We start from the raw sequence: 72089 nt of genomic DNA, 5'->3' as shown, positions 1-72089 counted from the left end.
AATGCAAGCTTCAGTCCAGCTTGCAAAATAGCGGTCTCAGGGCAGGAAACGATCGCCCACAACCACGCACGAATATTCACCATAAAATTAAAACAATGAGGCACACGTACAGTGAGCTTAACACACGCCGAATAAATAGACTCTACCAGAGCTTCAAATGTGTCATCATTAATAGGCGATGGGTGAACTGTGACTTACAGCGCAGTCCACGAGGGTACGACAGTGTGTTCTGAGACGGTAAATGCAGTTTCCGCATCACACGAACCTTGTAAGAGAATAGGTACAAATGTCTGCTTGAAATAAGCCGCCCCACTTTGACAGCCAGCGGTAGCACCTCACATCTTCAATAAGTCCAAATCTAAAATCACATCATGGGAGGAACGGGCAATAACAATAAATTCCGCTTGAAAAACACTGATCTACCAAGTTCGACCTCTTCACTACACAGTGCCAAAGGCTGCTACGATCCACCGCTTACTCCACAGAATGTTGAAATAGGAAAACAATGAAATATCACTTCGCGCCCTAGCAATTGTCTAAATCCTAAACTCATTGCTGAAACAGCAGTACCAGTATCCCCAGAGGAGATGCACTACATCATCAACAGACCCGTTCATTGTGTTACCGACAGAGGTAAAAGTACAAATACCTTTATTTCAACGTCTGGCACGCTACGGGTGGACCTAAAAGTCCTATGATTGGCTTGAGAGAGGGGTGCATCCCCGCGTACAGAAAAACCGGTACACAACGTTGGTACACAGCTGGCTTGCAGCGACCTCACCTCGATCGCACTGAATGGTTTTCCGGATGAGGGGATGAGCACCGACGTGGCGATGGAGACCGTCATGTGCGGAATGCTGAAGGAAGACTCACGCTGGAAATCTGCTGCAAGAGAAGGGGTTCTCATGCTGGCCTGGGACGTATTCAGTACAACGAATGAGTGGAAAGGCGGAGGGTGGGGAATATATATACTACTGCTGGTAGTCTAGGTCTGCTGTATATGGGGTGGTACCATAGTGAGATGAGCGGTGACGACGTCAAAACCGCGAGATGTGGCTAGGATTATCACATCTGTAGAAAACCAAGGACGGACGTACAGAAGGCATTTTCGAAAATACACCACCGCTGCCAGGACCTATAGGACTGCATTAGATGTCACGTCATCCTCTAAGTTGGCTGCCGACGGCTCAGTAAAGCGCACATGTGCTTCGTCGTGCTATCATGAACTATTGCAAGCTAGGCAGTGTCGGGACTGCTGGCGTACCTGGTGCACATCATAGTCCGCCGCGTTGACAGACAGGGGCTGAAGCTCAGACAACCAATACGTTGATAGCTTTTCAATGGGATGACAGCTTAGATTTTGCCAGCTGGTGATGAGCACGATCTGACAAATAGTAGCGGCAGGTCACTGGTGGATGGGGAGTCAATGGGTGCCACCATAAGGAGAGTAGCCGAGCGACCAAATTTCGGAGTAATTCTCCGAATCTTAGGATTCTGTATGCGGGGATTTTAAGATTTTGCATCATTGTGCATGCGCCCGTTTGTATGTAGTTCGGTTCTGGAAACCATGAACACTGATCGCAATGAACACTGGTGGTCGTTAAAAAAACGTACCGAATATAAATACAAATTTTACTCGCCCGACAGTAACCAGATGTTTTTTAGCATATCATAGAGTCCCTCCACGGAATTTAAAACAATGGGGCGTCATCTAGTGGCAAAAGCTGAAAGCATGCCTCTCACGTTGCGAAAGGAGGGGTGGTTAAAATCGCAGAGGAGATAGCGCAAAATATAATAATATAGGACAAGCACTCGAAGAAGAAAAAAGAACATTGTGCCCTTATGAAAATCAGCCATATTTTGCTCAGAAGTCACGTGGGGTACTACAGTGACAATAATCGTGTTTCTCCGCCAGGTAGCGGTTCAGGTTTTTTATGCGATTTTCAATGGCGAATAAAAATTGCAAACCTTATTTTCTTTTATAATGTAGTGCTCGACCTGCACGATATACGACAAGGTCTTTTTTTCCCTACATAATCTTAGGACTGATTTTAGTCAGTGTTCTGTCCCTTTAAAATGACAGACAGACAGACAGACAGACAGACAGACAGACAGACAGACAGACAGACAGACAGACAGACAGACAGACAGACAGACAGACAGACAGACAGACAGACAGACAGACAGACAGACAGACAGACAGACAGACAGACAGACAGACAGACAGACAGACAGACAGACAGACAGACAGACAGACAGACAGACAGACAGACAGACAGACAGACAGACAGACAGACAGACAGACAGACAGACAGACAGACAGACAGACAGACAGACAGACAGACAGACAGACAGACAGACAGACAGACAGACAGACAGACAGACAGACAGACAGACAGACAGACAGACAGACAGACAGACAGACAGACAGACAGACAGACAGACAGACAGACAGACAGACAGACAGACAGACAGACAGACAGACAGACAGACAGACAGACAGACAGACAGACAGACAGACAGACAGACAGACAGACAGACAGACAGACAGACAGACAGACAGACAGACAGACAGACAGACAGACAGACAGACAGACAGACAGACAGACAGACAGACAGACAGACAGACAGACAGACAGACAGACAGACAGACAGACAGACAGACAGACAGACAGACAGACAGACAGACAGACAGACAGACAGACAGACAGACAGACAGACAGACAGACAGACAGACAGACAGACAGACAGACAGACAGACAGACAGACAGACAGACAGACAGACAGACAGACAGACAGACAGACAGACAGACAGACAGACAGACAGACAGACAGACAGACAGACAGACAGACAGACAGACAGACAGACAGACAGACAGACGGACGGACGGACGGACGGACGGACGGACGGACGGACGGACGGACGGACGGACGGACGGACGGACGGACGGACGGACGGACGGACGGACGGACGGACGGACGGACGGACGGACGGACGGACGGACGGACGGACGGACGGACGGACGGACGGACGAATGGATGGATGGATGGATGGATGGATGGATGGATGGATGGATGGATGGATGGATGGATGGATGGATGGATGGATGGATGGATGGATGGATGGGTGGATGGATGGATGGACAGCCACTTTACAAGAAGCAATCAGGTCCGGTGGCGAACAAAATACGGCAGAGCCCGCACTGCCTGGACACCCTTCCCCTTGTCCTAACAAGCGCCCAGCAGCCGTTCCTCCGACAGAGGCCTCTTGTCCAAACGCTTCAAGGAAACGGCTAGAACATTTCTTTCACGAGCATACACTGGGCACGCCAGTGATATATGGTCCACAGTTGCGGAGATGCCTCAAGGTAAATATTGCGGGAGTACACCTTTCGAATTAAATGGTAGTAGTTGCGCGTAAAAGCCACGTTTATACAAATTTGATGTAACAAGCATACATCATTTCGTGGAATTTCTCGCGGAATAGTGTTTTCACGTGGTTAAACTGAGCAGGGCGGGAGAAAGACTTCACGTAATGATGGATGTTGATGGAGACGATGACGTGCAATACACAGCGCGCGAGTGTGCATGCTCGAAGCATTTCAAGGCTGGGTGGCTTTAAACGAATGAGGGAGGGTGCAAGGATGAAGTAGACCCTCACTAGATAGAAATGCCCTCATATTTTCGAGGCTGTGATGCTTCAAGCGGAAGATATGCAAGAGTCCCTATGTTTGTCAGTTCCAAAACACCACCGGTCAAAAATACCTTCGTGATGTCTCGTGTCTGGAACCCTTGAAATAGTCGCCGCCAGTAGTACCGGAATGTGTCTGCTGATATTGAGATACACCAACGCGCTGGTGCTGAAAGCCGGCCAGAGGCATGCTCCTAATTTTACATCACAGCAAAGCTTCAAAAGTCAATGCCATCGGAGCCAACTCAGCCAGCGAAAATTATTTGCGACAAAACGGTAACAAAGCTCTCCCATTAGGAGGTGAAGATAAGAACTAGAAATACTTTCACATATTCGATACAATAGCAAGCAATGCGTTCACCTGATTGCTAAATTCCTCAGATGCTTGTTCACTAACTGCAGCTGCCAGTAGGCCTAGATAGTTCGAGCGACTTACCTGAATAATTTGCTGCAAATATGAAGAGCCTCTTCGTAATATTTAGCTATTTCGAAGACCAACAGTGCAGTTCTCGCCAACAGAGTTTTCCATTCGTTGTTTACTTATATAGCAGGTATGGAGTCTGTTTATCGATCTCGCAAAGCGAGTGAGTGTGTCGCAGTTTAGCACGGCAGCTAATATGCGGCGATAGATACGAAGGAATATTTTTTAAGATGATGTGCGTTGCACCAGACATTATGTGCTGTACCATCGAGTGCCTCTTAAGCACTAGAAGGATAATAATAGCACGTGATCATTGAATGCAAACGTGCAAGTTTAAACCAAGGATATGTCCTTGATTTGTAAATGTTACCGCGTTGATGCGTATGCAATCATTTTTTTAGTGTGAAAAACTGTAGTATGTAACTGAGTCACAACATTATTGTGTTATGTGAGGCAAGCAGGAAATTGGCGAAATTTGTACGAGGTAAACGCAGAGTGGGCTCAAAACTATACCGCATCTAATTAAGAGTGTCATAAGCAGCCCAAGGCACGCTTCATAGGACTGATAGTTTTATAAAGAACTTGTCATTGCGCTTATGTATAGGGATTCGTTGTATTATATAACAATTTACTACTGGTAAAATAACTTTCTTTATCACAACCTTCTTCACTTTAGGCAACAACTTCTAATGCAGTTAAATCCATTTAGCAGCTCGAAGTTAATAACCCTCACAAGTTGTTTTACTTATAACAAGGTAAAACTTATATCAAGGTAAGACCACGCCATTGAAACAGGATGAGATACAAAATGATGAAAAGCGACAACTTAACCGCAGTTGTTTCCTTTAATATTTAATAAACCAACTAGGCCGCAAAAATGTTCTACTTCAGTAAATGTTCATTAGTTATTCATGTTTAGTCACTGCTGTTGCGGCCAGAGTTTATGTCAGAAGCCCAACTGTTGATATAAGAGAGCAACAGGCTTGTATAAAAAAAATTGAATAGTCTCGAAGACAATGTTTTTGAGGCCCTTCGGTAGCACTGGCTATAATAAAATTCACGGAATATTTGATAGCCCATGATGCTGCGACTCACTGAAAAAGTGCTGACAACATGTTTTTTGATTTTACCTACCCCAGTACGGAAGTCAATGTTTTACCTGCTAGTAAAAATGGTAAAATAGAGGCAGTAATAAACTTAAAGGGGTTTAAAGCCCCCGTTTCTATATATGATGTTCATAAAATTTTATTGTCCTCAGTTTCCGTTCTCCTGAAGACAAAAATAGCCTGAGAGACACATGCGGTTTGTTCGCGGGTGTAAGCATGCGCGAGCTGAACAATCTGCCGTTTTCTGACCTTCCGAGAGTGGTCATAACTTTTAAGGCGGAAACCTTTATTGTTCCATACTGTCCGCATTTGTTCGATGACACTAGAATAGTAAATTGATTGACGTCATGATGACGTCACCAGAAAAATAGAAATCCTCTCTCCACCAAGAATCGAGCCTCCACCCTTTGTATCCATTGCACAGCGCTTTAACCAACTGCGCCACGCCTGGGATCGTTAAATGCATATCAATATTCTCCTTGACGGCCGTGAGGATCAGAGTAGCGATGGCAATGACGCTATATTAATTGATAATGAATGTATGATATCAGCAATGATAATTTGCCGATACAATTAGCTGAGAATGCTAATAAGAGCAACCGTGATGCATCACGCGCAGCAGAAACGCTTAGGCTTTCACATTTCTGCAGTCGGGATCCCACAGTGACCTCGGAATATTTTTTCTACGGACCTTCTTGTCCACTAACTATGCCCTCTCGCATTAGTCAACAGACAAAGAATCCTTAGGATTAAGACATAGAAGACTGTTAAGTTTAAATCTCACGTTTTTGCGAGACATTGATGCAATAAGGTTGTTCTTGCTTTTAAATTTCGCCACATCCAATTCTCGGGTGCATCGATCATGGAACGTTTCACAGTTTGCAAGGCAAGATAAGTCACATGCTTCATTTGACTCCACAAGCATTTTTACAATTTTATTGAATAGGTACTGGATTCACAAAATTTTCGTTGCGATGACATTGAAGCTAGAAGCATTTTTATCTAATTCGCGAAGATTTGCCAAACATTCGCGTCATTAAAATGCATCAAGTAATGCCAGTTTTCTTTACACATTTCAGCTCTAAAGTCTAACACGTTATATACAAGCAGTAAAAATTGTTGCTATACCGTTGAGAGAGCGCAATAGGAGCTCAAAGAATTAAAAAAAAAAAGCAAATGTTGACAGGTGGTAGCTTCTAGTTAAAGAACCCCAGGTGGTCGAAATCTTCGGAGCCCTCCACTACGGCGTCTCTCATAGCCTGAGTCGCTTTGGGACGTCAAACCTCACAACCCAACCCAACTCAGTGTTTGCGTCTTATAATGCACAGTTAGCTGCCATGGAATCAATAAAGCAAGACTGATCAAGTTATGAGAGTGGGAGTATCAGTAAAGTTCTAAAGGCAGTATGCGTTGAAAAGAGAAATATTCTGCACTTGGTATAGACGGGGTCTCCTTTCAGTGATACCGTCACAGGGGAAGATTACACAACAGGTGTACTTATAATGAACGAGAGTTTCATCCATCGAGAAACAGTTTCAGAATGTTCCACATGGATTAGGAAACAAAGTCAATATTTCGCAGTTTATAAACGAATATTTCATAATCGTTAGGTAGCAGATTGTGTTCTTGACCTCTCTAGTGTCTAAACTTCGAATGCATTCCACCGCCTTCCTCAGAACGCATGAAGCATATTAAGCCTGCTTTAACAGTGTCAAAATAAAAAAGCATCCGAACAAAGCCTCCGTCCGTTAGCTGTCGTTTTCACAAGAGAACCTTTAAGGCTGAAACCATCTAAAGCATCTTAATAACGTAACGCGCACTCCGCTGTTGTCAACAGTAGCGGCCCAGGAAAATCACATAGATCAAGCAGTACTCTGCAGGTATTAGTCGTGAGACCACACAGTAGCACTCGTTAGTACTTGCGAGCTTGCTAGTTGGCTAGACGACTCCGTAGACCTCTGGCGTTGCATAGTTATACACAAACACAGCACACACACTAGAGATTAAAGTACGACGTTCATACCGATGATGCGCTCGTTCACCCCACACGTTCAGCGCCATTATATTTGCCTCACTCGCAACGTCAGGTCTTCAGTGGAGACATACTTCGTTAGGGTGCGACATACTGCAGAGGGATGCCACAGTTGGACGGTCTTATCGGTACTAATATACAACTGATTTTTTTTACAATATTTGCAATTGTTAAATATTCGTCTAATACAGTCGCTATTATCTCGAACTATCGTGAAGGGCAAGCCAAAGCTTGCTTGCAACGAAGCCAACTTGTCCTATCTGACAGACTTCATTCGCGCTACTCAAAGAGGTTCCTCGTTCTCCGGAGCGCGGCCAACGAATAGCTTTACCCGGTCCCTCCTCTCTCCTCCAACTGTGCACCAAGAGTAGCTCTCGAAGAGAGCCTTTTGGCACCCAATTTCGATAATTCATGTTGCCCAACATTCTGGAGATTATCTCAGTTACCAATTGAGATTGTGTTTACTGGCGCCAATCGGAGAGTTGTCTTCAAATTTCAAAGGGCCAAAGGCCTATGTTCAATCCTCAGAATAACGTACGTCCCCTTACCTTAATTTCTTTAAGCTTGTCGTCCAGAAGAAATGGCAGTGAGATCAAGTAACAAGTAAAATAACCAATAGATGTTCAAACACCACATACACGAGCCGCTCGCATAGCACACGGCGTCTGAGCTCAGCTAGCCATCGAAGAGGTCTGGAAAAGAACAGCTAAGCGCCATATTTCAGCACGACTCTTCGGACGTGTTCCAAGCAGACGATACGCGCAAACAGCCTTCCATGCGCTACTCTGTTCAACCGCCCAAGTGCAGGCTTCTCCATACAGTGCCATACGCTTCCCATGAACAATCCGCAGAGATCGCGAAACACGAGCTCCGTTAAAGAGCGCGCGTCTCCATCTAGAGTCCTTGAGCAGGCCCTGATTTTACTTTACTGCTCAACGGCCGTATGTGAGCAGCCGACCACTTGCTCAGTTTTATAACTGCTCGACTACCTGAGTGGGGCTACGCGAGGAGCTGTTTACAAAAAAAGGGTCACAGGACAAAGACCGAAACATCCTACGGGAGTGCAGATGTACAGTCTTTGTCAAAAGTATACGGCCCAAGAGGTTCGTTTCTAAGCACAGTAACGGGGCTGCTGGCAGCAATACTGGATTAGGAATGTAGCTAGAGGAGACTGAGGGTGAGATTTGTCATCTATGAGGTTTCGAACGCTAGAGTTGCTTTACGAGCCTCCTGCTCAGAACAAAAATCATTGGGCTGTGCACTTTTGACAAAGACTGTACATCATCGCCTCTATAGCGCCTGCAAACCTCGCTGAAGCCAAACTGAAACGGGCGAAATTCTCAGGAAGCTGTCCCTACCCAAAGGAACTTAGAGAGCTCAAAAAAATATTTGGAAATTTGGATAACTTAGTGTGGAAGTCGAACCTCGGATCATCGGCTTTCAACCCAGGCACGCTACCCACATTCCACGAAGGTAATTTCGTTTTTTTTCAGCCAAAACCTAAGGCATTTCTTTTTCAAAATGGTATATATTACACTGAAATGATAAACTTCCATGTCAATGAAATATGAACACATGATTAGAAAAACAGCATAAATTAACTCGGTGTGCAACTGCACACAAGAATTCAGCAAAATCCCAGACAAGACGTAACTAAGAGTGAATTCCACTTTGGTTTGAATATTTTTCAAAATTGTTCTTTTGTAGAAAAAAAGCACACTAACAATATCGGTCCATCTCGCGCATTTTCCAAATGCTGTGTAATACAGTAATAAAAAACATGTCCAGAGGATTGTCAACCAATGGCAGAGCAGCAAGGTACACAACGGAATGTGGTGTCAAATCAATGCTTTTTAATGTCCACTTCATAACAGCCCAGAACAGTATTGCATCTTTGCTGTCATAGACGCAATTCTCAATTTTTTCTAGAGACACACTAAACCAGCAATTAACCGTAAAGACCAAATGGACTGTTTTTTTCGACCATGACTTGTAGATCAAAGTGTAGATTGTTAAAGAAAGCCGTCGTATATGGTGAGAGTTGCATTTTTTGTACTTGTTCGAGTAAATAATGCCACTGTAAACTAAAATACACAGACGTATGCACTTGGGGAACGAAGAGACAGAAATTCAATCCTTGTACAAACCCTCCCTCGACACTCAAAATAAGAACAAGGAAGTAGGGACAGAGCTGCCAAATACACCTCATGCATCCCACCTTGTAAACATTGACGATTAGAACAGGTAGAACACATATACGATGAGTTTAAACATGAACTAAATTTATTGGCTTAAGTTTGGGTGCAGACGTGCCATGGCCAACATTTTTCCAGGCCACGGAGGTTCTTTGGATTCCTGGTTTGGATTGCGAGTTTAACGTACCTAATCAATGTAGGCTATGAGAGACGCCATAATGGAGGACGCCGGAAATTACGACCTGGGGTTCTCTAACGTGCACTGACATCGTACAGAACACGGGCGCTTTGCTTCTCGTCTCAATAGATAGATAAGACTAAATATAGATAGATAAAGCTGCCACCGCGGCCGGGATACGATACTGCATACAGTAGTCGAGCGCCCTAAACACTGCACCGCGCAGTCAGTATTGTGACTGTATGCGAAAAAAAAAAAACAATGAAAATAAAAATAAAATAAATAAATTAAAATATATAAAACAATAACGAATAAAGAAAGGCGAATATAACTCGAAAAAGGATTTTCTAGCTTCCGCCTTCGCATGAAGTAAACAGTTTAAAATTTCTTCTGTAATTTTATTATTTTTATTTCACTCATCCGTCTTGATGCGTGCGCACGTTCAAGAATCACGCCTTGCCAACTTTTGCTGCTACAGGCCATACTTTTAAAACACGAATGGCAGTGGTGACTGCACGCACAAAATACAACTTCGTTCAAAATCAAGGCAGTAGATATAAATGAGCGCATAAGTACAGATAAGCTAACTTGTTATACTTTCTTTAATCAGCCAGCTAGCACAAACAAAAACTGGGGGGAACATCAGGGCAAACAGCGCACATTCTTGCCAATGTTTGCTGTACTGATTAGTGCGCTTGAAAAATGCCCCTTAAAGAGCATTTTATTATCTCGCTTTCTGAAGAAGACTTTCAGCTGATTTTTAAGAACTCATAAGTGGATTTGATTGTCCTCTCATCTCCCCCCTTTATTTTTGATGGTAAACGATGCTTCATAGTACTGTTCTTAAATCACTGTTTACAAAGTGATGACTTCGTGGCTGAAGTAGAACATGAAGGTACGCTAAAGTAGTACCATGACGCCTGAGTAAATATCAGGCAATATAAAGTCGTAATTATAGCACCCTTTAATAAAACCTCCAGTCCACGTGCTTAGCTTTTAGTGATGTAAAATTACTACATACAGTTTGTTCCTGAAAACCTGAAAAAATAAATATTCCACCATTCTAGATGTCGTCGACAGAACAAAGAACCTTAGATAATGACGTTAAGCGTTTTCGTGTTGCAATGGCATAGTTCTCCCATGAGCACCACGAACAACTTTATAGTTCACGCCCGCTTAGTCTCCATAATGAGCCTTTGAGTCCTGATAACAGTAAAGATGTAGCATGGTGAACATTTAACAAAAATATGTTCTATCCAAAAGGATGTGTACTAAGCATAACGAGACAGTGACCACCAGCAAATGTTTACTTTTTCGCAACAGCAGAGACAGGGCAAAAAGAGTAGCAATTTCTAGCTTTTAAATAATGTTTCCGTGAAAGAACACCAAAATAGTTGCCGCAATACAGAAAAAAATTTTATAAATAAAGAAAAGCAGTTATTAAAAGCAATATGAATAAGGAATAACAATATTTTAAAAATTTATCACAAAGTATCTGTACAGTGCAAACATATTTCCGTGGAAACACACGTAAGATGGGTGAAAAAAACTCTCTCTTCAGTGAAAACCTATGTTTCGGCAAATTACTGAAAGATTGGAAACCGACAAAGGATAATTACAGAAGCTGTCTGCGAAGAAAAAAAAATAATTTGGTTCAATCAGACGGCCGTCTCAGAACGAAAAACAGATAATTGCATATATTTTCTGGCAGAAATGCTACTAGTCATTTTCTGCTGTTCTACACGCAGTTTTTGACAATATTTTCCACAAAGGAAAGAACAAAAAAATTCCAAAACTACACAGCACAAAGAGTATTGGCGCTACAGGTAACAGGCACGTAGGAAAGCAAATAAGTACAAAAGGTCCTCTAACTGTGAGAAAAAGAAGGAACATTTTAGGTCCGAGTCTGAAGTTTATAGCAGCGAGAAAAATACAACACTAATAACCACGAACATGAATTCACCATCAAATCACAGATGCGCAGTGTGCATGACAAACATGGCTCTAATGATCATGCAACATTACTTTACTACAAACACAAGCGCCAAATGGCAATGAAAGACAAAAATTACCTATAGGAACTCGAAAAAAATGCAGATGAAAACTTATAGGTCTCAAGAATTCGTTTTAACGTAAAAGTGATTGAGTAGATGTGTACTTCCAAAAGAGATAATGGCCAAGAAATATTGCGTGAACAAAAAAATATGCGCAACAGAGAGAAAGAGAGAAGAGGGACAGTTTCGTAGTTTAGAACATAAAGGGATGCTTCATGAACGTCCACCTCAGCGTCACATAGAGATACGGACGGCCTGCTGACAAGCATGCTTCCCGCTATTATCAGAAAACAGCCCTAAACTATTTCTTTGTCAGTTTTCTCTTCACCACTCCTAATTAAAATTGGCTTGTATACTACAGGCCGACGCTCCTGGTAGATTTCGCAGTGGTGTGCAAGAAAGCTTCCATGCCTATTGTCCACAATCAGCAATAAGCGAGTGCTCTATGGCCCGCTTATTGAACAAACGACCTCAATGCGCTAACCAAATTAACCTTCAGTTTAAGGCATCTTATAAGCAACTCTGATCTATATTTGGTGGTATTTTGATATTTAACGGTTTACCTGATTTGAATATGTTCCAAATTTTACAGAATTTCATTTGCACAGAAAATGCAGCTTTAACCTGATATTACTTCCAACCTACTTTCTTGATCCCATGGCGCAATTGAAGAATGTACGGAACTGCAAATGCTTTTTGCTCCTTGTTGAATATCTGTTATTATAAAGTTGCTTGAATGGTGACATTTTAAAAACGGCCAACCTCTTTAAGAGCCTTTACTCCGCTTCTTCCAACTTCTGACCTACGGCTCAAAAGCTCGCAGATATCGCATTGTGTGATAGCATCACTTCATGGTAAGCGGCCGCTCAAAAGAGAAGAAAGAGAAGCAGATATGGCGCGAATTCGCCGAGTTTTTAATGTATTCGGAAAAGAAAGCAAACTGTGCTCCGTGCAGCGATGATATATTTAGATTTTTGTTATTTTGAAGAATGTCAAAACGACGGAATGTCAAAACCCACGTGCATTACCCTTTCATTTCATATTAATGTTTGGAACCATTCTTCAAGGATCCTTAACAAGTGCAACATCAAGAGAAAGCGCTACCCTACTAAAACATGAGGTATACATTTATGCACTGTTCAGTATATATCGGAGTATTGGAGAGGATGAACAACCATGATTCCGGAGGGTGTTGTCACACATTATCGCCGTATATTAGCTGTCTGCCTTACTTTACGAAGTAAGCGGACCCGTATTTGAAAAAAGTAGCTCACATCGCTCAAATACCTCGGATACATAAAGCAAAAACAAAATTTTAAAGAAATTATAACTGCTTTTCAGCAAAAAAAAAAAATAGAACCGGGTGTCTTTGCAGATCCTCATCCACCGCTCTTAGGCGGAAGCTTGAAATCGACATCGTACTTTTCCGAGCGTAAATTAATCGCGCAGCTTCGAACTGTGTATATTTTTGTTTCCAAATATTCTTGTCACAGCGGATCAATCTTGGATGGTACTCCTTTAAAGCATGGTATCGTTAATGGCCCCGCTCAAAAGGAAATCTTGCGTTGGCGTGGTGAGTGTTAAGCTGGTTTTTCTTTTCTGCTGTGTATTTTAACAATGCATGTAATCCCACTCCTGCCTAAGGCCTTCTGTGAAGGCTGGAAGTATTTCTGAAATAAATAAAAAAAATCATGACAATGGCGCTTATAGTGTGGTAGCTAGCAGCAGACATAGCCGAGCGCTCACTGGACATAGGATTGCCAGACATTGTTTGGCAGGAAGTTCCAAATCGGGCTTCTTTGTATGTGAAGGCGAACCAGAATCAGCCTCGAAGAATCCTAGCATTCTGAGTCAGAGATAATACCATAACCCACGGAGGAACGTTCATAAGGCTAGTCTCAGCGACGCTTTATAACGGACGACTCTGGGGAACGGTCTGCAAAGGTTTTTCCCGTTATAAGTAATTGATTTTGCTTTATTTGCAATATTGATGGCTGTTCAATAGCAGATCGCTCATTTATCTCCAAAGAATTTGGTTTTTTAAATGGAACAATTTTATTCCGCCAATCCATTTTGGCTAATTACGTCATTGCCAAAATGAACGCTTCGATTACTGTTTATATGTGACTCACGGCGTAGCGTAGACTCCGAGAATATTGTTGCAGTTTCGGTATTAATGGTATTGCAGTTTTATCGAGAGTATTTCGTTCTGTATTGAAGCGCGTTTCTAGTTATAGCAGCACATTATTCATTAGAATTTGGACACTTAGAAATGCATTGTATTAAATAATTCTAACCAGTGAGCCTTGATTGCGTGCGCCGTCGGATTACTAAAGAGGACATCTCCACACAAACCTTCGTCTCAAGCTCAAGGCTAAATTATTTTTACTAATGAGCATGGTCATAGCACTTCATTGTGGAGGGAATGGGGGGGGGGGGGGTCAATACGCAAAATGTACGGTGCGAAGGTGGGAAGTAAAACTGAGTGACTGCCTGATTCAACGCAAGCAGATACCTCTCAAACCCATTGTTTGTGAAACTCTACAGCATATATGTAACCAAATCTTTTTTTTTATTTTTTTTTAAATAAACTACACAGCTCCACTTCAGATTCGTTGAAGTAATCATGAAGAATATGGCCGTAGGTATCGTTCACGCAGCAGTAAAAAACGGCGACGTGTTGTACGGCATCACGCCGTGTAGGTGACGCCCAGCTCAGTCGAAATTTATATATAGCAGAAATGCAGATTTGGAAGGTAAATTGCAGATGCCATATACGGTGGATTGGAGTTAATTCCAACCTGAATTTCTGTATAAGGTTTGTCCAGATGCCTCACCCTTTTGCGCATATCTGGTTATTACATGACGCTTCGCGGGGTGCTCTTCGACGCTGCGCATTTATTGCAGAAATACTTCTTATGCAGCAGGAACGGGCTGGATATAACATGGTGGTTTGGCATCCTAGAATGGAGCCTGGTTTAAAAACAGCAGCCATAGCTGTGGCGCAGTATATCTGTGGATAGGGCGGCCGACGGATGGTTGTAAGGACACTGCTACCGTCCCGGAAGTGGCGACCACGTCTCCAGTGAGGTTAAATAGTTAAGCGTCCGTGAGAGACCACATGTCCAGTGAGAGGTCCAGTGAGGCGCCCGTGGATCATGCGATGTACGAGCATATAAAAAAATGGCAGTTGACCGATATTTTCGAAGTCCAGAGTGCGGCGTCTCCCATAGTCGATTTTGCTTTGGCACGTCAAACTAAAATCAAACGTCGGCAGCGATACTAAAAGCCGTACGTGAGGCGCAAGTGTGTCCACGACCAGGATGTTAGCTTCCTCTAGGGCTACACGTGCGCTCTGTTAATATTCCTGCTATATCAAAATGAGCACATCATCCGGTAGAATCAACAGCAGTAACTGCCAAACTGAGTTGAAAATAAGGATTGTATGAGGACATGCCTCCCATGGAAGGCTTCCTGCCTCTGTGCTCTTTTCTGCGCGTGCACTACCCGACTGCAACGATAAATATAGCTGGTCAAAACTACGGAAGTCTCCCCCATTATTTTTCATGCGCCTTACTGAGAGCTCTAAATGTTTTCATATGAATATTCAAGCAGCTTGTTTTCACGATGACACATTTATCGTATTCGTTAAGGTAAAAAACAAACTACGCACACAGAATTGGTGGCACGCGTTATCACAAAGAAGGCTAGATTAAAAAGTGGATTCGGTTAAAAGATGTTTGGAAAAACTTAGGCACGGTCGCATTTGTCTCAGCTGCTCTGCACCACTTGGCCCCTTCCGGTTAATAATTTTCCAACATCCGGAGCACTATATCATGAGACTATAAATGAGAAATATGAATTACCTGTGGTCATGGGCACATGTTGTTGTATTATGCTGCACTGCACCCTGTACCAATGTATCTTTCCCACTCCCCTCTTTAATGCCTTCGGGCCCTGAGGGTATATGAATAAATAAATAAAAAATAAATAAATAAGTCAGTTTCCTAGCCTCTCGCACCGCTGATTGAATAGTCATACCGGATGCCACGGGCCATTCGAAAACAGTCAGCTTCTCTGGCAGAATGGGTCATCGTACAGCGCCCGGACACAATTATAGAACGCAGAAAGCGGGTAAAGTTCATTCCACTGACGCCGGCCTCATGTCAAGTTTTATCGCCCCAGAAAAATAATACGTCAATGTGTAAACGAATCGAGCCAATTCAGATTGAGCGTATATGTAGTTTTATTTTATCTTTTATACTTTTGATGACACGTGCCAAAGGAAGTCAGAAGGTCCACTTCGAGAGATTCCAATAAATACGCGCTGCTTTCTGCTCAGAAGGCACTACTCTCTTTGAACCGCTGACAGAGATCCTGATCGCAGCACAACATTCTGCCATGGCTCCCGCATTCATCGTCCTGATTCTTCTGATGCCCGCTGCTCTGGCAGAGACCACCACATGTAAGGTGTCTTTGGTGGCTAACGTATACCAACTTCTCTTTCTAGTTTCCGACGACTTACTTCTTTATATGCTTGCGAGTTTTGTACGCGCTTCCTCTCTTGCGGCCATATACAAGCGCACCATGTCTGAAGCTGGAAGCAGTCTTCAAGTGCATACTGCGGATTCATTCTAACCAGTATTGAAAGCAAGTATTGCCACATAGCCACTAGCTTCTAAACGAGCGAGCTTTAAATAACAAAATCACCTTTACGTCCACCTTACTTCCAAGATTTCTTCCTCAATGGCCTTAAGCACTCTAAAGTAGAGCAGATTTTGCAATTATGGGCCGGGCAAGACTTATTTCTGTTTTATGCGTCTATACCTGCAGGCTGAATGTGGTAACCATTACGTTTTCAACAATATACTTGGCTCTGCTATAGTAGTATGATACTGATTGAACTTACAACATAATTGAAAAGTAAAATCAACCAAAATTTGTTTGCCAGAGGCTTTGCTCCGAGTACACGCCGAGTACATGCTGGAGTAAATGTTTACAAAACACTTTTGCAGCTATTTTTCAAATGATTGCCGCCGCTTTGTTGCTCTCTTTCATTATTTATTCTTATCTTTCAAGCATTTACAATATCGCATAATTTTATGTGGCTATACTTTTTATGTTGAAAATAAACAATTCGAATTTAAATATATTTATTTATTATTTATTATTTGAGGATCTAGAATATTCTGTAAGTTTAAAGAAAAGGCGAGTCTTTACCTAGGCTATTCTAGACAAACTGCGTAACACTCTCCGTTTTCTTCTTTTTCTTAGTGTTTAATTATTTTATTCCGGAGTGTTGTGACAAGAGCTGTGCGAACTTCCTTGTAACCATCTCATCAGAAATCGTTCCGCTTTTCAGTGGGCAGGTGAGCTCATAAAGGCCATAAGCATGCACAACTGATTTAAGTTTTTTTGTGGAGCGAGTCGTAAAGAGAGAGACCGAGTCAGCGTAAGAAATTCCACGATTTCCTACGAAACTCCTGCGAAAGGAAGTAGCTTGGCTGCCCTTAAGGTGACGTATAGAAAGAAAACGCTAAAGGAGACTAAAATATTCAGCTTATTCACTTTGTTTGTATTGTGAAAGATGATGAGATCTAGCACAACTTCCACTGCATGCTGGACGCCCACGTGGAAAAATGTTATCCGCTAGATTTTCTTTGCTTGGCAGATTGGCAAACTTCATTTTGTGACGATAGAATATTTCTGCTCGTAAGGAGGCAAAATCTAAGAAAGAGCTCCATTTGAAGCTAAAACACATACGCTTCCTTTATGGACCTTATTCGAAGACCTAGCTTGGCATCCCAGTGCCAAACCAGGCTTATTAGCTTTTTTTCATGAGACAAGGGCGCCATGGCGTGTCACTCAGAATGAAACATTCTTCCCCACAGCATCAGAGAGGCTTAGACGTGAATCTTCCACCATAGTGTGCACTAAAAGGGGCGTCAGCACACCTAAGGGAGTATTTTATTGCATTTGCCACAATCCTTACGTACAGTGAGACCACAGAGAGTGGTGGCAATGCGAGGATACGAGGCAGGCCTCACTTCGAGTAACCAGCTACAGACACCTGTACCGTGTTTCCAATGTATCATTCAAACTCCAAATTGAAATCCAGTACCTAGAAGCACAGCTGGCTTACTCGCTTCATCTGTATGATTTACACTGTTAGTTGCACACATTTTTGCAGCGCTCATCTACCGTCGAGTGGAGGAAGGATGAAACGGTCAATTTTCGCACTGTGAACAAAATACGTGGACTGGCGAACTATTTTTCATGTTCAAATGCTTTAAACTGGCCATAATTTGATATCCGACACTTTTAGTGTAAAAGAGGCATGCAGTGTTTTATTTTCGCGTTCATCGTATCTATTTCCTTGAATTCCGTTACACAACCATTACTAGGGATTTACTATACTTGTAGGAGTTAGCTTGAGGCGTTTAAAAGAAAATGACAATTTTCTGTTTTTCTGCCAGCCACACAATGCATCAATGCAACTCTGCCGGATGTCTTGGACATTGGACAGGTAAATAATATTGCACCAACGTCGTTCATTTCACAACAAAATACAGTTTAGTTGCAAGGCAATACGAATAAAGTGAATTCTTTTAAAAGCGTACAAGGTGGTCCTTTGAAATCAAACAATCCTCTTCGCCTTATTCGTCTACGATGTTAAAGAAATTCGTCTTATCTCACAACAAAATATTCACACAGAAAGTAAAAATTCAACACTCACCACGTAGCCCCTTTCTGTGCTCTTTATTTGCTAGAACAAGTAAATTCGATCAAATCAATTGCTAATAATGATTGAAAACTTTGAATATATTTTAAACAATTTCGAAATTGGAGAGGCACCTTGCAATTTAACATATTTAAAAATTAAAAAACATGAAAGCTTTTGGATACAGCGCACGAAATTTGCAACTCCAATCCAGCTGTTGCCTGTAAGAGCCTTTAGTTCAGTTATTATCCTTACCAGTAAACAGAAAAGAACCTAGCTGTAACGCCTTTGAAAAACTGTTCTGGGGAAATTGCATGTTAATTTCCCAATTTCTTTTTCTTGCAGTGCTGCGGGTTTTCTCTGGATCTTTGCAAAGCAACGTTGGTAAGCCCCTTTCTACGATATATATGGTACTACGATATATATAGTGTTTAGAGACGCAAAATAAAGTCACTGTGAAATGGGAGAGTGTACCCCCACTAAAGAGCGAAAATAGCAATCTGAGAGGAAATATATGACCCTGGAAAAAAATAACACGCGAATTGATTTTAATGGTAGGTTTACTCGCAGAAATATGCTAGAGGCCTTGAAACACCTGAAAAATACTGACCGACCGCGAACACCGAACCTGCCCTGAACAGATTATCTGCTTCAATAGAGTTTTGACTATGTGTGAGCTAACTTTAATCGCCAATGCTTGTCCTTACAAGCTAAATCAAGTGCTGATTAGTATTTACTGAAAGTTCTGGCTTGATGTATTGATCCGTGTGAGCGTTCTAGATACAATTCATCTGTTCGATGGGGTCATTCTGTCATGTGAACAGCGTATTCCTGCGATTTCAATTTTCTTATCGGCTATGCACACCTGTCGTTCAGTATTCGACTTCGTCCTTCATGTGGCTTCATAAATGAAGTAAAAATAAACACTGCTAGTTTATTAATTACATGGAATATATGAAATGCTACTTGTGGCGCGATGAGCATATCAATGTACAAATCCCGAGCTGGAGCTGGGAAAAAAGGACATAATAACAAACCCAATCGATGAAATATACCCGTATTAATTGCGCAGACAGTCTAGAAAAGTAAACGGAAGCGGAAACGAAAAGCCCTAACCTTCCTAAAAGACAGAACTAGATTTCTGCTAAATTCCTGCTGTAAAATATTTTTTGTAAGGATACCAATGTTAGGCTTCAAAACTTCTTCGTCTAAAAACAGGAACTTCCGAACGTGTTCCCCTCTGAACATATATCTCTGAATTTCTCTAAAATTACGCTAAGATTCCATTCCTACGAATCCAAACATACATCTTTCGTTTGTTAATATAGTCTGATTTAGAGTTAGCACCGCTAGCAATGTCGTGTTATTATATAAAGCTATAGTACACATAAATCGCGAGGCGGCTAAATAGAACCACTGTTCCTGAACTTCACTGGGCACAAGAAGTGAAATGAAGAGAGGAAAAAAGGGGGGTGAGCAAATAATAGCTAATAGGAAAACAAGGGGCGAGACAGCCATCGCCTAATGCAAAGACTTGACGGCATCAGGGTAAGTAGCACTAACTGCCACACGGTCAAAACATTAAAAACGTTAGCTTGAATTGAACATTGCAAACCTCTCAAATACAGTGATATTCTCTTTCCTCTCGGTTTGATTGCAGACGGAAATTGTGGCGGCCCTGGTGAAGGTTGTGCAGGTGAGTACTGATCTGCAGTGCATATGGACATTTCGTGAACAGGTTTAGAGTTCTCCAGCTCACGGACTATAGATCCCGAGTAAAACATTATCTGGAAGGACACTGCGGAGAAATCAGCTCTCAATTCAGCCCAAAGTGCGTGAGCAGTTTTTTAAAATGGAGTGATATGCGTCCCAAATAAGAAAAGCCGTGATCTTTTAAGCATCTTGTTCTGCCTCACTGGGGCCCGTGCATGCGGCGGTTAAAAGCACCCAGCATATTTTTGCTTACGTGTTTGAAGGGTGAGTATTCGCACACGAAGCATGCTATAGACTGAAACCACCCAGTTAGGCTTCTTCATCGCCTTAGAAGTTTTAAAGCAGATAACTAGTTTTTGAATAGGTTACATTGCCGACGTGACAGCTAAATCAATTTCTAAGCAATTACAAAACGTTTAAGTATTTCGATAAATATGGAGAGCCGAACAAATCTCTTGGTATGAAAAAGTTACATCAAGTAAACCTCAGTAACAATTTGCGCCGCAAAAGCGTCATGCTCCGGAGAACGTGAAACTGTTTAGAAGTACCAATATAACTGTAGTGAGGGGCAGAAGAATATTGCTGTCAGTAGCGAGTCGTAGTTTCCTGGAGGGTGATGTTTTGCTTTAGTCACCATGTGGACGTTGTTGGTTGTGTACCACTTGACGTTTGATCCGGATGGTATCATCTCTTCAAGCTGCACGCAGACAAAACCGTCCACTGCGCGTGTGCTGCCAAAAAATGCGAATTCCTCTTGTGCTTTTATACTGTGCAAAACGGCTAATTAAGTGATTATGAAAACTTAAATACATTGGTTCTCTGCTGTATGCTTCTCCGCCACTTGTATGTCCTACATTTTCATTTCAAGCGAAAAAATACTAATTATCTGATGGTCAGGAGTGTTGCGATTATGGGTATGCACTTACATCTCAAGCGTCTGTTTGGAAGACTTGCTATAAAATTTGTGTTGTCTCGGCGCGCACATATAGGCCCAGCATGCCTTCAATTTCGAGCTGGAAAAATACTGCCTTAGCACTGAATCTCGAATGCGCCTCATTTCTGTTCCTGCTTCAACTGTGCTCATGCGTAATTCGGAAGTATACAACGGAGCATGAGCTCTTTAATGCGCCAGAAAATTGTGATGCGTGTTTCAGTTACCCTCAATGGATTTTCGACCTAGTATTATATGCTCCTAGGAACTTTCTTTATAATAATTCGCTCCGTGAATTCTAAAATTGCAGCCTTCATTAGTTCATTTGTAATACGCCTTAGAGATGCTTAACAAGTACATAAAAGAGCAGGGATCGACATCAACCATCCGTACGTTTCGTGTGGCTTTTGAGAATCGTGCACAAGAAAAAAATTAAATATATTCTGTGTTTTCCCAGTAGCCTAGAGAGGAGACGCCAACCGTATTTGACGATGTTTCGAAAGGTATATGCTGTTTGGCCAGGTAGAATCCACTGGTTTCTTTGTTTTTTACATGATCTAACATGAGTTTACGCACCATGCTGGAATGCCAAAATCTCCATCATGGCCATTTCTTAATAACGAAATTTCAAGGTAAACGCGAGTTCGTAAATATTAGAGGCAAGTATAGAAGAAGTATAGAAGAAATCACCATTTCCACGTCATGAAATGACCATGCATTCCAGTTGCCTAAGCGAGAGCAAAATGGGTAAAAGAGCTGCGAATTCCACAATTTTGAACAAGCAGACTCGCTGTCTGTGAACATAATGTGCCATGCTCTCAGAAATCCACTTTTTCTACTCCTAGGTTTGAGCGGAAGAGCGCAAATATAGGCAAATAGGCTTTGGGAGGACGCAGTCAGTAGGTATAGAAATGAGCATAAATATGCGGTTTCTTTATTTCCTCCATGTCCGATATTCATGCACACCAAACTAATGCTAAAGAATATGTCGTCTCATATGTGGGGCGTAGATATATGCTGTAGAGAGAAATATCGGCAGAAATATCCGCACGAACTGAAACGGGAATAACAAATTTTAAATAACAGCCAGGAATGAAGCGGTGGTCCCTAGAATGCTCAGCCGTGAGCGCAAGCTCCTACTCTACGGTGGACCAATTTTTTCTAGCGTGAGAAAACCGGAAGGCTCTGTGAGAAAGGGCTACAGATGCAGTAAGTTAGGCAAACAGATTAAAATGAAAAAATTTCAAACGTGTGCTCATTAGGTTTTGCAGATGAATGGATGCGTTTCAATATCTGCGCATGCCAAAATTCAAAAGAAGTCAAAGTCAATTATACTCCCCTTGCACTAGCCTACCCTCCACCAAAAAGGTTATATAGAACTTCTATATAGCCTCCTTGCCTTGCACAGAGGCATGGCGTCACCTAACGTGGTTGAATCGAAGCAGCTCAGTAGTCTCGTGCGGCTCATGCCAGGGAGTAGCACGAGATGCAGACTGCGTTATAAACGGCAGTCATAAAGAAACATATTGCAGCATCGGAATCGGCAGCAGTAAGAAAAATGCTTTCTAATTACCCGACAAATTGCCTAGACATCTTTCATTTATTGACGAAGACAAACCAAAAGCAGTGCTCATTGTTATATTCCTCCCCACATGTTAACGCTCATAGCTCATTCATTTTCATAAAACAGTTGTTTTCAATGAGAAACTCCTGTGGCTTCCCAGTGTCTGATTGACGCCCTACTAAGAATTGATGGCGGGGATGCCCTCTCGGCCTTGCTGGAAATCATCAAGCTTGTCCTCAACCTACTAGGCATCGGTGAGTGCAATAGCGATCGAAAGAAAAGACATTCAATTACTGTTCTGAATGCATTCATATTTAGATCCTTCATGTCAGTACGACCGCGTTCGCGTTGTTCGAAAATGTCTTCATCAGTTTTAACTACTATTTTTAATACTGCGACTTACTGAAAACCTCATTCTTTGCATGCTCAACTCAAACTCAGAGATATTTGTTCTCTTTCCATTTAGAGTCGCGTATAAGATTTGAAACAATCTAAAACCTAAGCGTTTACACGTTTTTTCTTAAGATTTTTTTCATTTCGACCGCTGTGAATCAGGCTTATTTTAAATAAACAGTCGCCTTCTTTTTTTTTTTTTTTCAGGATAGAGACCTGACTAAAATATAAAAATAAATACATAATTATACTCATAAGACATGCAGAGTTCCCGTTTATCTATTTGTTATGAACACACAGCAGCATTAAAATATTCAAGCATCAAGAACTCAATCCCAATCATAGAATGTAGTACCTTAGCTTACAAGACATGAAATAATAGCCGCTGCGTTACCAGCTGAAAAGAATTAACGTGAAGCCTAACATTACTTTGCTATATTTTGTTTTTCCTTAAGTGAGTTAACTTGCGAGGATAATATATAGGAGCGTCTCTTTCAAGATTTTTGAGTAACAAAGCAATATGTTTTATAGTATAACTTGAACCATTAAGCCATGTGCTCTGATGAAAGATTTGGAGCTGTACAGAACTCCGAATACTCTTCTGCACCGTAGCTTGGCTATAGCTGCTATTACTAGGTTCAATGGACAGCATAAGAGTTTATTTTCTGTGGTCACGTTTGGTAGATATATAGTCCTTTTTCGTTTATCATTCTGCAGCAGTCTATGCATGCAGAGGGTATAATGGATAATTATCTGCTAGTGCCACATCATTGCATCGTCTTGCTTCACATGGACGACGTGTCTCTCACAGCTTTAGTCCCTTTGGTACGTTAAACCCCAAAAACCAAACCAAACGAATTGTGAGACCAGGTTCAGGGACAGTGCAGTTCAATCAAATCCGGTGATCTATCACGTGAAAAGCCCAAGAAAGCAGCCGGAAAGCCGCACAAAATTTGTCTCCATTCTCTGCGTCGTGAAGCGGATGAACCATTATGCATATGTGAGCAAACTTTGCATAGGAAGCCCGAAGAAACAAAACATCGGCAGCTCTCTTCAATCTTATCTACTGTTCTTTTCCGAGTTTTCAGCACAGGATAGTATAACTTAGCACGATCGAGATATACCCGATCAAATTCAGCAAATGTTCACATGGCCTGCCAGTTCCATGACTTTGCTGATTCATTTTGAGCTATAAGAGAAGCCACTGCGCTCCCAGGGAACGTAGGTACTTGACGAAAAATAAACACAGTGTTTTTACAATATCTATTTTAACTGTTCGGAATGTGCAACGAACCTGGCAGCGCACCAAAGTAGCAAGTGAATTGTGGCCTTTATTTCTGTGGAAACGTGTGCGTTCATCCACGATGTGCACATTGGAATTCTGAAGGACAGCATTTGACACATCAAAAACTGGCATTCGTGCCACACTTAATTTGTTTTCAGCAACCGCGGCCATCTTATACTGGTACTGAGATTTCATTCTCTTAGTGAAGCAGATTCGTCGTTGCTGCCCGTGATATCTGTCCAGGCCAGCCTTATAGTGGAGTTGCTGTTGAGAACCCATTCAGCGCTGCTTCCTGAATGTGTTTAAAAGTGCTTGCAAGAACGTGTTTTAAATTTAAAGGATGGCATTGTGACGTTAGGCAGCCAAGGGGGGGGGGGGGGGGGGGGTAATATTTCAGAACCATATATGCCTTTTTCTTTCTTTATCGCCACTGGTCTGCCTTGAATAAACGGGGGGGTCTGATTAACACAGCCTCAAAGCCGTTCATTGAAGCAATAAATAAAACATGCAACACACTGGTTGATAGAATGTATTTCAGGTGAGCGGTGCGGTGCGCTTTAGTTCCAAACGACTCTGGTTGAGAGAACACACAGCTCATTGTGTTATGTTGCTTTGGCTGTGCAGATGTGTCCGCACTCTTGGCAGTAGTAAAGCCACTGTGTTGCGTGTCCAACACGTCCGGATGCAAAACGGTGTTCACTGGTACTGAAACCTGCAAGAAACCCATCTTCATTACTCTTCCCGGAAACCTCGATCTGGGAAAGGTAAGCTTGGCTGCTCTCGACAATTCCTATATTCAGTTCCTTCAGGAGATACTCTAAGAGATTTCATATCGTAAAGCTAATCACTTAAACATTCCTCTTTAAAGCCCAATTTTGCATACTCCTGAAATAAGAAAATAATGCAGCCCCAGATCGTTACCCATGCAGCTAAATTATACATTCTGATATGCAGGTTGTACTAAAATGGTCTGAACGTTGCCTAACTACGTAGAAAAATGTTCTTAGTCCTTTCCCTGCACTCAATTGATGTAATTTGGATTCAGCCTCATATGTAGAAGATCGCTGTTTTCGCTGCGTCCAGAGACATTCTTCCCATAAAGCTGGCAATGGAGCTTCTGACAAAGATCTACACCCCGGCACTCTTCTTCTATTGCTGCCTTCACTTTCCTTCGAGTTTAGCATGAAGGTCGAAATGCACTTTCATAACAGTTCGAGGCGGATAAACAGATAACTCTACCAGTGTGACAAAATAAACTTTGTGGTTATAAATAGTAATAATAAGTGATTCACATGAAGCGAATGGCGCATTACCTGTCACAGTTGTTTCTGTGGACACATGAACAGCACCGTAAAGTATGAGAGGAAGTTGGGAGTGGAAGCCGACTACGCAGTTTACAAGAGATTATTAGGTCACAGACAAAATCTGCTCTTTCCGTGAGAAAGGTAGTTGTAAAAGGGCACCAATAAATCCTCGCCACAGCTCATATGTATTCATTTGTTTATTTATTCTTTTATAGTTGCTGAGTTGTGTTTCCTTGTTTGTTACTATGTGCTATTACTACTACGTCTTCTGCGATGTAATTTTCCGCGTTTCTTTGTTGCAATTTCACCCTCCTAATTGACTACCCCTGGGGTCTGCAGTATTATATAGGTAAATAATACTTAAGCATGCTGAAAAATTATAGGGATGTTCAAGCTTCGCCTTAAATATAGACGTGGTAGCGCCTTTAAGGTCCCCTCTTTATCACGCACTCATTTCTTGTTTTTGCTTATGTTGTTCTTGTGGAAAGTAAGGCTCAGTATCTAGCTAACTTCTCGGCGTACACCTATCTTTAAAAATGAAGGAATAGAGTACGATGTACACACGTCAGCGGTAGTGGTGGTAGAACAAATGTATCCATGGCAATTTGCATAAGAGAATTGGGACTCGCCTTATGGGCCAGCCACTTAGAAATTATAGGAGGAGTCCTCAGTCGGGGACCTCTGTGTCTTCCGCGGCAGTTCGAGTCCTAGCCACGACAGCTCTTTGGCTTTCTAAGGTAGAGCGGCCGAACAGGACAGCCTCCAAGGCGTTCCGAGTAGGTGAGGATCACATCGCCTTCCCTAACTAGACTCTAAACAGGACCCGTAGATGTATCTTAAAAAGTAAGGGAAATGGTACGAGATTACAATCAACGCGCGTCACAGTTTTAATGCAAAATCAAGTGCCTGTAATTGAGTTGTTTATCGTTTACGACCACAACTCTGACACGTGCATTTTTGCTCCTGTGATAAAACGATAGAGGGTGATGACTTTAAATGCGATAATTTCGGCTTACGAAGTTCTCCGGTTCTTAAAAATAAAGGAAAGTAACAGTTGTGCACATTAAAGAGAATAAAAGCAGAGAAAAATGCATAAAGCACGTAGCTCGACTTCATGCCTACTCGTCTCACTTCATAGTCATTCTTCAGACAGTGCAACGACACATTATTTTAAGGTTCTTCAACGATTATTACTCGTTGTTGATGGGATGGTAGTCGTCTGAAAACAAATAGGTCTCTTGAGTAAGGTAGTGCTAAAAAGTTGCTTGAAATTTGTCTTACCTCGAGGGGAAGTTATATGAAGAGGCATACACCGTAGAAGCACATTACGTGACACCATACATGTTTACACCCCATGAATACTTGAGCAACGCCAGTTAGGTAGGCATCCTAAAGGCCGCATGATTCAACATGGCATATTTTGCTATTGAATCACTTCCTGAACAACGGGAAATATCTTCATCGGGCTGCAAACCATTTGCGATTTATGGTTCCAACGTTTAATAAGCGCAATCGCCAAAAAATATCTCAAGGGAAGTAGTTATTCTCTGCACAAGTGCTTTTCCTGGCAGGGACACGGAGCTCACATGCATCATGGTTTGATTTTTTCAACCCGTTTCCTTCCAGTGCCTCACCGACCCTCTGCTCCTCTGTAGTGAAGGCGGACCTTGCACGGTAAGATAGCCCTTTCAAGCTCTTCATTCCGTTTGCTCGTCTGGTGGTCACGCAGCTGCTGATTCTTAATACGGAGCCCAATTTTTGTTTTTTGTTTTTTGCACCAAACGATCGAATACTTTGCAATAATAGAGTTTTTAAAGAATGTTTTCGAAGGAAAGCTAGAAAAAAGAATGTGTACAGTGCTCGATTGTTCTTGACATTTGCGTAAGCATGACTTCAATATACTGCAAAGAATACAATATTCTGGCCACAAATGCTTTGCCAGGAGTTCAACAAATCAGGGCATATTAACTGCGTCGAACTGTCAAACATTAAAAGGTAACTTTCGAGAGAATATGCAAATATTAGGATATCTATAATGACCACGGAAAGCAATATAAACAAGATGGATTTGATATAAGCTGAGAAACCATCAATCGTCAACGAACTGACTACACGCAGCTCTGCCGCAGTTCTTTGCTGAATACTTAGTACAAAGCAAGGTCGCGACGGCAGTAGACATTTCTCACTCCGTTAGGGAACTTCAGCTGCATTATGTAGGCGCTATTAGTGGGGCACTCCTAACACAGTGTTTTTGTCGGATAATCTGCTCTGTTTTCTTCTCCCCTGAGGAGGACCCTGTACTCAAGACGCAACTGCTTTTAATCACCGTCAATCTATCTTTACCCAGTATTTCGTTGTGCAGCTGTCGTCTTTAATACGGTTTTTCTATAGCTGTTTCACCATTTATTTCACAGTGTCTATTGGTCCGATCTAAGAGGCAGTTACTGGTAATGAATTAAAAGGACAACCTCCAAAGTTCCTCGGTATTTTTCACTTAGAGGTAGCAGAGCGTATGCTGATTATATTAACGCAGTAAAAAGAAAGCGGCCAGAGTACGCTCTTATAAACATTTTAAGATAAGTGCTTAACATAAAGTATTATAAAGTAACATTTCTGCCCAAGATATGTGTTGCAGATAATAAACGAAAGCTTGAAGGCATCGTCTCTGATCTTATATTAGCCGAAATTCAAGACCGAATGATAAAAAGTCTACGGGGTTTCCAATAGTACAAAAATGAAATTCCCACGATTTATATCAAAAATTGTGTAGCATGAACTCTCTCATAAATGAAAGCTAACTTTCGTCACAATTATTTCGCCGAGCAGCACAATGCTCAGTTGTAACCAGATTACATCAGTTTCTTAAACATGTTCCAAGAACATATTGCCTCTACGAAAAACAAAAGCACTTTTTATTTTAGATGGTCGCTGCTTTCATATTTTTCGTTCCCTTTTATATACATCTCGGAGGTTTTCTTTTTGTAATAGATGTGGAAAATTGATGACAGCAGAGACGTATTGAAGATGTGGGAAAGTCAGGGTGCAAGCATATTGGGAAAAACAAATGTAAAATTAATCTTTCTGCGATGTGGCATTTCTCTATTCTTTCCATTTGCTGATTCACATTTAATTCCGTTTGAACGCCTTACACCTCGTGAACAGTATTTCTTTTTGGATATCGATTCACATATAGTTAATATGTAAGCTGTGTTTCTTACTTTAAATTTTCACAAGAAGTTTGAAATATCTTACGCAACAGATTCGAAGAATACCTGTTTGCTGCTACATTTCTAAAACTGTTATACATGTGGTTGAAAAGTAATGCGCAACAAATATATTTGGATTGTGCGCCATAATTCGCATCCTGTGCTCGCGTCTGCGAGGATCACTAGTCATTCTTTTGTCCTTGAACCCGCAGAATTGTAGCGCCTTCATCGAAAATATTGCGTAATTTAATACTATTAAGTATTTTAAATAGCAGGAAGGAAAGCAACTGTGCTTACATGTGCGCACGAACATCGCGAAAAATCAGCGGCAGACAATTCATTAGTATCCTTCTTCATATACCTGCAATTAAACTATTTTGATGCAGGTATTTTTTTCTCACTATTCCGTGGCCTTTTCTTTTCAGGACAACGTTCTCGTGGCCCTCGTCAACGCATTAGCGGTAAGATTCGTACAGTTCAACAAATTGTTGCAGCATTCTTTTTGTTTGAACATAGACAAAGGGAATCTGAATTACATAGTACTCTTTTCACGTGCTGAATACTTAAATCTCTTTTGAGACGTGGCTTGTACCCTCCTGAAAAAATTGTACGAGGGAATAACCTCACATTTTTTCACACAATCTCACTCAATTCACTAACGAAATCACATACAAGTCGCATACAGTTGCATAAGGTCTCATAGTTTCTTGTACATTATCATAAATTATATACGATATTTTATGATAATGATGTGTACCGTATGAGAGTCTATGCGAATAAATGAGATTTTATGATGTTATTGCCACTCGGATTTTCAGTAGGGTAGTCCCAAGGAATAAACTGAAAAATGTCAGTATTTTGGCTAGAATACATCTGACCCCTCCCCCGTAAAACGTTTCATTGCGCCAACAACGATGTAGTGCGCACGGTGCCCAAACGACAATTGCACTTCATCCTGTAGGAAAATCTCCACTTGTGCCCCTAGATCTCTCAAATTGAAAGTAAGTCGCGGAACAAGATGGTGCTATTGTGAAGTTTTGACTCACACTATTACAGTAGTACCAACACTTCAGCAGTTTGCCGTGCAAAGTAAATGCTTGGGTAAAAAGCGCTTGTTTTGCAGCATGCGACTGTAGTTTTGAGCACAGTGAATTATAAGGCGGCAACATCTCAAAGCCCAGCAAGAGCACTATAGGAAGAAATGTTAATAAAAAATAAAAATAAAATATTAACAAGTTCTGCTGCGGTCAAAAGTAACAAGCCTCTCTCTGCAGTGCCTGCTGAAGACCTGCTTCGGCCCGAATCCCGGCGCCCTCCTGTACGGTCTGGCCTGTGCCGTGGCCGGCTTGCTGGAGAGTGCTGCTGTGACAGCTACGCTTATCGTAAAGGCCGTGTGCCTCGCACTGGCCGCCTCCATCAGACTGACAGTCTCATGTAAGCGGCAGCCTGACCTTTTTAAAAGTATTCGTGTTGCCACCATTAGGTGCTCACGATGTACAACAAAACGACCTATATAATATTCAGGGCTTGACAACGTCATCAAAAACTCTTTGCTTTTCAATCGGAATTAGTTACACTACTTTTCAACTTTAAAGGAAACTCAAAAGAAATCTAAACTGGTCTATACGAACCGTGTTTAATTTGAATTATGGCAGCTAGTTACGAGACGATTCAACAACCAATTTCGCAATATCAGCACAGCCTTGACATACATAAATGCCCAGTTGGCAATGAAAAAGAGGATGAACGGTTTTTATCGAAAGCTTCAATCGTAAAAATGTTTTGTAGCGTCCCTAGGAAATTACTTGGCAAACGTTACTGTCCTACGAGGCGAGCTTGATGTAACGCCTTTATCAAAATATTACAGCCCAGGGGGTCTGCATCTGAACAATACCGTGTGGATTGTAATGCATTCTCTGGTTTCCATACTTGATGAAGGCAAGAAAACTTTTCTTGCTACCCTCTCCAATGGCTAAGACTTCTAGGATTATTACAAAAGTCATATTATACGCCTTAAAAGCAAACCCTCTGGGCTGTAAACGTTTGATAAAGGCTTCCATTTTTTCCCCTTTCCCATTTTCTCTAATTTTGATACATGATTCTAATGTTTAGACGCAAGATCGTTCTCCGTTCCTAACCATGCCACTCTAGTAAGAGAATATACCTCGCGTCTTTTAATTTTTGTATCCGTGTTCCCGTGTTCAAAACATTAGAGCTTTGTGTTGCACGTTTTAGGCATAAAACGGTTTAAGCTGCCCTATCCTAGCGCCTTATCCTAGCACCATACGCCATAGGCGTCATTCTAGGCGAGTTTCGCTTCGGATGTTAGAGACATCATATCAGATTTTTTTACATGTGTGACGCGAGGCCAGGTCACGTCAATGGTCGCGTGGTTTCAACACAATGAGCGGTATATGTACCATCACGCATTCAAATCTATATTAGCTGCATTCTCTTCTGAATCGTCCAACAAAAACAAGCAGTTTGTGCTTGCCTGCCTACCACTCGAGTGGCCGTCTATTATCGAGGATGTCTTATCGCACGTATCTAGAATACGAATGCCATATGCAAATGAAAAATATGTCACATTTTCAGACTTGAGATATTTTCGAGATAACAAATAACGTTGTCTTTTACCATTGCTAACAATTCATCGAAGAAAGAGGTTTATTTATATATGCATTAGTAATTTATGAGCCCTCTCGCAAAAGGGAACAAAGTAATGAGAAAAAAAAGAAACTACTCACAATAATACCTTTTACTGTTTATGTGTTATGTAATAGCACGCTGAACACAGACTGCCATGAGAAATAGGGAAAACTTGCCCTAACAAGCAGCTGATAAATTTGCACAAAGCAATTTACACAAATCATGGGCACCAGCTGTAATGCGCCGTCGAAACAAAAAAACGTTGTCTCTAAAGCATTACACTTGAGCACCTAAGCACCATCGAGAGTTATTGGAAGCTTACAATGTACAGCTAGCGTCGGATATGTAGTTCTTATTTATTTACAAATACTCTATACCGTCCTCCGGCATGCCTGGCTTTGCTTACACGTGAATGTAAACCATTTCTTTATTTCCAGGTGCCTAAGAAAACTGGCCACATAGCCATGACGGCCTCAAGCGAGAAGCTTCTCGTTGTGGTGTGCAACTTCTTATTCTGAACATAAGCTGCATAATAAAAAAAGAAATACATATTTGTGGTATTACTTGAAATCTTTGGAGCTTCCTCAAGTCCTACCATTACTGTCATGAATACAAGTGCCGTGTGCTACCGAAGCATTTCACTGTACATTCATTTTAGTATTCGATTTCCTTTAAACTTTTCACGTGCTGAACAAGTAGCATATAAACAGCAGACGACTGTTGTTTGGAAGAATGATGAATAAATATGCTCAGTGTTTTCAACACATAAAAAGCACGCAACAAAACTTTACTGGCTAAGACCTCCAGCTTGTGATCCTAAGCAAAGAAACCAAAGGCCAGTAATGGAGGCGACATTTTGATGGAGCGTAAATGAAAACACGCCTGTGTAGCGTTTGGTTACTTTGCTTTGTACGTAACTCGAATTGGTTATAATTCGCCGCTGTCACGACATCTGTCATCGCCTGCCTCGAAGTGATACGGTTTAATTCCCTTTAGGGAGGAAAATATATTTTTAAAAAAGTGCACAGTTGATGCTCATAGCGTAGCTACTGATAGCTTAAGCCCTGCGACAATTCACGGATTAAGATTCAGAACCTAGTAAAAGGGGGAAATTGAAGCAAAAGGGTATTGCGAAAATGGAAACTTGCGGCAAAACAATAGAGATCAAGAGAGACAGGGCAAATAGGATAGAAGGCTCATCGCGAGAACATTTGTGGATATTGTTGGGCGAATACAACGATTGTAAAAAGAGAAACTGGGCTTTTTTATGACAAAGGTGCACAACCAGAAAAATTAATTACCAAATGCATGCCAGGATAAAGAATGAGAGATTGGTTGACTAACTGGCGCATATTAAATAGAAGCGAATTGTTGGCGACACATTAATATGCGAAATTTACTGTAGGAAGATACAAACAATAGCAGAATATTAATGTAACATTCAATAGCCTCGCTAGGGGAGAACCATTTAGGGTAGGTACGGAAGGGATCGAAGTGTGAGGCATTATGTCTTAGGTATATATCGAAGCGACTGAAGCATGAGGGAATACTTCTGCTTAAAACAGATTATAGTCACACATCTGTATTACAGAAAGAGAAAAACTAGAAGAATCAGATGGGCTGGAGCGAATTCGGCAAATACTATCACATCACGAATGCCAAATTACCGATATTCCTCAAGAGAAATGTAGAAACTAGGAGGCAGCAATGTGAAAGCTAAATTAAACTCAGGATCGATCAGAGAGATATGTCGAAGGAAAAATGATAGGGTAGATGTAACGTTAGGAGGCATGAATAGTGCCGAATGAGTCAGAAAAAAAGGGCAGTTACGGACATTCTAAAGGAAATCAAGTAGAAGAAATCAGCGCTGACAAGTTACATAATACAAAACAATGTACCCGACAGTTGTTAATGGCGACAGACTAGAATTTATGGGAAGAAACCCATAGCATTGGACGGCAGACAAGTGGGTGGACGGATGAGGTTGTGAAGTTTATACGGTTAAACCTGATGAAGTTCTCGCAGGACGACCTTAATATATGACATACTGGAGAGTGAGTCATTTGCACTGCACAGGGTATAGTAAGGCTGATGATGACGATGGGCATGACAATGCATGTCATATTCCTCAAATAAAAATTTTATTCAGACAAAACGATGGAGGAAGGGTAAAAAGAAGGAGCTTTAAGAAAGGCGCCCCATACCAAATGTCACAGCTAAATATAACCCAATATAACCATGCACAACATGTAGTGAACTAGCCCCAGTAGTATTAAAATTAAGGGTTGCATGTTTGTGACCTAGCCTAGTATTACGTGTGTCTTTTTTTACAAAAGAATTTAAATAGCAAACAAAGTTCGATTATTAGGTTAATGAACAACATGCCAATATATGGCGATTAGATCGTTTTTACGTTTGCTACAAGGCGTGATTCACAATAAGTATTATTTGTTCTCATGAATCCATAACTTGCGCAGAAATATAAACTCCGCTGTTACGCACATGACGCGAAAGAGTTAACGCGTGCCTCGTGCAGCTCATCTCGTGATTTCTGATTAGTGCACATAGATTTTATTATTCTAATAATCACTGACCTTCTGCTAAATCACACATTCATTACCATGCGGTCTTGACTCTTAAACTATGGCGCTATGTGAAGGACCACACTGCTTATACATGACACCTCGATTAGATAGTCATACGAACGAGTCTTTGCGGCCTAATAGCAGCGTGTCTGAACTAAAATTGAAGGTTGCCGGAGGGTTTTCTTCCTACAACTCTCTGCGTATACCTAAGGTAGCAGCTTCTGCCAATTCTGGCACGTCATTTGGCCACGTCTCTTGAGGTTCCACAACCCGCCAATATGTAATTGACAATGTCACCTCCGAAATACCTGCCAGAGGTTTCTCCAAGAGAATATGCAGGGGACGCCAGAGGATGGAGTGATTTATTCGCGCGCCTCATGCTTTTAAACAAGGATCTCATATGTCCTCAATACGTTTTCTGAACCTGCATTGTGTGCAAAAGATGTCTTCTTGCCCACAACTCCAGCTTACTCTCCGGAGCTTTTTTATAATTTTCCCCAAACGTTTGCATATCGTGGAGCACGGAAAGCAATAATACAACTCGCTGCATCCATATCCGCGCGAAAGCGGTTTCAACTGATTGTGGCAAGGATTAGTGAACGAAACAAGAGGTACTGATTTAAAAATGTTAATGGTTAAAACGAACATTATTGTTGAATTAAATGTAATCCGAAATTCATGCGCTCTTTCAACTCGTTCATGAGTGGCCTCGTAAGCAATATTTATAGTGCGAGTTGAGAACCTGCGAACAGGCAGGCTTGCCAATGTTTTTGTTGTTACTGCTGCAACATTGCTTTTTTTTTTTTGTCCCCGGCAGCGTGGCAGATGCACTCCTAATAAAGCTGCCGAAAAGCAGACATTGAGGATGCTCTTATTTGGTAGTGCTAATGCCTAAAAAAATATGAGCTGGAAAAGATAAAAATGTCTTTAATGCCATTTTCCCGACGTTATATTATCCTTAAGAAGGCCGAGACCATTGCAAAACCCCATAGCATCTGCACATCACAGGACAGTGGAAAGGTATTATTTCATATACCATTTATATATGCAGCCAGAGCAAAACGAATTAGCATGGTAATGACAGCTCTAGTCCGAGCTTAATTTGCTGCGTTGTAGCTGCGTTATGTCAAGCCGTCAGTCCTGCTCTTACGCAAGCAGAAAAATTCAAGTGCAAATTACGCTGAGAATCGCAGTTCCAACAACAGCTGTGAGTAGGCCTAGGTTCGGAAAAGCTCTTCCATATCATAACCTTGCACGGGCTGCGGTTTTATGCCAGAACATAGACCACTACATGTAGTCGTCAAGAGTACTCATTATATTTATTTCGCTCTGCAACCAATTTATCGTGTAACAAAAAATGGACCATGTGCGTATCTTGCGCATTACGGGCTCCAATGAAAGAAGAACCAGAAACGAAAACAGCAGAGCGACGACAATGAATTAAAGAGTACGGGGGCGAAAGGGACGAAACATGGGAATGTTTGCACCAGCTGGCTCTGTCATACATGTAGGTAGTAGACGAACACAATTATTTCAGGATTGCTTCCTTCAGGGCACATCTTGATAAGGGGTCTGGCAAGTTTACGACTGAATAGAACCATAGTGTTCTTGGGGTCTCAAGTAGCGTGCACGGCGGCGAAAACTGCAAATGTTGCCAGACATCGCGATACCAGCAGTGCTCCAATATTGACAGCACACCTACCCAAACAAGAATTGGCTCCCAACTAAGCTGTGAATAAAATATAATTTCTTAAATTTTTTTTTCCTGCTTCTACACTAGATCGAGACATTCGAAGGACTTGTTTGTCGCCCATGTTGGCTCAATATGTAGGAAATACGACTGAATCAGAGGCGCCGGTGAAGGTTTGAAATAAAAGGACATTTTTACCTTAGAACCTTTACGTAAAGAGCATAGCTCTCCTTCATAGTGTTATTGCCGCATTGGGATCGTGCTGATTAATATTTGCGCCATCACGATTTTCCGTGAAGAGGAGATAGTGCAGAGGCACTGCTGTCGTCGAGGCTGCTAAACAGATGAGTGGAAACCATCGCAACGTACCTTTGACAGAAATGTCACATTGCAGACATATAAGAGAGGATGTGCAATAGCAATTTATTCACACAAAAATACCTTTCTACTCTGATGAGTTGGATTGGCGTGGTAGGGCTTTTTCACGCTAGCCGAAATGCGTAATATTTCTGAATATAGCAGCACCGTTGAGGTTGAAGCTAAGGAATGCAGGCCCCAATTCGCAACGCCTCCGCCTACGTACAACATACATCATCTAGCCCTCCAGCGAAGATTGAGCACTTTAAAAACTATAGGTAGTGTTAGCTTTTATTGAGAAAGCAATACTACGCCAGGTCTAACCACTCGTCACTGTGTGTCGTATCCGTGTCCTTGGTCTCTCATAAATCTGCCTACCATGACGTTTGAATTCACATTATCCTATGCCAAGGGCAGGAGCTACCAACTCGGGTCGCTCCTTTCATACAGGCGAGTAATCTCAGAATCAGCCTCCATATTCATTCTCGTTACCACTACGGTAAGTAGGCACGCAGGGGAATGATGAAGCAGGCAAAAGAACCTTCCGCCATTGCTTTCGCAATTCAACTATCGCTAACCAGACCTAAACCACAACTACGTTTTCAGAGTTAGCGTGGCATGCGCGGCCATAGCGCTGCCTTTTTCGTGACTTGGGCAGCCACGTTGTCACGGTATCAACGCGCGCCAGATGGATAAAAACAGTACGGTATTATCAAAGTTTTGGCTGTTTCACCATCTGAAACTTAGATGCCGGCAAATGGGACATATTAGGTGAGCACATTTGCTTGAAATGCTACATGTCTCATAACCCCGAAAATCTGTCTCATCTTTGAGCCACCTACGTTACTCAACTGCTGGAACACGTACGTATATTTCAAAATTGTATCCCATCCATATAGCAGCAACAGCGGATATGACGGTGCCTTCAAGGATATACATATTTGGGCATTAAAACGTAAAATTTTTTAACCACCTATGAACCAGGAGCAGTGGCGTGGCGTGATTAATTTATATTCACGTGTGCTATAGACTCCTGGCGCAGACATTTGTTTTTCATTATTTTATTTTGTAAGTGTTGCACATGTCACAGGTGAAGTAGGTCCGAAGAATGGAAGCAAGGGGGCTATATTATTGCGACAGGCAGCATTCAGATACTTTGTAAACAGCGAGCCAACTAGACGCAAAAACAGTAATAATCCAAAGAATCTAAAGCGACCACTGCATGGATATGTAAATTCAACACAAACAGGCTCAAGAAAGCCTGCAAATGGAATAAAGACTCATCATAGGCCCGGGCAGCCTACGTTGCAAAATATTGAAACATGACATCGCCTTTTCTTTTAAGCTTTGCTAAGAGTTCATCTCTACTGAGGCATTGGGTTCCTTATTTTCGCATCGTCCACCCACTAAGTCTGCTTATTTGCACCTTCAGTCTGCTTGACTCAAGTGCTTTATGGACGATGCACCGTTTGCAGTTGAAACGACCTATTTTGGATTCATACCCGAACAACATTCTCCTTATTCTTTTCAAGTTAACATTTTTATTTGGTTACAAAAACCTCTGCAATAAATTCGACTTCTACCAGAATATATTTAAATTTTGTCTAATTAATACAGCCCAGCTTAGGTAACCATTTCTTAGCGATACGGGCAAACGGGCGGAGGAACGTACAGGGACGGTGAAAATAAATCATTTTAATGCCTCCATGCAGTCACATTAGGTAGTGCTTTGCACTTAGGTAAAAAGGCGTCTGATATAATTTAAGCCAATTTCGGTCCTCTTAGAATTTATGTCCTGCAACCAGACCTTATATATAAAGAATAGGCGCCGCTCTCAGCTTTGCTCGCAGCGAGTTCACCATGCAATTTTGTTATCAAATTTGGAATCCTGCGGTGTCATCTTGCTGGGAAAACTCCCAATTCATCGCAGCCATTGTTTATCCTCGTTTTCCAATTAAGTGAGAGGCGGTAAACGGAACTGTTTGAGTCTCGACACGTGACTGACGAATGGCGTAAAAACGTGCACACTTCTCAGCAAAAAGTGACGAAAGGAGTCTCTTAGATGTCTCTTAAGAGGAGAATGGCGAAAGCCTGCCCTTCCTCTCCTATCATTTGCCTCTCATCCTCTTCCTCTTATCGCCGTTGGTTGCAGTGCTGCATATAGCCCCGCCGGGGTGGTGCAGTGGTAAGACGCCCGACTACTGTGCCAGAGTACCCGGGTTCGAACCCGACCTCGGCGGCTGCGTTTCGATGGAGGCGAAAGGAAGAGGCGTCCGTGTGCTGTGCGATGTCAGCGCACGTTAAAGATCCCCAGGTGGTCGACATTACTCCGTAGCCCTCCACTACGGCTCCTCCTTCTCTCTTTCCACTTTCATTCCCACCTTCCTCCCTTCCCTTACGGCGCGGTTGCGGTGTCCACAGAAAACAAGTGAGACAGTTACCCGCCTTTCCCTTCCTATAAATAAATCAGTGCTGCATATACCTAAGTTGGTTTACAGGAAAGGAAAGACGCAGTATCTGTCACACTTACTCTGGCAAGTGTTTCGACGGTACACCATCGCTCTTGTCGCGTGGCGTTCCTTGGCGCGATTTCAAGTAACTCTCGCGTAGACCTCCCGCGCACTGGATTTCGTTCCATGAGCATAGAAAGGCTTTCGCCTTAAAAAACGTGCAGTGACCACTGCGTGTGGGGTGATGTCCGTGCATGCTGAAGCGATATAGGGGATCGAAATACGTTTAGGTCCTTCAGTTCAGCCTCCCTTGCTCTCTTCTTCTTAATAGACTTTTCAGATGGGTAGACATGACGATCACCATGAGTGTGAAAATCAGACTTTTCGTTCTTGCGTAAAAATGTCCACAGCGTGTGAGGTGATGTCCGTGCATGCTGAAGCGATATAGGGGATCGAAATAAGTTTAGGTCCTCCAGTTAAGCCGCCCTTGCCCTCTTCTTCTTAATAGAATTTTCAGATGGGTAGACATGACGATCACCATGAGAGTGAAAAAAAATCAGATTTTCGTTCTTGCGTAAAAATGTCCACAGCGTGTGAGGTGATGTCCGTGCATGCTGAAGCGATATAGGGGATCGAAGTAAGTTTAGGTCCTCCAGTTAAGCCGCCCTTGCTCTATTCTTCTTAATTTACTTTTCCGAGGGATAGACATGATGATCACCATGAGTGCGAAAATCAGACTTTTCGTTCTTGCGTAGCCCCGCCGGGGTGGTGCAGTGGTAAGACGCCCGACTACTGCGCCGGAGTTCCCGGGATCGAATCTCGGCCTCGGCGGCTGCGTTTCGATGGAGGCAAAACGAAGTGGCGTCCGTGTGCTGTGCGATGTCAGCGCACGTTAGAGATCCCCAGGTGGTCGAAATTACTCCGTAGCCCTCCACTACGACCTCCCTTTCTCTCTATCCACTTTCCCTCCCACCTTCATCCCTTCCCTTACGGCGCGGTTCAGGTGTCCACAGAGCAAGTGTGACAGATACTGCGCCTTTCCCTTCCTATGAACCAACCAACCAACCATCGTTCTTGCGTAAAAATGTCCACAGCGTGTGGGGTGATGTCCGTGCATGCTGAAGCGATATAGGGGATCGAAATACGTTTAGGTCCTCCAGTTCAGCCTCCCTTGCTCTCTTCTTCTTAATAGACTTTTCAGATGGGCAGACATGACGATCACCATGAGTGTGAAAATCAGACTTTTCGTTCTTGCGTAAAAATGTCCACAGCGTGTGGGGTAATGTCCTTGCATGCTGAAGCGATATAGGGGATCGGAATACGTTTAGGTCCTCCAGTTCAGCCTCCCTTGCTCTCTTCTTAATAGACTTTTCAGATGGGTAGACATGACAATCACCATGAGTGTGAAAATCAGACTTTTCGTTCTTGCGTAAAAACGTCCACAGCATGTGAAGTGATGTGCGTGCATGCTGAAGCGATATAGGGGATCGAAATACGTTTAGGTCCTCCAGTTCAGCCTCCCTTGCTCTCTTCTTCTTAATAGACTTTTCAGATGGGTAGACATGACGATCACCATGAGTGTGAAAATCAGACTTTTCGTTCTTGCGTAAAAATGTCCACAGTGTGTGAGGTGATGTCCGTGCATGCTGAAGCGATATAGGGGATCGAAGTAAGTTTAGGTCCTCCAGTTAAGCCGCCCTTGCTCTCTTCTTCTTAATTTAATTTTCCGAGGGATATACATGATGATCACCATGAGTGCGAAAATCAGACTTTTCGTTCTTGCGCAAAAATGTCCACAGCATGTGAGGTGATGTCCGTGCATGCTGAAGCGATATAGGGGATCGAAATAAGTTTAGGTCCTCCAGTTAAGCCACCCTTGCTCTTTTCTTCTTAATTTACTTTTCCGACGGGTAGACATGATGATCACCATGAGTGCGAAAATCAGACTTTTCGTTCTTGCGTAAAAATGTTGCATTCAGTGCTTTAACGTGCAGGCGTATTATATTCATAGAAGGTGTCATATTCTGCCCAATTACACTTCATACAAAATAGACCCATCACTGACTTGTATTATTAGCGGTGACCGAAAAATTGCGACCATTTTCTGCTATTGCACTGGCGATGGCGCCGGAACGCCCACGTTTTGCGTGCAACGTATATGTGAGGGAGAACTTTGGCAATGTCAGGAAACGACATCTGAATAGAATTTGCATATAAACGAGTGCGTCTTAAGGAAGAGATATTTTCTGTCGCGAAATAGTTTCTGAAATACGCATGCTGTGGGAAACTACGCACAATATTCAACTGCAGTTCACGCATGACGAGTAACAGCTGTATTGTATCGTTGCAAAAAACAAGAGCCCCGCAACAAGGTGACAGATTTTTTTTAATCGATGCTGCGGATCTGGCTTCAAGGCCCCGAGATACAAACAAAAGGAAAGCAGAAGCAAATATATATTGTCGCTTTTTTGCTTACAATTTGCTTCAGTCCAGCTGCGCGTATATTGTTCTGTACACTTCCTGCTGTTTAAAAAATACAGCCGGTACTGTTACCTCAAATAGGACAGTCATGAACTTGCCAGCTGAGTGCAATGTTAGACCGGTAACGCAAAGTCGACATATCCGGTATATCAAATATAACACTTACAAACGCAATAATAGCCACGAAGCCACAACCAGAAGCGACTGCAAAAGATTTGGCGCCAATTTCAAGGAGATAAGTATGTCAAATCTACTTAGACGAAGTGTCGAGTGCCCTATGGCAGATTTTCTTCATGAGTGCCATATTCAGTGCTTTACATTAGTTCTGGGAAATAAAGGTTGGTCGTCCAAAGTAACAAAAAGCCTTTTCGCCATCGTGCACAAGAAACAGCCTCGTTGTGGGAAATAAAGGTTGGTCGTCCAAAGTAACAAAAAGCCTTTTCGCCATCGAGCACAAGAAACAGCTTCTTTCAAAGTGAAGTGGGTTGTACACCCACAACAAAATTGAACCTCACCCCAAGTGAGGGAGCAGATCATACTTGATCGCTTTTATCCACCTATATTCTTCTAAGCATGACTATAGAAATCATACAAGAAATTAGCATACGATGTATAATGACATGGGGCCATTGTGGCGCTTGTTATTTTTGTTCCCTTCTTAATGAAACAAAAAGAAAAGCGTGAGCATATGCGTGGAAAAAAGTTGAAGTTGCGGATAAGGATTGGTGGAGAATACCCCAGTTCTGCGATTAGCTGATGACATTACCTAGGTGAACTACACAGGGGAAGAATTACAAAGAATATTTGGCGGCAAGGAAGAACCGTAGGTCTCAAATTGTAAAGAACTGAAAAGAAGAAAGGTAGGTTTAAATATTAATATGCGCCTTGCCAATATGTTAGGCACAGAAAACAGCACGCTTCCAGGTCTGCAGAAACTACGTCGTATGTGCGTATAGCAATACATCACTCTCATTGGATAACAGTGCAGCGACTGCCAGTTGATTAAGGTAATCTTCATGTACCTCGAAAAGGAACAGCAGTATACAATAGGTAGCGAAACACGGCAAATGGTAGGGGAGTATGTCTACTTAGGATAATTAGTGCCTGCAGATCCGAACCACGAATTGGAAATAACTAGGAGAATATGTTGACATAGAGCACATTTGGCAAGTACTCGAGTATTATGTCTAGCAGTGTACCAGTATCACTCAAGGAAAGTATATAACAGCTTCCTCTTACCGGCACTCATCTAGGGGACAGAAACGTGGATGCTAACGAAACGGGTACTGGGGAAGTTGGGAACAACGCAGAGAGCTATGAAACGGAAACTGGTAGTTGAACGTTAAGAGATAGGAATCGTGCATAGTAGACGAGAAGTAAATTGGGTTGATGATTTTATATATAGTGAAAATTAAAAAGCAGGATTTGACATGTTCAGAGCATGTAGTGGGAAAAGCGGATAACCTATGACCGCTAAATGTAACGAATTGGATTTTAATGAAGTAAAACGTAGTAAGGACAAGCAGAAAGTTAGGTGGGTGGACCAGTCAGAAATTTTGCAGTTGTCAAACAAATGCAGCTAACGCGGGACCAGGTTAGTTTGAAGAATAGGCGAGAGGCTTCCGTCATACAGTGGGTATACACCGGCTGATGATAATAATACACGCATGGAAACGTTTCGCTGCTTACAAAGTTCATACAATGAAAATTATACTTTACGTCAGCCCCCATCAGTAAAAACCTGTCTCTAAAATGGCAGCGTTTTAACGTAGTTAAACTGAACATGACGTGTTAAAGGCTTTAAGCATTGATGGATGTTGAAGGAGACGACGATGTGAAATGCACAGCGAGCGAATGTACACCGCTGCGCAAAAGTGGGGAGATGACATGAACCGCTGCAATTATTATTTTTCCGTAACAAAATATGTACCTGAAAAATTTGCTTGGGCAAGATGACAAGCATATCAGTGAGGCTACTCTATGCATAACTTAGAAACAACCGCTTCACTGCCAGGAAACCTGGCTTGCAGTTTTGTCAAAACGCGTGGTCTCTCCACTTTTGCGCACGGGTGTACATATTCGAAACATTTCAGGACAGGCTAGCTTCAAACGGATTAGAAAGGGTGCAGGGATCGAGGTGACTCTCAAGGGCCAGAAATGCCTTTATATTTCTGTAGGCTGCGATGCTCCAAGAGGTAGATTCAAGGGTCCCGATGCTTGCCACTAGCCGAACACCACCGGGAAGAAATACGTTCAAGATTTCTCAAGTCAAGAAAAATTGAAGCGTTCCAAGACAATACTGCCGGAAATTGTCTAATTCCATCGGGATATACCAGCGCTCTGCTAAGGCAAACAAGCCAGAGCCATGATCCTAATTTTACTAGACTGCGAAGGTTCAAAGGTCGTCGTCGAAGAGAACTTGGCCGACCAAAAATGTTATCTACAAAACAGTGCCAATGCTCTCCCGCTAAGAAGTGAAGAGAGCAGCTAGCAGTACGTTCACACATTCGACACACTAACAAGCAACGCGTTCGCCAGAGTGCTAACTTCCTCAGATGCCTATTCAACAGCACCGACCAGCAGGCCTGGGCAGACAGCAGGACTAACCTGAATAATTTGTTTAAAATATGATAAACATATTCTTAATTTTTAGCTAATTAAAAGACCATCAGTGCAACCCTCGCCAGTAGTGGTTTTCATTCTTTCTTTGATTCTGTCGCAGGCCGCGGATACAAAAACTGTAAGATTTTAAACCAAATAGGACCTATAAAGGGTTTGCAATCAAGATAGAAGTTGATAATATATGAAGTGTCTCTCTGTTTATCACTCGCACTGAGCAAGTGTGTCGTAGCTTAGAACGCATGCTTACCTGCGCCGATAGATACGAATAAATAATTTTTATAATGAAAGATGCGTTGAACCAGGCCGCATGTGATGTACCACAGAGGCCGGCGTGATCACTACAAGGATATTAGAGTACAGAGGTATGATGTGAATGTGGGCAATTTAAGCCAAGTGGCGTGGTCTTCATTTGACAGTGTTCGCGAGTTGAAATGTGTGAATTATTTTTCTGTGAAGAAAAGGTCGTATATGTAAGTGTGCCACAACAGAATTTTGTTATGTGCGCCAAGCAGGAAAAAAGCGAAATTTATGTTATTGCACAGATCGATGGCAGGACCATTTCGATGATTTTTATATAACAGAAATCAATGCCAGGCTTCAAGTGGCGTCGTGAAAGCGCACATCTGAATTGCCATGGCATGTACTCAAACATATGCCATGCGCAGGACAGAGAACAGCTGTCCTGGAAACATCATTTCTAAAAACGTGCTCAGTGTAGAGAACTACGCTCAGTACTCAACTGCGATGCGCGAAAGCGGCACAGGTGGCTGAATTTTGCTCGAACAAAAAAACATAACCCGTACAAAAAGGTAGCATTCGTTTTTCGAAAACATATTTTGCGGCTCATTCTGCCTGGTGGTGAAATGCAAACAAAAATGAAAACAAAAGGAAAAAACGTATCCTCACTTTTTGCGTATGGCTCGCTTCTGTGCAGCGGTTGACATACTAACCAAGAACTCTTTGGTCTTGCTTATAGCTAACAACGTTAGCTTCGTACGGACAAAAAAAAAGCACTTGAAAATATTTTTTATCTCTCTGGTTTAAAAAAAACGTATCATAGGCAATAAATATACAGCGTCATATGCTTTCCGCGCCACAAATCTTTTCCAGAAATGCCGCATTAAAAAATAAAATCAATGCATATGATTGGAAGGTGTGAAACAATATACTCGTGCAGGAAAAAGAACTCTTAATTATCCTAGACTGCTTGGATTAGATCAAAATATAACATCGTATGATATCAAGAAAGGATGGTGTTGGACGTTATATATGACATGCCAATTACGGCCGACGTATGATAAATAATATGTCGCCTACCTTATTAACAAAATCTACTACCGTAAGACTCGTTTCATGCTATGGATATTTCTCAAAAATACTGGAGAAATATTTTTGCATTACATCTGTTACCGTTGTCTATTTACTGACACGCGTCCATTTCATCGCCTTCATTGTATGATATGACACCGCGGCATTCTTGATATTTGTTTCAACATTATGCATGCTCATCTCATTGTATTTCTCTTCTTTTTTTTTGCCACCATACAAAAATATATCACCAGTACCATCATATCATCAGATACCATCTGAGAATGGGAAGTTTTAAGCTCACGCTCCTTGTACAGCTTACTCCGCTGCTCTCCATGAAACCTGTAGTTGTGAAATAAGCTTTCAAACCTTTTCAACTCTGAGCAGTTGAGGGCACGACTGGTGACCTCATTTCATTTTTTATTTTCAGGCAATAATTGAAGATTTCAGCTACATTCAGATGTTCTAAATTCCTGTTTCCTATTCATTTTTCATATTCTTGCGTTCCGCGGTTCCATGAGTTGTGTTAGTTTATAATTTTTCTGGCAATAAGAAACCGAAGCTAAAGCTTTCTCCGCGACACCTGCGCTTGGTTTCTGAAGGAGCAGAGATAAGCACTACTACCGACGCCAATAAAGGCCGCGCAGTGCACGGCTGACTGTGGCGTCCGAGCAGCCGTATCACGAGAGAGCGTTTGCACGAGCACATGCAGGAAAAAAAGCAGAAAGGGGAAGGGTAGTTGCGGATAGACGCGTGCAAAGCCGTAGCTTTTTGCCAACGTTGGCCTTGCATCTTAGCTCCTCGGGTTACAAAGTGGCTTGTTGAAAACACGCTCACCAATTGAGCTACATCCACGGCAGTCCAACCTTCTACTTGATTGTGTAATAATGATGTAGGTCAGTTTGCAAAAGCACCGGACGCGATATTCAGAGCTCAAGGGTTCGGTTCCCATCACCGTCGCGTTGTTTTTCCTCCTGCTTTGTAGTCAATCTTCACCTTAAACTGATTACATTAATAATTTAGGTCAATAAGAGATCCATGTTTTGTTTTTAAATCCCAGAGACTTCTCTTGATCTCGCCGACTGTTGGCATTATTCCTCCTATTATATATATATATATATATATATATATATATATATATATATATATATATATATATATATATATACAGGATTTTTGTTTGGTTTGTGGGGTTTAACGTCCCAAAGCAACTCAGGCTATGAGAGACGCCGCAGTGGAGAACTCCAGAAAATTCGACCACCTGGGGTTCTTTAACGTGCCAAGCTACTGGAATCCGCCATGCAGCTGAGCGGCACTACCTATCGCAGGTCAACCGCCTACCATTCGCAAACTAACGGCTTGTCAGAACATGTAAACGAAACTCTGGCCAGCATGATGTCCATGTAAGTGAATGTTGAACATCGGTCTTGGGAGGACGTCATGCCTTACGTCGCGTTTGCGTACAACACTGCACAACAGGAGACAACACAAATGACGCCGTTCTCCCTATTGTATGGCCGCGAAGTTTCGACAATGCTGGAAGCCATGTTGCCCCATGATGGTTGTGATCTCGAAGTTGGCGCCGATGAGTTTACTCAACGCGCAGAAAAAGCGCGACAGCTTGCGAGGGCACGCATCCGGATCCAGCAAGGCCAAGACGGCCAGCGTTTCGATCAGCGCCACCATGTAGTGACTTTAGGACCGGGCGAGAGTGTGGCTCTGGACTAAAATTCAATGTCGTGGAATATCCGAGAAACTTCTGAAACACTGCTTTGGCCCATAAAAAGTGCTCTGTCAGCTGAATGACTTCACATACGAAGTGCTTCCTGACGGTTTTTCTACTACTCGTCGACAGCAGAAACCCGAGGTTGTTCATGTCGTGCGCATGAAGCCGTACTTTTCGCGAGAAAATTAGCATACCGTCTTACCACATGTTTCTTGCTTTATGTTTTTTTTTCTGCTTCCAAACTCATCCGTTTGACGTCTATTTCTTAATTTTTTTAGAGAGGGGGGGGGGGGGTAATTTAGCATGTGCAACAGCACAACAGCATGCGCTGACTTGAAGAAGAAGTGGCCCACGTGTCGTTCGATTAGAAGAAGCTGAAGTTTTGGTGCCGACCGTCTCTGGGTGCTCTGGACCTGCTCTCCTGTGCCTTCTGGATTAATCCCCATAAACCCTTCTAGTTCCGAGCTCAAAAGGCTACTTGACAATATGGATAGGGGTAGGATGAATCTCTGCCCTCCCTTGCACAATTGTTCCTGAAAATTTCCTGTAGCAGGCTGGAAAATCGATATTGCTACAAATATTTCATTGCCTAAAATCTCCTTCCGCAAGTATAACTTCACGTTTGCGCAATCATTTGCAGTTCCTTTTGAATAACTGTGTCGTAGCTAGAACATCAGATAACACCATCCTTCTACCATGCCAGAATAATTAGTGTGGTGTAATTTTAGATTCATCCACGAAGCATCAGACAGCAAAACTTGATTTTTAACTCGATAACCACTCCCCTAGAAATGAGTTAGGCTGACAGTACACTCGCCTAATACGGTTTTCACACGTTACATGTTCATATTCGCCATCATGTTGTGGAGACGTTCGCCTTGTATGCAGGAATGATAACTTTCTTGAGGAAGTCCTGCTGCAGTGGCTTAGCTGTTAGGGATGCTGACACCTGGTGGCGACACCGTAAGTTAAACCCCGGCTTAGTAGGCCGTTTTTATTTTAAACCTGGAAAGCGCATAAAAAACACGCGGACAACAGCAAGAGACAGACACACGAGCGCTTACTTCCAACTGATTTTTAATTTCATGCGAGAAGCAGAATATATGTACACTTGAGATCACATGCGCATGCGAAGAAAAAAACTCAAACAGGAAAAAATATTATCTGGCTGCACATGTATAAGATGAAAGATATGCAATCTCTTTCTCAGACAGCAAAATCGACGCACCACTTACACAATCATCGCCAGTTCGTGCTATCTCACTTGCCTCAACAATTTCACGCGTTGTTTTACACTTGCTTTAATACAGAACTTCACATTGAGGAAAGAGAGGACGACAATTCTTCTTGCTTTTGCACTTGAGACAATGAATGCTCAAAACCCACGTTTTCTGTTGTCGACAGCGTAATTATGTTCACCTAATCTCTCATTTAGGCATCTACCAGTTTGGCCTGTGTAATATTTACCGCAAGTCAATGGCACCTTGTACACAACCCCTTCTGTGCATTTTACAAATGGGTAATCATGTGTTTTTTATGCGCTTTTCAGGTTTAACATGTCTAACCAACTCGCCCAAACGCTGCCATTATTAGTAGGCCGTATGTCAATATAAGAGCCAAGCAAGGCTCACATGTATTACGCCCTGTCATCTCACTTTAAAGCCCAAACGGTGGTAATGTCTGTAGTGCTGTATTGCAGCATCTTTCATATTTTCAGTCACTTTGGTACATTGAATGCTACAAACCAAGAAACTTCATTAGGGCAAATAATACGACGCAGTTCGAAGACCATCTCGAATCTACGCTTCGCTCTTATACAGAGTCAACATTTTTGTCTGTGTAGAAAAGAAAATAGATCAGTATATCACTCCTCGGTTGCAGAGGGATTGTCCTCCTTGGAAGACTTCCCATGAACATTTTCTTGGGAAGAGTTCTTGTACGGAATGTAGCTTTCCCATTATTCCATATTATCAAAATAAAATGCATATATAAACAGATCACCCTTCACCACGGCTCTAGTACATGTTTTATTTTTCGTTGGATGATCCACCACCAGAAGCTATAATACTCTAGAGGAGCCACGGTGCAGCCATCTCTAATTCGATATTATCGTAGTGAATAATAAAGCACGAATTTCACAGAACTCTATAGCTCTTAAAAACTATTGCCTGTTCTCTTTCGTCCTGCTCTTCACTGGCATTAAGAGACCATATAATAGCTGTATTGCACTGTTTCCTCTTTCACAGTAATGATAGAGGTCGTAAGATCGATTTGCGAGAATCCGAAACGCAGAAACGCTCATGTAATTTACGAGATCAGTGCAAACGAGGAAATCCAACTGATAAGAATTAACTTCGGAGAATTCTACTCTGAAGTTAACCTTCTTACAACTTATAATGTAGTAGAAACATCAACTCCGAATTGGTTTCTTCTGTTATAAACTTTATTTCAAACGTTACACAAAGGCCGTTGATCGCAGGTCCATTTCCAGAGCATGATCAGACACAGCAATCTTTCTTCCTGTCTCTTGGGGGGGGGGGGGGTAGTATGGGTGGATGTCTCTATTCGTAAAGCTATAGGAAAACGAAGGTTTGTTCTGGCCACCCGGATGATTTTGGCCTGTTTTTTTACGAGCTGCTTTTCCGAATAGCACTATACGCAGTTCTGCCGCGCAGAAAACGAATTCCATGTCGAGCTTTCTTGGATATATTTTGATTCTGAGGAAGCTTTGCGATTTTACAGGATATGTTACTGGTTTTTGCAGGATAGGTTAGGCACATTTAATTGAAAATGAAAGCAAAGTTTTCCCGAAATAGCAGCTTGGGATTTAAATGCAATTGAAAATCTTGTAAATATCTTCAAGCAACTGTGCGGCACCTAAAGGCACAATATATAGCCGCCTGGATATAGAGGTTCTAATGTTGTAATGCGCAGCAAACGTGAGCTTTATATATATTTGCCCTGACTTTCAGATAAACACGTGAAACTGCCATAAAAACAGTGGAGTGTATTTTTCAAATATAAAAGCAGTATTTTAGACCTCTAGGGAAGGATGATCGGTAGATATGTTTAATTTTATTGAGATAACAAGCAATATGTAAACGCAACCTTGCTTTAAGAAACTCTTTTCCTGAAAATGTTCATAATCTCTGGGTATGCGTTGTGTACAACAACAATATTTTCACCGGGATGCATAATGCATGCCAAACAGCGCAAGCTTCTGTTGTTGTTGTTTTTTAGGTTCTTACGTGCTATAATAAATACTTGAAAAGATGGGTCAAGAAATAGCTCCGTCGTAAACAAATATCACGCACTATTCCAGATTTAAAATCTCGAATTCGGTTTCACATATTCAAAGCTAATTTACAGTAATATAATAGAAAGGCAATGCGAATCTCATATTTCCGCACAGCAGCTTTGTAAGTAAGAGAATACTTAAGTCTCACTTTCTGTTTGCTGTTTTTTTATATGGGGGGGGGGGCTGCCATCGCTACACTGCACTCGAACAAGGACGCTCCTGTGTCGTGTATGTACCTGTGTGTGTGTCCTGTGTCGAGCGCTCGACAAGCCTGCAGCCTGCTGTGTTTATGGCGAAAAACGCATTATTGACGCCATAGACGCCAACACGTGCCGCCCTAGTTTTTACTGCACTTAAGAGATAATTGTTCGTAGAAGCCTACGCATGTGCATATCGGAAACAACCCTCCGCGCTATGTTCAAGGCCATTCGTGCTCGCTACGAGTAGGTTCCACACATGGTCATATTGCATGAAAAGAAAGACGCCCTGTGAAATTGTTACATACCCACTAATGGCATCCGGTGGATCGCGCTTCTACTGCCGCATTCTTCTGAGAATAAAATCAGTAAAAATAACTCCGATAGCAGGTGTAAAATACTTGTGCCTTAAGCACAATGTCGCAGCCCATTTTATTTTGCTCATGCCCTTTCTCAAGGCCCCGCATGAGAACCTAGACACGGGACGGAAACAATATCGTAACATCGTGGTGTGCATATTTGTGCATTTTTGTCCTTCCCCAAATTCATTTTTGGTGACCTTTCTCACCTGGCTCCACATGAAAGCACACGCTAAAGCACACGCGAATCATGGCTGTCCATCGGAATAAATAAGGTGATCATGACAGATAGAACACATTCGGCTTCCTCTTGATCTGTCGAAGACAGACCTCAGCTAGACCATGCCGTCTCCTGCCATGACTCTCTCAATCATTGCGGCAGCCTTCCTAACGTGGCCTACTTCCCCAGTGCACGGATCCTGTAAGGCCTTTCTCGTTTTTTTTTTGGTCTTTTGTCATACTACAGTTCATTTCGCTTAGTTTCATTTCTTAATTACAAACTGAGACAGCAGATACAAAATTGCACAATATATAAAGATGGCCGGCTTTGAAACTTCTAGTGTGGCTACGTTAAGTAAAATTCCGCTTCAATGCTATTCAAAAGGAGCGGATGAGCTGTTCCTTCTGTGTGTGTTGCGGTATAATGAAACATTTGCATAAGCGCCGTTCAGTGTGACAATTTATACACCTAAATAATATATATGCAAACTTTTAAACGAATTTTCAGCGTCAGAGGCATCTTGTCACGTTTTTGGTCGCATGACCGATTCGTTGGACGTTGAGACGTTGTTGTCTATAAATTATACAAATTTATTATGAGTAGTGAGGTGAGTTTTCTTTTTTTTTCTGACAGAATTAAAATTAAATTCCTCTGTGACTTCGCCAGTGATCTAGTGTAAGCGGAGAAGAGACTGATCTGAGAATAAAAATCTCCTGCTCTGAATTTAAACGCTTGCAATTACTGTCGATCCAATAGCATTTGACAAAGTATACCTACGCGTATATTGGCGCTATATCGAAGGCTACTTACTGGCTAATGATCTTGTTTGTTATCGGACAATGGGATATCAGCATTAGCTACGTTTTCCTGATCTTAATTTCAAAGTACTATAAGCAACCACTTACATTACTTAGACATCTATGAATGAGTACATTGATCAGCAGTGATCGGAACAGCTGCTAGGACTGCGGTAAAAATGACTGAATGATGCGTCTCGCGCTCTAACAACCAGTGACTGGCACGAGTAATTAATTTCTTTTCCTTTATGCCAGGTTGTCAAAACGAAGTTTATTATACTTTAGGAAACGTTTAACGTGCACACAGTATCTCGCTACATGACGCATCCATCAACAAAAAGCAACGTCGTGTCTTAATGTAAGCACCTGACGCTACCGTAGAATACATGTTAGATACAAAGCTAATACAAAGTTCTTCAAATTGTAATGCACTGTTCGTTGAAAAAGCGTCTTGGTTCGTATCATTCCCGAAACCTGACACTTATTGTTGCACAAGCAATACTACGACAGCCAAAGCGAGACCTCGGGTGACCGTAGCTACTCCGTGAAGAGGCGTGGAGAGACGTAACTATCGTCTCCTCATAGGAAAAATTAGCCTGCCATGACATTTGAATTCACGCTACTCCTATGCCACGGGCAGGAGCTGCCAACTCAGGTCGCTCCTTTCATATGGGAGGGTGATATCAGAATCAGCCTGCCAGAACCGTTTGCATTTTCGTTACCCCTACGACACACAGGCACGTATATACGGCTAGGTTTAAGCGTGTATTTATATGTGGGCTGGTAGCGTATGCTCTCGCGTCATACCCTTAAAGGTTGAGCTTAACAGCTTGATAGGGTAATATTGTAGCAGGCAAAAGAAGCTTCCGCCATTACTTTCGCAATTAAACTACGGTTAACCAGAGCTAAAGCACAACTAATTGTTTCCTTCGCGCTTAACTAAACTATCGGCAAGTCAATATACTTATTAACGGGCTCTCTAATAGCTCGTTCTTATATGTAACTGTGATTCGCTCGTATCTAATAAGCATCCTTTGCGAAGGAATACTAACGGGCATATTTCAATGCGCACTGTTTAGGGCATTCCAGCCTCTGTTCTGGCAAGCTGTAAACATTTTGTTAGTGTATTCACAATAAACGTTTTGAAAGGTGAAGTGGTACCAATGTTTCATTAGAATTCAAGCCCGGTATGATCTTGTCTCGTTGTTGTATGTCCTATTAAAGTAGGAGAGCACAGTGATTACCAGTAACACAATGTAGTTATTTCGCCGAGGACTTTACACAGACATGCGTTAGCCGGATGACTCGGCACGATAATGAATAACTGTAGAGCACAGGAAATGAACGTCCATCCAGCATTAAGAAATGAAAAATTAGACAGAACGCCAGAAAAAAAGTGAAAAATGAAATAGGCAGAGAAGGTCATGGTAACAACATACCAGGTGAGGGATGATGCAGAGTAACTTATTGTTGGGCGAGTTGGTTGAAAATTATTTTAAAATAGCGCTAGAACACGGACAGATAGAAAAAGACAAACACATATTGCGCTGAACTGACACTGAAGTTTTATTCATGAAGCATGTCCCTCGGCACGTTAACAGTTATATATGAAAAAAAAAAATGATTGATGGCGTCATTCGGTTCCTAAACGTCAGACCTTTGCTCTTTCCACATGAAACATGCTGGATGTACCAGCCCAGAGGTAATAAAGGCTTGATGCCGTTTAGTTTCGCACATTCGAAACTAATGAAGAGAGCGATTGGGAAGCTGTTTTTTCAAAACGCAGCGGAAACATCTTGCCTAAAATTGATCTCGATAGCTTTAATCAGCAAGAGGATAGGCGTAAAGACGAAGGGTATTCATATCCAATATTGAGCTCGATGGCAGTATTCATTCTCAAACATTTTCACATCAAATAAAAATATAACAAAAACAACAGCCAGCTAGGATGCAGTTAGAAAAAAGCTAACTAAAGTTGTGATTCCATCCATTCATAAGGTATTGCATTACTTGAAGAGAATTGGTGCTCGAGTTAAAACAAAGTAACTTTTCTCCGCACCAGACGAGTTGGCTAAATTGTGTAAATTAATACCTCTACCAAAAAATGACAAAGGTTGGAAAAAGAAACACACCTGCGGTCGTTGCGAAAAAGCAGTTATGTATAGGATTCTGTTGACATGCGGAAAGATATACGTTGGTCAAACGGTGCGCTGTTTAAATGATAGGATTCCTGAGCATAAGAGAAATTTAGGGCAGAAAAGGGACGGGAATTTGGAGACCATTGTCAGGTCTGCAGGTTTGAATCAGGCTTCCAAACGACGGAAGTATTAGGCTGAAACCGAGACCAAATAGCAAGAGAAATTATTGAGGCAGTAAACATAGCAGATTACAAAGGAACATTGAAAGCAGCACTTTGCTGAGACTTCAAGTGATGAAAGTGTCTTTTTTTTTTTTTTTTTTTTGGGGGGGGGGGGGGAAGTGAGAAGGTGACCTATTTGGACCTGTAACGGGACTCTTTGTCGACTTTTTGTAAGCTGCTGTGTATAAAAAGATATGCTTCATGAATACAGATTCAGCTGTCAGTTCAGCGCAATGTGCGTTTGTCTCTTTTTATCTGTCCGTGTTCTAGCGTTGTTTTGAAATAATGAAGGATGATGCGAAACTTGTGCAGAATAACTAGCAATCATTCAAAACCCATTGCAACGAGGGCGCCCCGGTTGACCCAACGAAAAATGGAATCGAATTTTTTTTTAACAGAATCGGGACACACGCGCTAAAAGATGTTACAATTTGCTGATAACCTTGCTTTCTGGGCAGTTTTTCACGGGAGAAACTCGAGGCCTCTATTTAAGGACAGTAGAAAATATGAATTAATGTAAGATACGCTAGCATTCTGCGATCTCGTCACATTCACTTCCTGAGTAACCCTGAAAAGCCGTTGAAAATCATGCCCAATAACCTGGGAAGGCAGGGAATAGCAGTGCGTTCAAAATATAACGTTATTAAACTTATTTTCAACAGTTTAGGAAAACTAAGAAAGCAATAGAGGAGTACAAAAAATAGCCAGGCGTCAGTAGTGGTTAACCACTACATTTACTTAGGTAGGCGAACATCGCATATCCAATCCACGAGAGCGAAATAATTAGAAAACTAGAAAACAAAAAAATTGGCGGAGCGCACTTTACAGGATTTCTCACATTGTGAATGGAAGTTTCTTTACATCTACAAAGCCAAAGCAATGTCACGTGTGTGTTACTCGCACTCACCTTTCAGGCACAGATGTGAGGTCTAACAAAAAGACTAGCGAACGGATTAATGTGTCTAAGCAACTCCAATATTACATTAACTCGGTTACCAACCGCTTCTATCTTCTATGAGTGACTCTATCGCCTAACCTTAACCTTGCTTTTCTTACAGCGGAATGCATCTTTGCAACTCTGCCTAGCATACTGAACTTTGACCAGGTAGGTACCGGCTGATTTTCGAACCCATTTTTTTTTTTAGCGGAGTGATATCGTTACCCTTGTCTTCCTGCAACCAGTTTCTAAACTTGGTAAGTGCTTTGAGATAGTCAGGCTATTTGATAGTCTAAACAGTAGCAAACATATCCTTCAATGTGTTGCGAATAACACTATACTGCAACATTATACCTACAACAGGGCTCAGCTCCTAACTTCATTGTATGTAGAAAATCTAACGAATTTTTACCCTTTCTTGGTGCCTACAAATATACAGATTTATTAAAGTTATCTCTCCTGTAAATCTCGATGTATGTAATCCCTACTGCTCTGATGCTCCATGAACGGTGCGATTAGGTTGACTAGAGATTACAAACGAAAGCAAGCATAATCTGGAGACACTTCAAGACATGACAGTAACAGCAGGTGCTGAAGGCTTACACGATCCCCAAAACATTCGCTAGATTAACTTGCTTCCGGCAACAAGTGGGGAAAATTTGAAAAAGACGCTGGAATAAATCTAAACAACAATTTTTGCAGTGCATCGGAACTTCTCTGGAACTCTGCAATGCGACCACGGTAAGCATACCTTCTCCGCATAATTTCTAAAGTGACGCTAGTCGACACTTGGACATAGTGACGGGATTCAACGTAATAGACCTCTCCCGGCCTACGTCACGAATGACGTTTCGGAGGAGGGGCGAAAGGAGCGACCGCCCCTTGGTGGGCAAAACATTCCGCTGCTCGTGGCATGGTGCGGAGGATTTGGTCTCGTCTAGCAACAACTTGCTGTGTTTACCGCAACGCCGTCAAGATCCCGCGTGGTGTGATGCGATATTCGATCGCAGATGACCAACTATATGTTTCTTCCGTTCTATACGCGGTCCAAATGTGTTTTTCAGCCGTGCAAAGAGCCAAGCGACAAAAGTCGTGCGCCGGCAGGCCTCGACATTGTTCTCGACCGTAAGCAGATTTTTTTGGTATACAAGGGCGTTCGCGTAATTCTCGGAAAAAGAATAAGCACTTATTAGTTTGCTTTATTGCCCTTCCCAACGAATCGAGCTGAGTGCTGGCCAATCGCACTCTAAAAGACCCGGGTTGCATGGGATCAATTTCTGCTCTTTTAGAGATTCTTGCTCGGCATTGAATTTATTCCAGTTCAGTAGGCCATGTTGAAGGAGCTAGCTCTCTCACCAAACGGCTCCCAAGGTCATGCCAGCGGCATGATCGCAGAAGTACAACAGCATCCCTTGACGGAATCGTTTATAGCTCGTTCAAAAGCTATCGTGTCCCAAGCGAAAAGTGTTTTACTGAAATCATTCAAGGGCCCGTATGAATATTTGTGTAACTTGCATGAATAGTAATTAGCGGTACAAATCACGCTATCTTACTTTCCATACCACGGGACTCTTTCGCGTATCATTGCTGGTTTCCTTGTAACACAGTTTTGGTGACAGTACTAGATGACTAAACTGAAATAATTTATTTCTTTGTCTGGCCGAGCATGACAAAAACTAAAAATGCCTGTACTTGGGATGGAAATCATCCAGCCAAGCTCGAAGCCCGTGCGTGCGCTGCTGTTTTCGCTCATAACTGCCTACGCTTTGTGGGGCTCACAGTCGATTTTGTGAAGATTTAAAACAACAAGAATAGAAAATGATGCTTGTAATATGCCTGCATTGACCTGTTTTCCATCATGCTTACGTCCTATGATTTTAAAGCGTTTGGTAGGACTTCAGGTAGTCCATAAGCAGCCGTGCCCGTTCACTGAAAAAAAATAACTGCATGCATGCTTGCTGAGACTGTCATCTTTTTAAAGGCAAAAATTGCTAATAGGTGCGTGTACTAACGAGTGCCGCATATTATGCCGGATGCAAATATGGCTATCGCAGGACTTGAAACAAAAATTGCACGGAAGCGAACAGCTTCCCGCCTCTCCTTGCAGCAGAGAGACCCGACTGAAAGGAGCGCTTTTGCCCACCAAGCCGGATGGTCATGTGCCTCCCCTGATAGTTTCGGAAAAGACGGCCATTACGCAGAAAGCGTTTTATATAGAAGACCCCAACGTGGTCTATACCCGAACGTCAAAAAGAAGATGCACGGCTTTCATCGGGCAAAGGAACCATGAATTCAGTTGCCAAATTAAATGAAGTGTTGCAAGCCTCCCATTTCTCAATCAGCAATGTGTGATTTGCTATGAGTAATTTTTCGCCTAATTTTCACTGTACCGTTAATTTGGTATCTTAACCGGTAAAAACGCATATATTTTGCAGATTTTACTATACAGATGCCCAGACTCCTTAACTAATTCGCCTAAACTGTGTTCTTTAACAGATGATGAACTATCATTTTAATGGAACACAATATAGCGTCGTTTCTCCAAATCCGCAGTTATACCTAGCCTGTGCACCTAGCGCACAAGAGCTCCTCGCACGGGTTTACCTTAGCAGATAGAAGGGACTCAGAGAGAGAAAGAAAAGCTAGTGAGTCTAGTTAGATGCATCACACGCATATCGCCATCGCCTCGCTTTCCAGCGCAATGCTGTGTGTCTATGATTGCTTTTTTTTTTGGATGCATCGTATTAGTAAACCAGTGGGGACAATGCTACTGGCTGGCGTAATCGAGACGCCGATATGAGGCGGCCAAAGACCCACCACCAAGGAAGGAAGAAACTGCGAATAACGCGAAAGCTTCACCCACAAATGGATGACGTAGCAAACGATTGTTCACTCCCTATTGAGCCTGGGCATATACTTCTGTCCAGCATACGTTGGTTGCACAAGCCATGGTAGGCATTATGCAGTCGGCCTGCAGAACTTTTTCCGGTACCGTCCTTTTACAACGGCCGTAGCCACCTTGCCTAGCTTTCGCACACATTTGAATGCAACTTCACTGCTCACTACAAAAACAAGGCTTAGGATAACAAACTGGATTCCAAGGGAAGGAAAGCGTAGCAGGGGGCGGCAGAAAGTTAGGTGGGCGGATGAGGTTAAGAAGTTCGTAGGGGTCACGTGGATGCAGCTAGCACAGAGCCGGGTTAAGTGGAGAAATAGGGGAGAAGCCTTCGCCCTGCAGTGGGTATAGTCAGGCTGATGACGATGATGATGATGATGATGATGATGATGATGATGATGAATGAAGACATTTCAGAATAACTGTACCGAAATATAGAACCCAATTAGAGCATGTTCTTGCAACACTACGGCGTCATTCAAAAACCCTGCCGGAGGTATGAATACAGATTTTGCCTTTTAAGAAATGACCTAGGGGTTCGTACGTTGGGGTGAAATTAAAGATAAGGCCGCCCATTACGCTACAAAGGAAAACATATTTTATTGTGGCCCACCGCAACGGTTTTGTCTCGCTTTGCCGCAGCGGAATGTGCATGAACAAAGCTGAGAGTCAACCCAGGTGCATGGCAGAAGTCAAAGAACACCTTGATAGACTCGTGAATATAAAAGCAGAATTCGGAAAAAAAAAACAGACAGGGTGAGGCGTGCCCTGCAACGATATTACTTCAAATCGGCTACCACTTAAACTTACAGGGTAGGATGGCAGTGCCCACCCTGCATATTTCCAAAATCTTAGTGCAGAAAAGTTTTATAGCTCCGCAACGATTAAACTCGACGTGAACAAAAAGTGGCGATCAGAAGCCCGCTGACGTCACAGCCGCATGAACTCGCGCGGAAATTTCGTAACACGTAGAATAAAATGGCTAAAAGCGTCACACACAAAGCGAACTAAATGCAGCCGTATGTCTCAAAATATTTAAATATATTTATTAATTGGTAATTTTCAGGGAATAATTTGGTTGTAGATGCCTTACATTGCAGCAGTTCGCATGGGCCCGCCGCCAATGAGCGCGTCACGCTCCGGCGGCTGCCGGTGCGCACGCGTCGTGCCGAAAGGCACTCATCATCCTACCGCAGGACATAGCAAACTGGCCAGCCGGGCAAAAGATTCACATAGATGGATGTTTTCCGTGTTTGTCAATTATTGTATAATACTAAAGATTTACTATATTTCTTTTCACTGCCGGTAATGATCTGAGGACCACTGCGCAGCTTCCAGAAAACATGTGCATTCCATCGTTTTCGTTCTGTAGGTGATACCCGAATTGCGTGGTGGATAAAAAAGAAATTTAATCTTCCAAACGTCAAGACGTTTGGAACATCCTTTCCAGTGATCAGTATTTCGGCCGGTAGAAGCAATCTGAACAGAATTTATCAGCTGCTTAGCACTGCATGAAAATTAACGATGATGTAAGCTGATGCAATTGACCACTTAATCATCATAATCATCCGGACTGTGCAACTGCACGGCAAAGACCTCTCCCATATTCCTCCAATTGACCCGGTCCTCTGCTAGCTGCATCCACTGACCCCTGCAAACGTTCTCAAGCTCATTCTCCCAGCTTTCTTCTGCTTCCTGCTACGATTTTCTCCTTTAGAAAACCACTGTTCACGTGACATTTTACCTCTTGTTAAAGTAATGACCAGCTACAAAAGTGAAGAGCAAGCTGCTAGAATAAACGATTAAGAGCCCGTCTATTTCGAGAGATTCAAAACTGAGATAGAGCTGCCTGCCTTGATTATATGTTATCTGTGGGGATAAAATTCGTCGTGGATCAATGACAAGCCTGCACCGCTACACTAGGAATGAATTCAAGCCTACAAACAGCTGTCTTGCGAAATTTGTGTTATCGAAAGAGTTTCAGACGAGAGGGCTTATATTTGTGGCATTCTTTTTGCGCATCAGGCTGGCATCCAGTAACAGAGAGGAAAAAGGGAGGTCAACATCCCACCCCCCGTCCCATTTGTATACGCACTGCGCTTCTTAAACATGCAATGACACTCCCCCCCCCCCCCCCCCACCCCCTGCCTCCTCGGTCTACTGAAGCAAGAAAATACCTTGCGCCACTAACGGAAAACCAGACAATTACTGCAATATTCAGAGTCATCGGCGCCCCTCACGCCATTTGCAATTCATAGCAACCGTCAGGTGGACCATGCCTCAAAGACCAAGAAACACATTAGATAAGAAGCGTCTAGAGTGTCATGTAACGTTGCATTTCTTTTGCTTTCTGACTCACGCGGCAAAGCAGCAATAGCGTGGAATACTGAAGCTATGCCCCCCGTCACTGAAGCTTTCTTTTCGCAGCATGTTCCTGAGTTTAGCCCAAACATAATTCCGGCCACAGCTACGTCCGCACACTAGTTACCAAAGTCGCAGCCCTTTCAGTGCCGCATTTCGCAATTTCAGTGACGCTTACATAGCAGCGTTTGCTATATAGGAAACCAGGTCATACGCATCGCAATAGTGGGAGCTGGTTGTGAGCAGAAGCTATCTGTCGTGTTATAAACTTGGTATCTCTCATCGTTCTGCAAAAAGGTTCATTCGTGAAATTCAGTTCATTATTTACGAGGAAAACAGATATTAGCGTGCGTTTGTGACGTCGGCTCCGGGGACATGCTGTGTCTTCGGCGTGACAGCTTGCGCCAGGTTTCCCCGTCGTTGGGGTTTATGGCAGAGACGTAAGTGCGCCTTTCAACCAGTGGTAAGGTCGTGATTGTTCCGAGCTGACAGCTGGCCATGGCTGATAACGGTGGGCGTTTGAATAATTGCCGAACATATATCTAGCCAGCAATCGACGGCCGCCGAAAGGCTCACAGCACCACCGAACCGCACCGAGCGTCTGTTCGCTAGTTATCCGCTGGAAACTCACTCCATGTGGTTCTGCCTTCATCATCATTGTGGCAACGGGAATATCAACGCAAGAGCAATAGGTATGCAAGTGGATCAACCGGAGGCGTATCGCCAAAAACGTCAGGATCATATATAGGTACAAGCAGCCGAATTAGAAATAATGCTCGAAAAACCCAAAGGCCGTGCAAGAGCGATAAGGTCGACACTGTACTTTGTTGATGTGATCCTGCTCAAAACGTGATAAATCGGCGAAACTTTTCTCATTCTTTCTTTACGCATGGTGCCGCAGGAGGAGCTCGTGCAAGCTGTGGGAAAGGTGGTTGAGGTAAGCCTCCCGTATTGTTACTTTATAACATTTTGACACACTACACAAAACATGCGTTTCTGTTGGTGTGAGTAGAACCTAGCAGGTTTGTTTTTAAAATGTTTCCTCACTTGAAGAGGCTCGTGCCTTGAAAGGGAGCAATATTGTAGATGTTGTTAGCTACTCTTGAACATTTTGAAAAATTGCATTTTTACATGCAATTATAACTTGTATATTTACTTCCAAAGTTACTTCAGCTACAAGGAGTGCCGTAACGCAGGCTCCCAAGTTTTTTACGTGCTTTATGTCTCACTGTCGTCTATACAAGATGTCACAGCCGGGATCGAACCCATCTTCTTGATGTGAACAGTCACGAAAGTTAGCCCTTATACCGCCTCTAAAGGTTCGTGAAATGAATGGCGGTTAAGCAGCGCAATTCTGTTGCCATCATAGCAGATAGCAACGCAACATCGTAGCTTAAGAATCGCAGGACGATCATGGTAAATAACTAGGCGATAATCCCTACACTGGCGTAGAAAAGCGATTAAGTGGTTCTAGTGTGCATCTTCCGCTGTGTGCACAAGGTGCAAAAACATAAAAACCTTTTTTTTCTTGTGTCTGCTACAGTGCGTGGCCGTGGAGCTGGTGACCATCAGTCCTCTAAGCGCCCTCTCCGCTTTGATTGACATTGTCCTCATTGTTGTTGGTGCGGTAGGATCAAGTGAGTAAATTACAGCCAGCAATCACCGCTTGGTCTTAATTCAGATCGGTCCCGTTGTTAACATTCGGCAGCCTACACTTGATTGATTTTGCCCTTCTGATTGCCTATTCTTCTGTGAATTATGTCATCACCCTTTGAACGCGTTTTCTAATTCTTCAGTTGTTGTCATTGGTCGTAAAGTTAAAATATAAATTCGTGTGGTGTTCCAAACGATAAAAAAAGCTTAGTTACGCAGTAGTTGCAGCAGCCATTGCGATGCGGATAATGCTGCCATCATCATCAACGGTCACTGCATTACAAAGGGCTCTCCAATATCTAACCAATCAATTCCTTCGTACGCGATTTTCAGCCACCTAGCTCCTAAGAAAAGTTATATAATATTAAGTTTTGCCTGAGGTCAATTTAAGTTGACTTTCACTATTAACACCGCGTCCTGTTACGCTTCCAGAAGACTACCCGTTAAATCTAAGAACGGGGTATTTTTCGCATGAATTCCAAAATCCTAACTGGCATATAAGGTATGTGGATGATATCGGAGTTGTTTTCGGCTTTGACATCAATCATCCCAACTTTTGTGGCGGTCGTGTATATGGCGGTCACTGAGACCTATTTTCAACGCGCATGCGTTCTAGTTTTGGGAGAACTGACTAATGTGCTGGACCCACTGTGTGCGTTGGTTGACGTGCCTGGCTGCACAACGCTGTTGACCGGCGGCGATACCTGCAAGCAACCCATCCAAGTGTCTCTGCCAAGCAGTCTCAACATAGGACAGGTCAGCTTTTCCGTCTGTCGCATGTTGCTACGCTTATGAAGAACCTCCGCAATAGTGCTGATCGAATTTGGTTAATATAAAAACTAGCTTTGGTATTATGTATATAGAGGCTTTTTGTGAAGTCTTCAGGAATTGAGAAAATCTGTTCACGAGGAAGAATCGACTGAGGTGAAGGTCTGTTCGTCTGAAGTTGTCGGTGTTGCCGCACAAATTTTTAAAAGTTGAATATTCAGAAGAATTTCAAACATAAATCTTTTAAACGTGGTAATTGCGACTATACAGCAGAAGTACACATTTTACGTAAGTATTCGGCCGCAATATTTCAATATGGCCTAATACCTACGCCTAATATTTCAATACGGCCAAACCGTCTTTTCTGTTTAAGTATATTTGTGCAACAAACGCCTCTTTTGTGGTCATATTTCTAGGTTAAGCGCACTGGGCGCTGATTGAATGTTTTTGTTGAGAAATTGAGTGGCTCAGAAATATTTACGTCATCGTCTTTATGAGCAAGTCGCACCTATTAGTAAGTACATGTTAGTGTTCGTCAGCCATGATCATTCGTAAAACAAAAGCAAGAAGCAAACATAAAACCTCTATGGATCCGGGGAATTCGTGTTAAGACTTAAGCGTATTATAAAGCTTACGGCTGTCATACGCGTCTGCTCCGTAATAATATTTCGTCTAGGCCGCAAACTCCAAACCAATTTTTCATTAACACGTTCTTTTGCGTCATAACAGCTAAACATTTGAGGATTGTGTAATGGTGGTATCGTTTGCAGAGCCAAGCTTATAGCATGATGACTACGCCAGGACATTGAGCCTATGGAACGAGTGCGGAATGTACGCCCCCGGTTTACTTTTACGGTGTGACTCGTAGCTACTTGATGCGATCAAGAGAAAGTGAAATAGTAGAATAGAAAGGCAGGGAGGTTAACTATGCAGCGCCCAGTAGGCTATTCTACACGTGGAAAAAGGAACAACTGGTGAAAAAGGAAAGGAAGAGCGCCAAAGAAAGGTGTCTGGCACATCTCCAGAGACCTATAACATTTCACTGCTCCAGTGCAACAGGTGCCGGCGAGACTACACACCATATGTTTCGATTCGATAAGTCGAGAACAGGTTTTCAAGTTTCTTTTTTTGTGTTGTCTGTATTATTTTTAATCATATGGCTAAAATAGCTAATGGCATGCAATGATAATTTGTTCCAGTGTTGACTCGCATTACAGAACAAGGGCAGTATACACACTGCACACCAATTCTTCAGTATGTCGAGCACGTATAGCGGTGATATATGCGCGTATAGCGGCGTTTTTACGAACTCCTTACTCTTATGCGATAGCGTATACAAATTGCACGGTCGAAAAGGCATCACATGTTGCTGCCACCGTAATCCAGAATTGCAATAAACGTGTCAGAAAAATACACACTTGATTTCTTATAGTGACACAACAGTTCTTCGTGCAGCGTTCAGGGTGCTGTCGTACAATTCGATTCCCACTTAACATTCATGTACTGGTCATGTTGAGGGCTAGTTCGAGATAGTTATTGGAACAGAGATCATGTGTACCTCAAGTTGTACGCCGGGAATAGTAAGTGTTGATTTTCACCGAGAAGTAGGACATACACTGCTCCTTTCTTTCTCCAAAAATTATACTAAATCAGCAAAAATGTTCAACATAATACACGGAATACAAAGCCGATGCTACAGGCGCGTCTACCGTTAAGCCGAAGTTTAAGCGTTCTAATTTTTGCAAATTCAATTAGGCAAAGATAGAAAGTGTTACTCCTGGCCAAAAATCGCCAAGCTAGGAGCCCCCATTTTCACGAACTGACACTCAGCGACTATTTCCTTTTCAGTGCTTGACTGATACTTTGCTTGAGTGCCAAGAAGGCGAGCTTGCTACGGTAAGTAAGCCAGTACAATACTTTCTATGAGGTATGCAGCCGCTCATAGTGATAAGCAGTGGAATCAAAAGACAAATCATTACAATGATTCGTTCCGATACATCCCTTTAGGACGAGCTGCGTTTTTTGTCAAACGACGGAGAGAGTACAGCGCAAATTATTGTGTGGTCTGTTTTAGTTGGAAGCATCGCGGGTGCCAATAATCTAATTATGATGTAAAAATGTAAATCTAGACGAAGTAAAATCAATACACAGTGACGGAATAGTGTGCCATGACCACTGGCTGACAGTCGTGAGCAATGAATTGATTACTTCTCAGTAACTCAAAGCTCTTTTTGAGTCAATTTATACTACAGAGTTTGTCTAGCTCCAAATTAGTTCCAAGTAATTGAAAAGCAGGCACCATGCATGCATGTGAACCGAAGGTCATCAGCTACGACGAAAGAGTATAAAGGCACATAAAGGCACAAATATCAAGCAGTTACTCAGTATTATACTTTTGCAGTGCGGTAAAACAAGCATTTTTTATACGGTAATTTTTCATTTCATTGTTATGAAAACTGCTAGCATGAAGATGAGGCTGTAAGCTTGAGCTGGTGACTTTAAAATATTGATACGTGGCAAGGCTAGTCCACGAAGTTAGTCCAGGCTGGCACCGCACACAGAACACAGAAACACAGCAGCGTCGACCTTATTCTAGGATTAATCGTTGCTACCACTTTGTCTTCTTCTGTATCACTGTTGCTGATCGTTTTCATCTTCAACTTCCAGCGATGCAGGGCATATAGTATGTCACATTACCCCCCCCCCCCCCCCCCCCACGAAAAGCACAGTCCCGGTGCGCACTAGGACGAAGTACTACAGGGGTAATACGGCTTCATCCGGGCGACATGAACAATCTCGGTGCGTGGCATAGAAGACTGTTGCGGCGGATGTGCAGGGGCGATCTCGTATGTCACAGGAGTGACTGGTCGTAAAACACGGTAGGGTCCTGCGTATCGTGGCAAGAGCTTCTCACACAGCCCTACTTTACGAGCGGGAGTCCAGAGCAAGACGAGAGAGCCCGGAGAGTAGTGGACATCCCGGTGGCGAGAATCATGGCGCCGTTTTTGGGAACTTTGTGAGGAAGCTAGTCGGCGGCGAGCGATAACACGGGCGGCGTCAGCTCGGGAGATGGCGTCACGAACGTAGGTACTGGCGTTAGCGGTGGGAGGCAGTACGCTGTCAAACGGAAGGGGAGGGTCACGGCCGTATAGAAGATAAAGGGTGAGTAGCCCATTGTGTCGTGACGAGAGGAATTGTACACAAACGTTACAAACGGCAAAGTAATATCCCAGTCACGGTGATCATCCGAGACATACATTGACAGCATGTCCGTGAGCGTGCGGTTGAGGCGTTCGGTGAGGCCGTTCGTTTGTGGATGGTAAGCGGTGGTAAAAGAGTGCTTGATGGAGCAATACCGAAGAATTTCGTCGACTACTCGAGCAAGAAAGCAACGGCCACGGTCAGTGAGCAGCTGGCGTGGAGCACCATGGAGCAGGATGACGTCGTGGAGAAGAAACGCAGCCACGTCAGTTGCACAGCTGGTGGGTATCGCTCGGGTGATAGCGTAGCGCGTAGTATAATCCGTGGCCACCGCAATCCATTTATTCCCCGACGCAGAAAGTGGGAAAGGCCCGAGAAGGTCAAGACCAACTCGGGAAAACGGGTCTACTGGGATGTCGATCGGCTGCAGGGATCCGGCTGGCATAACCGAGTGCTTCTTCCGTCGCTGACACCGGTAACAACAAACCACGTAACGACGGACAGAGCGATAGAGGCCTGGCCAAAAGAAGCGGCGGCGGACGCTGTCGTACGTACGAGATACGCCAAGATGACCCGCTGTAGGTGCGTCGTGCAGCTGTTGAAGAACGGTGGCACGCAGGTGTTCGGGGACTACGAGCAGAAGCTCGGTGCCATCTGGTCGCATATTCCATCGGTATAAGGTGCCGTTGTGGAGCACAAACAGAGCTAGGATAGCGTCAAAGTTGTCAGTGCTCAGGCGATTGATAATGCTGCGAAGCTTCGGATCTAAGCGCTGCTCATGGCAAATGTTTGAAAGGTCAGAGATGGCCAACCCATATGTGTCATCGTCACACTCGCTCGCAGGTGGTGGATCTACCGGGTTGCGGGACAGGCAATCGGCGTCAGCGTGCAGCCGGCCAGGCTTGTGGATGACAGAAAAAGTGTATTCCTGAAGGCGGAGGGCCCAACGGCCCAGGCGACCAGTAGGGTCCTTCAGCGTAGAAAGCCAGCATAAGGCATGGTGGTCTGTGATGACGGAGAACGGGCGGCCAAACAAGTAGGGGCGAAACTTTGTAATGGCCCACACGAGGGCTAAGCACTCACGTTCTGTGATCGAGTAATTCCGTTCAGCTGCAGAAAGGAGGCGACTAGCATAAGCAATGACGCGAGTGCGACCCATCCGCTGTTGGGCAAGTACGGCACCATACCGTGACCACTGGCGTCGGTGCGTACCTCCGTTGGGGCCGAGGGATTGAAGTGTGCCAGGACGGGCGGGTTGGTGAGGGCTGCAAGCAGCGCAGAAAAGGCTTGAGATTGTTCTTGGTCCCAGCAAAATGGAGTGTCATTTTTCAAAAGATTGGTGAGTGGTCGAGCCGTCTCCGCGAAGTTGTGTACAAACCGCCGAAAATAGGAGCAAAGCCCAAGAAAACTACGTACGTCACTGGTACAACGGGGTGTAGGAAATGCACTTACAGCACGTATTTTGTCTGGGTCGGGTTGAACGCCACGGGCGTCGATCACGTGACCGAGCACCTTGAGTTCACGTCGGCCGAAGCTACATTTCTTCGAGTTCAGCTGAAGGCCAGCTCTTCGGAAGACGCCAAGAATGGCATCAAGGCGATGAAGATGGCTCTCGAATGTAGAGGAAAATACAATGACGTCATCGAGATAGCACAAGCACGTCGTCCATTTCAAGCCGCGCAGGAGAGAGTCCATCATGCTCTCGACTGTTGCGGGCGCATTACACAAGCCGAAAGGCATCACCTTGAATTGATACAGGCCATCGGGAGTGACGAAGGCGGTCTTCTCCCGGTCCCGTTCGTCGACTGCGATCTGCCAATAACCGGAACGAAGATCAATGGAAGAGAAATAGCTGGCACCGTGCAAGCAGTCGAGGGCATCATCTATCCTGGGGAGCGGGTAAACGTCTTTATTTGTAATTTTGTTGAGGTGTGGGTAATCAACGCAGAATCTCTAGGTATTGTCCTTCTTTTTGACAAGCACGACAGGCGACGCCCAGGGACTGCTCGAAGGCTCTATAATGTTTTTTTCTAACATCTTGTCCACTTCATCTTGTATGACGCGTCGTTCTGAAATGGCGACTCGATAAGGTCTTCTGTGAATTGGGCGGGCGTCTCCGGTGTCGATACGATGTGTAACGAGGGACGTTTGTCCTAAGGGGCGGTCACCAAAATCAAAAATATCGCTGTACGAATTCAGAAGACTCGTAAGTGCTGTAGCATGGTCAGGGCGCAAATTAGGTGCAACCATTCCTGATATGCGAGCCTCCGGAGATGGGTACGGTGCAGGTCGTGTCGACACTTTAGCAGTAGGGTCAGGCAAAAGAGCGGCAACTGTGACATCAGACAGTGGGGTCAGTTCGGCGAGAGTAATGCCCTCAGGAAGAACGTGCGCAAAAAGGCCGAAGTTCAAGACTGGAATATAAGCGTTGTTATTTTCTACGTGCACGATGGTATGAGGGAGAGCGATTCTACGCTGCAGTGTCACGTCGGTTATGGGGAAAACAACGTAGTCGCCATCAGGAACGGAGGGGAAAGGCGATATGAGCACATACACTGCAGCTTCTGGTGGCAGACGAGTAAATGTAGAGGAGCGGAGACGGAGCGTTGAAGTATCAGAGGCCTGTTTGTCAGGACAGAGTGGCAGGACAATATGAACAAAGTAGTATATATGCTAAAAAATCCCTAAAAGAACAAACGTTCTGCTTATACTGAGGTACCGCACACAGTGATAAGGCCCTGACGAATGATTATTATATGATTACAGAAGTTCAAGTTAATACAGAAATAATGACAACACGCACAATCAGCAGCATAAAATATTAGAGGCATAATTTAAAAGCACTTTATATGCTACCACGAAATTCAGTCTATTTTTGACTTGCCGTCGATACAAGGGTTTCTTGATTGTATCGGATTAACAGGAATCCATCTTTTTTTATTATTATTCGCAGCAATGCTGGATAGGTAGTTCACCTCAAGACTGGTTCAATGTGTGGTGTTTATGCATGGCAGATTTACTGTGAATGAATGGGCTCCATGTTACAGTATCACCCGAACACCGCTTTCCATTTAACTGCGACAGTATTCCACCATAACACGTTTTCTGTTTTATATTTAGAATTCTTTTTGTTCTTCTTGCAATATTGAATGCATTTCTGCCAGCGACGTACGGCTCCTTTAGAGACTCCATGGCAAATACACAGGGGCCACTGGTTTGTTAGCGACTTCAACGCGCCATTGGCTGAATATCACGACTAATAGTTGTCTGGTTGGTAAGGTATGTCGCAAAGTCTACAGTCTACATGGGGACTTGCTACGCTGTTATTATTGACTGTCAGTCCCCATAATAAATGCGAAAATGATAATTATTTTAAAAAAGACTTATAAAATACGGCATCGGGTTTATTTTTATTTTACCAGTCACGGAGCGATAAGTCCATATGCTCGCACAGATCCAACTAAAGCGTATACCCTGTATTTGCACCTGGCGCATAGTCGCAGAGTTGATAAGTACTATTACTTCCTTACGCTATTTTTTAAAAATTTATGATTCGCGCTCATCCCTCTTTATTTAGAATTTTATATTCACCCTTATATTTTATTAGTGTTAACCTTTGGGAGCGCTTTCATTCTTTTGGCGTTTAACAACTCTTGTGTCTTCCGCTTCTATTCTACGATATTAAAAATCGTTCTGAGTTATTGTGAATTGGGTTTCAATTGACGGAATGTATACACATATCTGAGAGTACACTACTCAGGATATCACACATTGGTCAAACTTATTCCCTTCGTAATATAAAAGGGAAATTAAAGGACAGCTTATGCAAAGTTTGACATTCTGACGTTTGTTAATGTACAAAAGTTGTAACATTAAAATATTTTTATTTCAGGACAAAGTTCTCATCAACATCGTGCAAGCTTTGGCGGTAACATCATTTCAAGTTACCTTCTAGAGCCTTGCGTAACGCGCATGCAGGAAACTTTTATTAGATAATCATTTCTGTTCTTGAAGTCGCTGGTCTTGCGATATGTTGAGATGATTATAAAAACTCGGTAACCGTTCAACTTAAACGCGCGTTCATTGTACTGTGCTGTAAACGGCCAGAGAAGAAGCAACAAACAGGCTTTGCTGGTCACACACATTTCTTCGGTCAAGCAAGTGAGGAAAGTTAGTGGTGGCAAACATGAGTTGATGCTCATTTTGAAGTTATAAGCGAACCAGCAAATTCCCCAGATCGTACACATCTGAAATGGGCTTGTATACAGGGTATGCACTATAGATATAGGGAAACAAAAATTTTGTCGGTTTTGAAAAGCAATGAGCTAAGAAAAATAATCTACGAAGTCACCTGGGATAGCTTCTATTGGCAGTTGAGGCAAAGCGGGCGTAGTAACAAGCGAGCAGCCTTTCCCATAGTGTGTTCACAAGCTGTATAATACGTATGACAAACCTGTTCCAATCTGCAGTGCCTGCTGAGTACTTTAATGGAGTCAGACCCCGAAATGGTGATGAGCAGCATGGGCTGTACCGTCATCTACATACTCGAAGCCGCGGCCAGTGTCAACATCATGACAAAGCTCACCCTGGGGTCTGTGGTGGCCGCCGTACAAGTCGTCGTTCAGTGTAAGCTGCACAGTCTCTACTTCTCTCAGTAACATTTCACTGGTTTGAAAAGCGCAGCTGCCCTATATCGAAAATCATGAGTCAGTAAAATCTCCTTGGAAACTCTCAATATTTAGCAGTCTAATCGAAAGAGGTGGGAGGTTAAAAAAAATCAAGACAAATGGCACAATGGGAACAATCAATCCGATTGGACAGGTGCTGTACTAAACTAGCGGTGCGCAGACTTTTGTTCGGAGATTTAAAAGGTTAAAAACTCTGGAGGAGGCCTTTGCCCGACCAATATCATTATACAAATGTCACAAATCTGTTTTAAAATGTATTGCTTTGGGCACCCTAGTTACATGTTTAGGGCCATTATTATAAATGTGCCTACAATTTCCCGTTCCGACCTAAGCACTCGACTGATACTCGTTCATCAGAATTGATGAAAAAAATTATTCATCTGTTCAGTAAATTCTAGTAAATTTACTCAAGTACTGAAGTAAATTATTCTTCTGTTCAGTGTCTAGTAAATTGATACAGCTCACGAAAGTGTTAAAAAACACTTTCGTGAGCTCTATCAAATTACTAGTAAGATCGTAAGTAAGAGAGTAAGAGTAGGGCAAACATTACCAAACTTTACAGATTTCACATAAAGGCAGTATGCATAATTATGAGCGTTCCATATAACAGCCACACAAACCATATTTTTACATAGCTGAATCTAACACCTTTCCCTCAAATCTACAAAAAAAGACTTTCAAAAGCGTGACGAGGCTGTATTAGAAGAAATAGCAATTTCCTTAGCAATATCGCATATTGGTTTCCTGAGCAATACATACATAACAATCGCCAACTTCAACAATGTGCAACTCCGCGCTTGCGCATTAAATATGGACAACAAATGCTAAAGTGTGTTCGCCCGCTCTTCTTGAATGAAATACTTTTTTGTAAATTATCACATGTGTCAAACTGCTCGATTTCGCATTACTGTCACGTACCTACGCTTGTTGTATATTGCCATGTAGACGGGACTGAGAACCGTTAAGACCATCCTAATGCTTTTGTCTGTGGCCGTTCAACAGCTATGGCGTCGGAGATAAAGTGATTGTTATATTGATTAAAAACCCGCTCTCACTGCTTCAAGCTGGCCGAAACCTGGCATTTAAAACACTTTTCAACACCTTTGAAACTTCCTTCCTAAATTAAAATCGTTTGAAATTGAATTACCTCTTGCTATTTACATCAAATATATTGGTCATATTTAGATAGTAACGGGATTATTGAGTAGATTACTTTCATGTGTACCCGTCAGTTGCTTGGAGCGTTCACTACACTCAACTGTGGCCACCTGGTACTTTTTTGCGCTGCAAACAGAGCAAGCGTACAACCATAACATGCCAGAACACACATGTCGTAATTGTGTGAAATGAGATAACTTTGGCAATCACGGTGAATCCTCATTTGATGAAACTGCTACTAAGAGTATCAATTCAGCCCACATATTCGTATACCCAAAATTCCCATCACGTTTCTTTCAACGTCATTGCAGACACTTCATTGCAGACGCCCACTAATTTGTTCCGATATTGTCCTAGATGAAAACTTTTTTAGATGAAGACTTTTTTAGACTTACGAGAAATAAGATTCTTTTTTCTAAGTTTTTTTTTTTTTTTTGAAAAGATAGAACAGCTCGGGCCCTCGATGGTACTTAAGTTTCAAATAAATTGATGAAATATTCCCATATTCTCTGTGTAGAGATATCTCTCATTGAAG

The sequence above is a fragment of the Amblyomma maculatum genome, chromosome 5, assembly GCF_055883805.1.
Source record: "Amblyomma maculatum isolate TAMU_Amacu chromosome 5, ASM5588380v1, whole genome shotgun sequence".
NCBI classification, from domain to species: Eukaryota; Metazoa; Arthropoda; class Arachnida; order Ixodida; family Ixodidae; genus Amblyomma; species Amblyomma maculatum.
This window is presented reverse-complemented; position numbering follows the sequence as displayed.